This window comes from Castanea sativa, chromosome 10 (genome assembly GCF_040712315.1).
Source record: "Castanea sativa cultivar Marrone di Chiusa Pesio chromosome 10, ASM4071231v1".
In the NCBI taxonomy this organism is placed as follows: domain Eukaryota; kingdom Viridiplantae; phylum Streptophyta; class Magnoliopsida; order Fagales; family Fagaceae; genus Castanea; species Castanea sativa.
In genome coordinates, this window is record NC_134022.1 from 38291736 (window position 1) to 38363824 (window position 72089).

The window sequence follows — 72089 nt, forward strand, 5'->3', positions numbered from 1 at the left end:
AAGGAAGAAGTGAGTAGGACTCATTCATGACCTAAATAGAGGTTCGGAAGCCCATAGAGAGTCAAAGACTCACACAATGAGAAGATTATTGGTGAAGTTCTACATTGAGTAATAATGATAAAAGTGTGTTAGTAATATAACATAATTGGGTTCAAACTCATAGGCTTAAGTTTTGGATCAAAGAATGAGTGAGTAAGACTTGTTCATGGACGAAATAGAGGTCTGGAAGCTCATAGATAGTCAAAGACTCACATGTGAGGGAAAAATTGTTACTGAAGTCTCACATTCACATTGAATAATAATGATAAAAGTAAGTAATTAATTTAATATATTTGGGTTCATACTCATAGGCTTAAGTTTTGGATCAAGAATGAGTGAGTACAATTTGTTCATGGCCTAAATAGAGGTCCAAAAGCCCATAGATTGTCAAAGACTTACACGTACGGGAAAGATTGTTACTAAAGTCTTACATTAAATAATTAATATAATATAGTTGGGCCTAAATCATAGACTTGAACTTTTGGGTCAAGTGATATTCTTATTCAAGTATATTTTATATTAACTACTTAATTGGAATCTCTCCAATATGCTCTTTCCACCAACGACTTACTTTCTTACCTAGTAAAAAAAAAATTACTAAACAATACTTACTTTCTTATTCAACCTAAAAAAACAATAAACAATACTTAATTTTCTTGAATAATAATGATAAGGGTAAGTAATTAATATAACATATTTGGGTTCAAATTCATAGACTTAAGTTTTGGATCAAGAAATGAGTGAGTAGAATTTGTTCATAGCTTAAATAGAGGTCCAAAATCCCATAGATGGTCAAAGACTCATGCGTAATAGAAAAATTGTTACTAAAGTCTCATATTGAATAATTATTGTAACATAGTTGTGCCTAAGTCATAGACTTAAACTTTTAGGTCAAATGATATTCCTATATTCCTATATGTTATATTAACTAATTAATTTGAGTCTCTCCAACATGCACTTTCCGCCAACGACTTACTTTCTTACCTAGCCAAAAAAAAATTACTAAACAATACTTACTTTCTTGGCTTCCTAGGCGGCCTCAATACTTACTTTCTTACCTGACCCAAAAAAAACAATAAACTATACTTAATTTTCTTGGCTTGCAAGCTAAGGCGGCCTCAATGATAATGTTTTAAATTCTATGTCCCAATAAATTGTATCATCCTCTTACATCCTCATTTTGCATATGGTAAATACTCCCAGAAAGTGATGATTGTACCTTCACAAATGAGCTGTTAATGAAAAACCGTGTTTGGTCCCATATTCAATAATCAGTCGCCGCGGTTTTTAAAAGTTGTGAACCCAAGTGCCTCTAGCGATCACACAAACAAATGAATGATAGGGGAACTTAAATCCACGGCCACACTTTTTGATTTTGCAAATCGTTCCGTGGCTTCAATGCCTCGACCACCTGGGACATACCATATGATATCGAATCAAATATAGATGGCAGATACAAGTCAAGCTTGATAGGCTGAAATTGTTATCACAATGTCCAAATTCAGGGCCTATTTGGTTTGTGTCGAAGTTGTATTCATTTTTTATTTTTATTTTTTGTACTCATTTTCTATATTCAAATCTTGTACTCATTTTTTTTCTTTTCATCTATTTTTTTGTTTGGTATCATTTTCTGCTTTGTCTTTCTCTTCACTTTTTTTAATGACAATGACCAAACAAATAGAGAGAGAAAATTCATTAATGTGACAAGTCAATGATAGTGGAACTCATAAATTTGATATCTTTTTTTACGAAAATGCCATTGTATTCATTTTCAAGAAAATAAAAATACCAAAAAGTTGTATTTAGTTTTCATATTCAAATCCAATTTTTTTGATACAAAAAATGAAAATTGAATACAAATACAAAACTAAACAAGTTTTTTAGTGATGGGTCTTACAAAAAACTGAAAATGAATAATACACCATTTTTTTGCTTAAACAAAACAGGCCCTCAAGATCTTTAATTTGATATTTCTCACCACCTCCAACATTTGATACGAAGATATTCAGGGAAAAAATAGGCTTTTGCCCCTTTCGCCCAAAAATGTAGCAAAATGTCCCTATTCTGAAACTATCTAGCAAAATAGTTCTGTTTTGAAACTCGATTTTCTAAAAATCAAGTTTTACATTGAAACTTGATTTTTAGAAAATCGAGTTATAGGCAATCAAGCTTAAAAATATATATATACATTATGGAACTCGAGTTCCATATGAATTTTTCCAAATAACTCGATTTTCATCAAATTGAGTTTTACATTGAAACTCGATTTTTAGAAAATCGAGTTTCAAAATAGGGACATTTTGCTACATAATTTCTGAACAAAGGCATTTTGCTACATCTTTTGGGCGAAAGGGGCAAATGTCCATTTTGGCCAAATATTCAGTTCTTGGATACGCGTCAATGCGGAGGCAGTGACATATATATGGTGTAATTATTTGCCAACGAGCTAGCACTTGTATCATGCATGTTTTAGTACAAGATACACCAATAATATTGTACCATGATATATTCTTTAATCGAATGTAGGGTCATGTAATTTTGGTGGTATACATGAAGATCAAAGCGAAGATTTGAGAGCATCTCACCGAAAATTCTGTTACTATTAGCTAGATTGCTCTAGAAAATGAATATATAGACACACATTATTTTACAATATTTTTACAAAATATTGATGTAGCCAATTTTTTATTAGTTTTCATCTAGGCCTACCATTAATATCATTTTTTTTATTACTAATAATCACTCACCACATTAGTAGTTTGTAAAATATTTTATAAAATAGTTTATATCTCTAGCATTATTCCTTGACAAATCGAGTTTCACTTAAACTTGCTATAAACGCGACAGCACTTGACCTATCGAGTTTCGAGATTACCGAAATTCAGGCCCACCTTTGATCGACTACTTATGCCTTGGCTTTTGTATACTACGCATGCCAAATTTATAAGGTAACACTTAAGTCAACCTAATCAGATATTAGAGAGGGAGATTGATTCGTTTATTTGTTGTGGGCCTAAGGTTTTGTGTCAAGTAAATCTCTTCATCACCAACTACATTAATGAATCTAAACTCTGAAGTGCAATATTGGTTATGTGCATTGCATATTGGTTATAAAATAGTTTATATCTCTAGTATTATTCTTTGACAAATCGAGTTTCACTTAAACTTGACTATAAACACGAGTTACACGACAGCACTTGACCTACCAAGCTTCGAGATTACTGAAATTCAGGCCCGCCCTTGATCGACTACTTATGCCTTGGCTTTTGTATACTACGCATGCCAAATATATAAGGTAAAACTTAAGTCAACCTAAGCAGACATTAGAGAGGGATATTGATTCGTTTATTTGTTGTGGGCCTAAGGTTTTGTGTCAAGTAAATCTCTTCATCACCAACTACATTAATGAATCTAAACTCTAAAGTGCAATATTGGTTATGTACATTATTTAATGCAATCAGAATCCAAGAGCATAATTGGCTAACTAATTGAATTGACATAAAAAATTGGTAAAATCAACCTACCGGGGTTCTAAATTTCCTAACAATGAATAAACTATATAATAATAATAATAATAATAATAATAATAATAATAATAATAATAATAATAATAAGTGAAGATGAGAGAAACTCAAATTAAAATTCTAAATTAGAGTTTCAATTTTGCGCTATGTGTCCTAAATTATTTATTCTTAAAGTGTTTTATTTCTTAATTTTAGAATAAAATGTGAGACCACATTATAAATATTCATCTAAGTGAGCTATTAGGTACAAAAATCAAAGAGTTTAGAATAAATGAATCGTAAAAAAAAAAAAGGGATTCACAATAATTTTTTTTTAAACATAGATAATTTACATTTTATACCTAATAATATCTTTACAAATTTTTTTAAAGAGTTAAAAAAATATATAAATGACTATCAATAGTATGTAAACTATATATATATATATAGGAATTATATTATGCATCTTATTGTATATCTTTAAGTGTATCAATGCATATGCATGGGGTTACTAGCTAATATATAATAATAGGTAAAGCTGAAAGAAACTCTAATTAGATTTCAAATTGGAATTCAATTAGAGTCTAATTTTACGTCACGTGTCCCATCTAATCTAAGTTTTTAAATTTTTGTGTCAAGTGAGTTAATTCAATGTAAAGGTTGGATTTCAATTAGAATTTACATGTGTTCAATTTAAATTTTTGTACCAAGTTAATTAATTAGTTTAGTGAAAAAATTGGATTTTAATTAAAGTTTAACTTTACGGTATATGTCCCATCTAATCGAAGTTTTTTTAAAAATTTTTGTGCAAATGAGTTAATTTAGAGTAGAAAACGAGGAGTCCAATATAAAAAACATAATCATATATATCTAACATTATATAAAAAATTAGAGGAAGAGAGAGTTTGAATGATTTTATATTTATGAGCTTTTTTTTATAACTAAAAACAGTTCAAATTTATAAGTTATCTATATATATATATAGGTAAAACTTAGAGAAAATCCAATTAGATTCTACAATTGAAGTCCAATTTTGCGTCATGTGTCCTAAATTATTTATTTTTAGAGAGAGTTTTATTTCTTAATTTTAGAATCAAATATGGGGTCATATCATAAATATCTATTCAAGTGAGTTATTATGTACAAAAACCAAAGAGTCTATAATTAATTAACATAAAAATATTTAAAAAAATAGACAATTTGCATTGTCTACCTAATAACATTCTTACAAGAATTTTCAAAGAGTTAAAAAATGACTTTCAATAACATTTAAATTGTATATGTAAAAATTATATTATGCATCTTAATGTGTATCTTTTAAGTATATTCACGCATATGCATGGAGTTACAAGCTAATTGTGTATAAATTTTATTGAGACAAACAATGTAACAAATAAGATCTTAATCAAGCACCACCGCACACCCTTAGTGCGGTGGTCACTCTACAAGTATAAATGTCTGTGGAGTGTGGGGGGAAAGGGCCGGGGTTCAAGTCTCTAGAAATAAACTTCACACATATATGCACTTAGATTAGGCTATAGTAGAAATTCTATCTTGTATAAAAAAAAATTAAAAAAAAAAAAAAAAGCTAAAAATAGATTTTGTGTATTTGGACGTAGGATTTTGTTGCAAACTTATTAATTAATCTGCTAAAATAAGATCTTAATCAGGCCAATTTAATTACATTTTAGGGCATAATTCCTTGGAGGAAAAAAAGAGAGAAGAAAGCTAAAAATAAATTTTGTATATTTGGACGTAGGATTTTGTTGAAAACTTATTAATTAATCTGCTAAAATATTAGTTGAAATACTAATGTAGAAAAAGGTTACTAATGTATATCTTAAGGTATAAATTAACTATCCATTCTAGAAAAAAATTTATGCGAAAAATGAAAGAGTAATTTACTTTTTTGACTTCTTTTAATTTTTAATTAAATTTTTTTTTTAAATAGGTGATTAATGTATGCTCTAATCATATTAAAAATAAACAAATCTTTAAAAAGTTGAGCTTAAACATATAAAGGAAAAACCATGAAAACCCAAAGACAGCAGACAGTACCCATTAGTTACTTCCTAGGATTACCTAGAAGAAGTCAGGAAAAAATCATTTAGCAGCCTTGGTCTGGTTTTGATTTTTCCCACAAGTACCTCAGAGACACAGATTGTTTTATGAGACTTTTTGGGCTGATGCATGCACATTCGGCAACCGGCATATAGGGTTGCTTGGCAGTTGGCACAGTCGAAATTCACTGTTAAAAGAATAACCGACCCAAGACAATAAACCTGGAAACCACAAAGCTGAAGTAACTGCATGAGAATTCTCAAAGTACAAGGGTACCTTCGCTGAGTGTTTCATCTCTATCTTAAGCTTTTAGATGTAATAAATATAAAAATAATGCTATATAAGTAGGACAAAATGTACGATATGTTAGGCATTTTACCAATTCCAAACCATTTTCCAGTCAAAAAAGTATGAAAGAAATATTGGGATCAATCTCAATCTTCTAAACAACTGTCAAATTTTGTGTGTATCCAACATTTTTCTGTACCCACTATAAATCTAACCCATAAAATATTAACTTCCATTATTAAGCACAACCTGGAACTATCCTATCTAGCTCGTGTCCCCACTCCCTACAAGTTGAAAGCTATTGACATTTGACACAACCCCATGTACTAATTTAAGAGTTTTCTTCTTTTTTCTTTCCCCTGAGACCTTTGCTTTCATTCAACAACACCACGTGTAAGACATTTATTACATACTGCATTAAATACTTGCAACCATATGAATTTTCGAAATCTTGAAACTTGGTTGGGACTGGACTGAGCTGGGAGGGAGATTGTTGGGACTTCATATGCTTATTTTTGAGTCACATCCATACTTGAAAGATATATTAAGGTTCTAAAAAATTTAATTTTTTGCATATATATCGGTAGGGCCTGAATACTGGATCTGATAGCTCTCTTTCATAATCATCACTGTCAATGAATGGGTTAAGCCTGATTCATTCAAAAAATAAGTAAATTCATTATACAGTACTCGTGTGTTTGTTGTTGGGACGTAAAAAATCCATAAAAAGCCCATATGGAGCTGAATTCTAGGCATTAATCCCACACATGGGGGTGGACCAGATTATCATATGTTTTTCTTGCTGTTAATTTTATCACATTTATTGATACTGTTACTTTCAGTTCTATTCACGTGCAATTTATGCACATATGATATTGACCATGCTTTTCCAGAAACCTGGTGCTTTTTCTAATGGTGTTCCCATAACACTCGAATGATTATTTAGAAGCTCCATTTTTTTTAATGCAACTGCTACTCATGGCTATAAATGTAGCTTGAGGACTGGTCTTGAACACATTAACTTAATTTGTCAGACCTACAAGAAGCAGGTAGCAACCGTTCAATTTCAATTTTTTGGTCAAAAAATAGTCAAGATTTCATTGTGAGAGAGAGACTATTCAGAATTGTTCATCTAAATTATGTCAATACAAGCCATTTTTTAGTAGCTCCTTTTGGTCAAAGGACATCCTAATTATATAATCGAAACCATCTATGATTCAATTTACGGCCAGACAGAAATTTACACTCCACGTTTGGCTTTGCCAGCTACACATAGTTAACATTGATGGAGAGCATAATGGTCCATAAAAAAGCAGAGGAAACATTGCTATAATAAATTTGTTTGGTTACATAGGTTGTAGTGCCTATGAAGATTGCCAATCAGGCTATCAAGAAAACCAATAAAGTATAGTTAATAAGCTGTTTTGAAGCAGTAATCCCGGAGAAACAAGATATACTTTTTAAAAAAATTAGTTTAAGAGTTTGTGATGAAGGAACTAAATTTGGAACGTCAAGTAGAAAAACACCATATGGACTTGAATTCAGTAATTCGTCTCTGCTCGTTATTCCCATAAATTGAAAAAATATATAAAGAATGTCTATTATTTGTTATGTTGTTTCACAACACTAGTCTTTTTGCAGTTAAATGTAAAGGAATCTAATGAAGCAATTTCTAGAGTTACACTGCTAAAGACAGTGAAGGGGCTTTTTTATTACAATTTCCTTCTCTTGGGACTTAGAATGAAGTCGTCATCATCATCACTCTCAAGGATTTTTTTCTTAGCTTTTAAATTGCCATTCTTTGATGCCTGTTGCTGCCTCTGTGAACTTTCAGGTTTACTTGGAGGTTTTACAGATTTAATAGGAGTTCCCATTCGAAGTTCCTTTTGCCTTCTCTGCTTCTTCTCATATGCTTTTTTAGCTTTTTCAAGGGGTAACAAGCCATGCTCCATCATCCTGCAAGTTGAATTATGTTAATTATTTCCCAATCACTCGGCACTAATTATTTTACACAGGAAAATAATGGTAAATATGGCATATTCAGCAATAAAACAACTTGATAGTGGATACACACATCAACAATGCGTGATAATTGTCCAAGTAAGTACCTCTTTCAAAATCATTAAGAAACTCATCCCCGTGTTTATTTCAGTTTGAACAAATTAAATCAGAATATTGATCTCAAAGGAAAGTATGAATGCTATAGAGAATTGAGAATTCTAGTTTGTTGTGTTGTGAAATATAATGGAGTTTAAACATGACAGTAACTTAATAAAGTAAAGAAATCTCTGAGAAGCCAACTCTGCACTCTAGTTCCATTATTTAACCTGTAGTTCCCAGATTTCATTTATTTATTTATTTATTTTTTGATAAATAAACTGGTGGCAGACTATCCTTATTAAAACATAAAGACGAGTTGGAGTTCAGAGCCATCTTTGCAGCCACATGGGCAGCCAAATTGCCAGCTCTCCGAACCCAAACAAAAGAGCATGAAAGGAAAGACACGCTAGAATAGAGGACATTACTAACAATGTTGGCAATAGCCCAGCTAAGCTGAAAGTTAACTGCAGAAAGCGAGTCAATGCCCTCTTTAGAGTCTCAGACCCTATGGTTTAAACCATAGGGTCTGAGATGATTTGTCAATGGATGCTACATTTTAACTAGTTGTAAAGTTTAGTAGAAAATGTGGGGTATTTGGTGCATCTTCTACATTCTCTTATCTGTACACCATGGAACCACTGGATCACAATACAAGAGAAGGAATGTGGAGGATCTGAACTAATTTAATTGAGGACTGTAGCTGAGGTGCTCTTGGGTCATGGTGAAGGCCAACCTCAACACAAGAAAAAAGTTTAACAGCTTGCTCAGCTTGATTAGTTCAAACTACTTCAGATCAACCAAATTGTTTGAATTGGTGCACAATGATTACCATTATTGTGGTATCCAAATATCAAATATATTTTAAAACATGATTTAGAATGCAAGAGGCCTGTAACAACTTCCAAAAACACTTGGAAAAAACTCCAAAACAGTTGAAGGAGACAACCTATCTTTATATTTCTTGTTATAGTTGAATTTTTAATATTTACACCAGTATAATGCAGATAGGTTATAATAATGTACATCAGATCAAAGCTTGAGTTGCTGAGAACTTCGTCAAACAAGAAGTCTTAAGTTGGTTTGGATTTTTGAATCCTAGTCCACCTAATATCACAAAAGTTCAGCTACTGTTTGCCAACCAGTCAGGTCATGGGAGTTGGAGCACTGAATTTGTAGACAATGCTGAGCAGAAATATGAAAGGGTACAGCCAAATGAGGTGAAACAATAATTTTTCCCTTTACTGACTACAATTTACATAATAAAACTTTAGATAATGAATTAATTGCAGACTGCAAATTGCCTACATGAAGATAGAAAATCCAGAACTTAAGGTGCCAAGGATTAATAAATAAATAAATAAAAATATTTTTGCAATATTTGTAACATTTCTGGAGTTTACAACCATTAGTTAAAAAATGTCAGCTCATTGTATTAGAAAAGTTACCAGAACACTGACTCCTACAGCTGAAAACTAGAAACTTAGCCATTATAGTTTGAACAAATGATGAAAATACTGCGTATATGATAAAGCTAATGTGAAATATAAAAGCAACCATTTACTTGAATCTAAGGCCATTTTTTGTAACCTTATTTTTTCAATTAGTTTTCAGGTCCCAAAGCCAATTTTCTGTTTTCTAAGCCAGAAAACAAGTTTGGCTCAAAATAAATTTTAGAAAAATAGAAATAAAAACATAGCTTCAATTCAAGAGGAATTGAAAAGCATCTTCTTGATGTATCATGTTTCCTTGTTTATGAGGAGAGAACACAAACAAATCATAATTGAACAGTGCAAGTCTAAGTGCAATGTAGTAGATGACCTTATATAAAAGCATCATTGTCTATTGTCAAAAAACATCACAAACCATACCCAAAAATCATAAAACCAGAGAGAGAGAGAGTTTCTAAGGTGAGAGATAAGTTTTTTTTTTTTTTGGGGGGGGGGGGGGGGGGGGGAGAGAGTACCTGATTTGTGAAGTGAGAGTCCGTGGGGATGTGCGAGTGCGCGCGCGCATGTGCGTACAAGAGAGAGAAAGAGAGCACTAAGAGGAGAGACTGGTAAGGATTAGGATCCTCTAGAGTTCTTAGGGTTATTTTTACCATTGAGTTCCTAAATTCCTATCCATCCATTTTGAAATTAGTGAATTAAATGTTTTACATCCATCCTCTAGAGTTCTTAGGAGTCTAATACTCCTAGCACCTTCATACCAGTAATGACTGCTGATGCAAGTCCTAAGGCCTTTTCATGGGTATATTCCTCATAGTGTACTTTGATGATATTCTCATTTGTGGTAAAACTAAGGAGCAACAATTGAACCATCACAAGTTTGCCCCATTTTGAGGAGAGAATTATATGCGAACCTTAAGAAGTGTTCCTTAAAGAGTCATCTTCCTCTTAACCTTCTTAAACATGCTTTGGTAGCAGTGCTTTTCCACTTAAGCTCACATTGCTTGCTTAGTTGCTTCACACAATTAATGACAGGAGACACAATCGTGCTAACCCCTCACATGAATCTATGGTAAGAAGTAGTAAGCCCATTAAAACTTCGAACATCGTTGATATTCTTGTGCTCAGGCTACTCTACTATCACCTTAACCTTCTGTGGCCCTTCTGGTGGCCTACTTGGGTTTGCCACCTAGTTTACCTTATCGGACTAGATCAGACTAGGATGTTATTGCGGAAAGAATTGGAAAGGAGGTCAGAAAGATGGGAGGGAATATATTTATCAGAAGGATGAAGAGTCACCTTAATCAAAAGCACTGTATCTAACTTACCTACTTACTTTATATCAGTTTTTCCCATGCTAGTTGCCAAGAGATTTTGAGAAATTGCAAAAGGATTGTTTATGGGGAGGGATAGGGAATGAAGTTAAGCACCACTTGATGATTTGGGCTACAGTTTGGTCCCAAATACAATGTAGAGGCTCAGGTATTAAAAAGCTTTTCAACCAAGCTCTTTTAAGGAATTGGCTTTGGCAATATGCTACAGTTAGGGATCTTCTTTGAGGCAGCGTAGCAAAATCCTTGGGTTCATTGATGCCCTGCAGAGGTTAAGGATACATACGGTGTAAGTTTATGGAAGCACTTTAGAATTGGCTGGGATATGTTTTGAAATTTATTAAATAAGGATAGATTATACTTTTGGTCTTTAAAATTTGGTGTAGGTTCCATTTTGGTCCCTCAAATTTAAAAAGTTCAGTTTTGGTCACTAAAATTTGAAAAAGGGAACAATTCGGTCCCTCCGTTTTTTCTGTGACTAACAAGATATTGAGGCATCACATTTTTTTAGGGGCCAAAATCGAACCAACCACATATTTAAGAGACCAAAATTGAACTAACTCCTTTATGTAGATAAAGTGATCCCAAATTGTGTGAAAATTTGGACTATAAAAGCATTGCATAGGCATGTACTAAATCTTACATTGCTCATGTGCTAAGTCCCACATCAAGCGTTTGATTCAGTCCAAATTGTGTGAATTTGTGTGAAAATTTGGACTATAAAAGCATTGCATAGGCATGTGCTAAATCTTACATTAAGCATGTGCTAAGTCCCACATCAAGTGTTTGATTCAGTCCCATATTGAGCATGTGCTAGGTTGACCTAGGCTATATAAGCTATTATGGAGAGCTCTAATTGTAACTAATTTTTTGGAGTATAGCATATATGTGGCCAGAGCATCCCCACGTTGTCACAAATGGGTTGAACAATGTCTACAAATCAGAATTTTGATGTGAGGTTTCATTATCAAACTTTTTGCAAGGAGACAGTGGGAAATTTTATGACAAGCCATTTAAAACAGCAATGGTGCTGGCAAAGGTGACTTTTTTTCTTTTGGAGAGTAGCAAAAGGTAAAACTCTAATAGTAGATAACCTAATGAAGCACTAGAAATCACTGTTAAAATTGTATGTACAATGAGAGAGACTTATTCACCTTCAACTACAGTATGTTATTGCAAAGGAATTGTGGTCATTAGTTTTCTCTTCATTTGAGATTTCTTGGGTTATGCCTAATTTTGGTAAGGGATCTGTAGTTGAGTTGGAGAGACAATTCCATATGTGTGGATTTTTATACCCTAATACTTAAAACAGAGAATTTGGAGGGAGAGAAATGCTAGATACTTGCAATGGAACTAAAGTCTCTTTGCTCAATCAAAACCATTATTTCTAATATCTCTTTTTGATTGGATGAGAGTGATCAGGGAATTTGTTTCTTTCTCCTTTTTTTTTAATTTATTAGATATTTGAAGCTTTTTTAGATTTTTTACTTTTTTTTTTTTACTTGCCAATGAGCTCTAGCTCAAATGGCACCTCCTCCCCCATAAGAATGGGTGGAGGTTAAGGTCATGGGTCCATTACCTGGCATATAAGGAGTATAATTTAATGTGATAAAAACTAAAGTACATATGGTGCACCTCCATGATTTAAGCCATGTCAACAGTGTCTCTTGACTGTTATACCAAAGACATGTTCATGTCTTCCCAGTCCCACAAGCTTTAACACTATTTTCAATTACTAACAGATAAAACCATTGCTAAGCCAGGTAAATGATAGAAAAAACTCAACAAACATGTATTATGATCAATTCTATCAACCCTTAAGTTCTGGAGCATCCTACCAGAAACTAGGGTGGAAAATGTGAAACAGCACATTTACTGTACCAATGACTGCAGATAACTGTAATCTGCAAAAGAAATCAATACTATGACCCAACGAAGGCCCAAGAAGCTCATTTGGGGCAGCATCGGAGAATTGGATCCCATCATCAAGTGTGAAGTCCAGATATCTTAATTACCTAAACATAACCCTTTTGAAGGGGATATTAATCAAATTTGCTCTCCCAGCTACCTTCAGAGGCCCCGATACAGGCTACAAAACATTAATCAGAAATAATTTTTTCACCGTCTTTTTTTCTCCCATAAAAGTTTTAGCACATTGAAATCATGTCCAAGCATCAATGCACCTCCCATTTCCAGTCCTCCAACTTCGACTCTCACAGAGAGTCCAAAAAGTAATTACTACAAAAATTTGAAAATAGAACCCAGAGAATAACCAGCAAGAGAGAACTAACATTTGACTTCTTAATCAGGCAATAGAAAGATTAAGAGACTTCTCCCTTAGTTACTTACATCACCCATCTATAAAAGACCAACACCACCACACTCCAGCCTATTATCTTGCCCCAACATGCTGCAAAGTCCAAAGACTCATCAACATATTTTCCATCTTAGTTTTCTGTTTTCGTACCCTCATTATGTCTTCCCACCATTGAATACTTCTTTGAGAAGTTACATGTATATGATGAGAAAACTGAAAGAAATTTTAGCCACAAAAATAACAGTAGTTTTGTGTGGGGTGTGCGTTTGAGACAGAGAGTTTTTTTTTCCTCTCTCTCTCCCTCTCTCTCTCGCTAGCTATCATAAATGAAATTTATCTTATCTTTGTCTCTCTACACTTCATATCTAATAAAGAGTGCACAAAAATAGACTTAAGTTCCAATACAGCTCTCTCCACTCCATCAAATATGAGGATGTTTTGCTCCCTCCAAATCAACCGCATAATACAATGAGAAGTCACAACCCACATTGTATTATTATGATGCTTTCTATGCACACTTAACCAACAAGAGAATACGTCTGTCACCTCAGGCAGCATCAGCCAATGCAACCCAAAGGTCAATAACACAAAAGACCATAACTCATGTCCAACTGGGCAATGGAGCAAAAGAATCTGCTTCTAAATTTCTAACTAGTAACCATTGTTTTCATTTATAGTTAAGAAATTGCTTAAAAATTCTAAGCAACATGATTAATAGTATCTCAACGATTTAAACACTGCCAAACCTCACAATATGACCTCCAATGGTCTAAGCACCAAACAATGAAAATAATAACAATACTCATAATAAAGCAAGTTTCAAATTTTTCAGAAGAACAGGTTCTAAAACATTTTGCTTCATACATTCTCCATTATACTTTATAAAGGAAGAAAGGCTGTAAGAATAGAAGGAAAGCTCACCAAAACTCTGCCATTTCACTTGATGGGATCTGTTTTGACAATGATTCATAGAAAATTCTCAGGGGTTCCCTCTGCGAACAAAAAGCAGCAAAAACCAAGGTCTAAGTGGAATAAAATAACCGTAAGCATTTATCAAGAAAAGAAAAGACAATAGATTAGTTATCATGGATACACAACCTCTTCAGGAGGATCAGATTTCTGGCCAGGCAAAGTATACACCTTCTTCTCTCTCACTCTGGTAGTAGTCTTCTTTGTTGTTGTTGTTGTTGTCGTCGTTTTGGAGGCTACTGATGTTGTTTTTGAGGATCCTGGTGTTGGTTTTGAGGATCCTGATGTTGGTTTTGAGGCTCCTGATGTTGGTTTCGAGGATCCTGATGTTGGTTTTGATTTTACCTTCACAGATGAGAAAAAATATCCAATATGAAATCAAGATAATCGATAGAGAAAAGAGGAGGATTTCATATAACATGGTCCAGAATCCAATAAAAGACACAATAATACTACTCCACCAACCAGTTCTGCAGTTCAATTCAAACCCCCTTTTTTTTTTCATTGCAAATTGTACAAATTTATTTACAAAAACCACATCCATATTGACCAATTCATCACAATTTCTTGAACCCAATCCGCAAACTTCAGAATCCAAATCACCTCATCTACTAAAGATTCAAAACCCACATACCAAACTCAAAAATCACACAATCAATCAATACACAGCAAACCAATTCATTAACCCCACATACCCAAATCACCCAACCGAGAAACCGATCAATAAAAACACCATTCTAAAGCTCAAAAAAGAATTAATACAACTACACAAATAAATAAAAAAATAAAAAAAAGCAAGGAACTTTAATTCCAAATGGGTACCTCAGTTTTTGCGACAGCAGTGACAGATTTCACCTTTGAATCAACAGGCTGCTTGCTTGAGCTCACAGATTTCTGCTTTAAATCAATAAGCTTTCCCTTTGAAGAACCATCTTGATTGCCTGGCCTCACTTTCACCACTGTGCTTTTGTTCTCTGAAGCCATTGACACACACTTTGCCTATTGATCTGATTACCCCCTTTTCTCTTTTTTATCTTCTTATCATCAGCCTCACTAGTGAGTCACTCCTTGTAACAATCTCTACGAATCTGTGTAAAAAATAATAATAATAATTAAAAATAAATGCATATTTATTTTCATAGCAAAAAAAAAATTAAATTAAGACAAAGATTTTTCACGTACAATATTACAACAGTGTTAGGTTTGCTAGTTGATGTTTGTTTAACTTCTTTGTTAGGTTTTTTTTTTTTTTTTTTGTGTGTGTGTGTGTAACGAATGAATGAATCAAATCAGAGAGGTTCTGCCTTTGTTGTACCTCGTAGTTGGTGATTGGTACTTTTAGCTTGAGGGAGTTGGTCGTAAAAAGACTGTTTTCTCCTCGTTTTAATGCTTGCATAAGTCGATGGGTGAAGGCTAATTCGGCCATGTTACTATTCATGTCCCGACCTCGTTTAATTTTCTTTTACGTATGTAAAAGTTAAAAAAGGTAGTTTCTCAAAAAAAAAAAAAAAAAAAAAAAAAAAGGTTAAAAAAAGTAAAGTAAAAATTTGTTTTCACTGACTTTCACGTGAACGGTGGTCGGAACATGTACTGTTCAACATCGTTACTCGTTAATTAGTACTTTCCCTGTCAAATCCTAAACGGCTTCTTGTCCAACATAGTAAAATTGTTTATATTTAAAAAAAATATATGTGAATAAAAAAAATGGTATAAAATTACGTGTAATAGTGTTTAAAAATTGAAAATATGTGTTTGAAATTTTATAATACAAGTGTTTGGATAGATAGTTTTTAATCTTATTTAATATTATATTTTTATGTTTTTGTATTTTTAGAGAAAAATTGCTCTGCTTTTAACATAGATGGGTTATAGAAATTTAACTGAACTAACTTCAGGCGAGTAAAATGTCAAATTTTAAATCACATGTGAGCAAATTAAATTTTAGCCAAAACTATAAGTGGGTAAATTATAATTTACCATTTTTTTTCTTTTGGTTTTTTTGATAATTAAGGGTATACAACTATTCATTAGTCTCAAACCTCTTCGAGTGTATAATTATTTTCTATGTAAAGTTATTATAATGAATCCAATTGAGAAGAAATTAAGGTCTGTTTAGATAGAACTTATTGCTGAAAATTGAAAACTGAAAACACTGTAGCAAAATAATTTTTAAATGTGTGAATAGTATCATGAGACCCATTTTTAATAAAAAATTGGCTGAAAAGTGAAGTTGTGAATCCTGTAAACAGTACATGAGACCCACAGATGTGACAAAAATGACAGAAAAGTCAATAAATTACGGTTACTGTTCATAAACAGTACCATTGTCCCCTGACATGTGCAGCAGCCGCAGAAAAAAAAAAAAAAAAAAAAAAACGTGAAAACGCAGCTTTGCAAAACGCAATGTGGATCCAACGGGCAAATAATTTCTAAACCCAGAATTTCAAGGATATCGCAATTTTATTAGTAAAAATGTAAAATTTACAAAGGTGCTTTACCTTGTTGACTAGAGAACCCAGAAACTGATGTAAATCAAGCAAAGATATAGCACAAAAGAGATTTATAATTAAGTGTGAGAACAGTAGTTACCTTTGGACCTCGCAAACAATATAGCAGCTGACACTGAAATATAAAGGTCACCATTCTCCAACTCTTGAAGCAATCGAAAGACTGCCTATAAACTTACGCACATGACTCAATTTTTTGGAGAGGGCAAGGAATTTTCAGATAAATTTTAGCTAAAAAATCTTATTTATTTATTAAAATATTATTGGATTTTGATACTTTTTTTTTTATCGGCCTAGAAGAAGTATATTAACTTAGTCAAAGAAGAATATTAATTACTGAAATAATTGATGAGCACATTCAAATATACAGCTATGCAAATCAAATCGTGGTTTAATATAAACTCGAAATTTCTACTTTCTAAACAACTAATATTAATCCAAACTAAAATCAAAACAAACTCATAAGAGGAAGAGAAGGAACTTGTGATGGAAACTAAGAAACACAATATTGAAATACATCAACCCAAAGAAGAGCTGTTAAAAACATACCCAAAAAAAAAAAGTGTGTGTAAAACTATGTAAAACTGTTTGTTTGTAATAGACATTACTAACAAAGAGGTCAACTATTTTTACAAGAAAGAATTTAGAAAAAAACTAGCAGTTGACTTTGAGAGCAGAGTAAGATAAAGAGAAAGGTATATATGCTCAGCAAAATGACTCCCTTCTGTATAAAAATATATACATCAAAAGAATTTGTTATCTATTCTTGTACCAAATTTACTGAGTGTCCTCCTGCCTATTTCATTTGCTTCTTATTCCACAGGCCCACTAGGGAATCTTTCAACACAAGGTCTGCAATGTGTCTGTGTCATGTGGGGCTTAATTGATGAAGCCTATTGTACCAAACTGAGTGTAGAATCATATGAAAGATATCATACTTCTCAGGCTTAGCATGCCAAAGAAAATGCTTTTGTACCTTCTTGACCCTCAACTGCAGCTGGAGATACCTCTTCTCTGGGATCGAAAGGAGTATACTCTTCAAATTTGGAATATCCACCTCCAAGACAAAAACAGCAAAGGATTCCCAATTCAAAACTTCAAAAAAGGGTGGCACAAAATTGTCAGATATAATCACTGGGACGCATTCATAAAGTATGGCTTCCACTATGCGTGGGCTGTTGACTTCATAACCCTTTGCACATATACAATACTTGCTGTTCTTCATGTGACGGAGATAGTTCTTTTTTCCCTTGGACTTAGGCATTCGACCAAAGATTTTCATGTCAGGATCTTTATTTTCCCAGTGCTGCAACAGAATTGGCCGTAAATAGCCATGCATTTTTCCTGCAAAGAAAGCAAGAATTGACCTCTGGGAAGCAGGTTTGCCTCCAATATCCCTGAGTGGATTTTTAACCAAATGCACATATGTTTCAGGAAGAGACACATCCTTGCCTAAAACAAAACCTTCTTTGGCATCAGCATTGCAGAGAGCTCTTAAGCACTTAGCCATAAGTTGATTTGTTTCTGTTGGGGCCTGAAGAAGTGACACTTCATTAAAACAGTATAATGTAATTTGTGATGATCCAAAATTCAAGGTTTCATTGCCAAATAGAAATGACATCATGAAATTGTTTAAAGAAATTGGCAATTGAGCCACACATTTTAGAATAGAGAGAATACTATTTAAAGCCATGGATATGATGCCTTCTATGTAAAGAACAAATGAATTTTTAGGTCATTTGTTCCAATACAGAGAAGAAAAAAGAGATTAAGGTTAACATTATTTTAGAAAAATAAATTCACATTTAAATAATTTGTTATTTACACACAAGCTTGATGGGGTTGAACCCAAAACCTCAACCTCTAACCACTTTATGGGAAATGGAAATGCAATCTGAGTCAGAGTTCATTGGCAAAAACTCATTTTAAATGTTATGTAAAGCAAAATGGAATCAACTCAGTTCCCGCGGAGTCCTAAATGCTCTCAAGTATTTACAAAACATAATTTGAAAAGAAGCTTGAAAAATCATACCCAGTCATGGCAAGCAACAAGAAAATGATCGGCTCCCCCAGTTCTGTTCCAGAAAGGATATTTTGCTTCAATCAGGTCCAAATAGTTTTTCAAATACTTTATAAGGTTATCGAAGCTGTGTGAATTAGCTATATACAAGGTTTCCTCCAACATTAGAGAGCTGAAGGGTAAGTAAAACAGATGGGCTTTTCTAGGGTCTTTAGTAATGAATTTTTGGTTAGCCTCCAGCAGCTTCATGAACCATCCCTCAGATGCATATATTCCAGTGAGTCGTGGCTGGTGTAATACAGGTTTTTTTCCTTCCCCGTAAATATATACTTTGAGAGTGCCTTCCATTAATTCATAGCTCCTGCAAATTTGGATGATATAAATTAGCCAAAGATGTGAAGTACTTGACCAACAATTACTAATTTGTTTGCAAGGTAGATTGTAGCTACAAAGGTTGTGCATCTTTGAAAGAAAGATGAAATTATGAATGATGAAAAAGCAACAAGTATTTGCCTATTTCACAATTAGATAACATGAAAACAAGAATGGTCTTCCTATTTGGAATTAGGAAAACATAGCCCAAAGGCCTTTTGCTTAGCTGGTAATCATTGGGTGGGGTTGAGGTAGGTCTAAAACTAAAATATAGATAAGCCAAAATATAAATAAATTAGAGGCTTTTTTTTTTTGGGAGGTTGAGGGGTGGAAGAGAACAAGGAAGAATTTGACATACATGAACACATAAAATGGCAGTTTCTTTCTAGCAGTCCTACCCACAGCTCATACAGCTCAAAATAAACAACTAACAAATACTTTATCAGTGTGATTGCTTTGCAAGGAAAAAGGGAAGAGAACAAGGGAATTTGGGGGCAGGAGGAGCTCTGATATTTTCTAGTTGAACTTGGAAGTTACCTTGGTCAGAAGAGAAACACTCATAGCTTTTGGGGAAGAAAATATCAAATGTAATTTTATTTTTTTTGTTTGGCTGAATAAATATCACATGTAATGACACCTCAAGGACATCTTCTTAAAACAGAAATTCACCATAAGAAAAAAAAAAATATTCAACAAATGTGACTTACTCACCTTTTGAACATGGAAACATTCCTATAAAGAGGGGCATAAAGACTCGGATCATTCTTTATGATAGGTGCATTCTCGACCAGTGACTTTGCATGTAGCAGTTCTTGGTCAACTGCTGAAGGCCATTGTGGTGTCTACAAACAAAATGGAAACATTAAGGAAAAAGACTAAAGCATTTTCTTTTAAACACATTAATTGCCAAAAACATCCTCTCCACCTAAAGCTGAAGTTAACACATACCACTGAATGGTATGAAGCACGATTCTGAAGCAACAAATTGTTCGTCTCAGATATTGAAACCACTGAAGAGGTTGGCATCTCAAGCTCTTTATTCACCTCAGTGACTCTGTTCAGGGAAGAATTATCGCCCAATGGGATGAGTTCACCTCTCAAATTCCCAGAGTTTTCATTAAAATCGGGAGCCGTTGTTCTGTCTTTCTCCAATAAAGTTGTGTTGGAATCAACAACAGGTGGTGTACTCTCTATATCTACAACAGATTGAGAAGATGCATGTGATGAAGTCATAGGAGGTAATGCAGGAGAAGGGGATGCAAAACCAGCATCTGAACTTTCAATATGTTCTGATGTGGAAGAGTTTTCATCCTTTTCAATCTTATGCGTTGAAAAGTTACTATTTGTAGTATCATTCTTTACATTAAAACTCTGTTCAGGTTCTCTAGCCTCCTCTGGTGCAGATCCATCATCAACATTTTTGACGGTATCAGCCATTGAAATTTTATTTGGCTCTACCAAATTTTCAGATGAAGACTCCTTACCAGCATTGATATCCTCATCAAATTTTAGAGATTGGTTTGTGCCTCCATTTCTATCTCGTACAGAAGCATCCCATGGATTTCTGTCCTTTCCATTGAAGATTCCAGTATTATTAGCTCTCTCATTAACAGCATATTTAGTGTTTGAACCAATCAAAACTGTCATGTTATTAATCATCTCAGATTTATTTGGTGAATGACCGGTAGAGATGCTACCATTTCTCACTACCAAAACCTTATCGGCAGAAAACAAAGATGAGAGAACATTACTATATGGAAGTTCAAAATACTGGAACACTAAAATCGCAGCAAACATCATTCCTGAGACCCATATCAAACTCTTGGTTTCCACCTGACATAAACGTAACAGTTGATGATCCATTCTGAGAAAATACACAGTCAATTGCCACTCTAAATGAACAAAATCAGCCCTGCACATTAATCCAAATCCTCAAGTTTATTAGAAAGAAAGCCCTTTTCCTGATTGTTAAAACACTTAACAAAATAAAAAAGAATCACTTGCAGAAAAGTTAACACAATAAGGGAGAATTCAAGATAAATTAAAACTTCCAAGCATTTATAAAACACATCTAAGATAATAATGCTAATTTATAACTGGATAGAGTATACTACCTGAACTTAGTTTTTTACAATTATGAAGTCCAAATATTTTAAGCCTTTTGTATCATACTAACCAACCAAAAGAATATAAAAGCATCCAAATTTGTTTTCATTAATATCTATGTTATTTTTCATTAAAAAAATATCTACTTTCTCAGTATCCAAACAGATTATAAGTTGGAACTTAATATAAAACATCATAACAAGTTAATTGTAAATAAACTGCCTCTCAACAGAACACTGTTTCATCCAATTTGCATGAATACCCAAAAATCAGGTTCTTTTTTTTTTTTTTTTTTTGCACAATTTGATAATGTGGGTGTCTAAAGTCCTTGGAGACCTTAACTATTTCCCCGGGTGTCTGTAATCTTGTGTCCCACACACCAGGTACTTGCATGGAGGAAATTGGAGGCAGCCCCAAGATACCAACTGGGAGTTTTGAAGAATGCATCTCATGAGGCCTTTGAACCACTAGAACAACCCTTGGGAATCAATAAACATAATCAAACCAAATTCAGAAACTTCAAATTTCTACCCAAAAATTTTAACTTCCCAATAAGCAAATTAACAACACTGCACTCGTATTCAACGCCATGCAAGTCAAACAATGTTCATTCTTCGGTTGTAAAAAAAGATATCATCCAAAAAAAAAACACTAATTAATCTACAACCAAAAAAAGATAGTTTCATAATAACAATAAACAAATACTAATCAAACAAAACCCATTGCATGTCATACTAAAGAAAGAAGAACCAGAAACACAAAACCCAATAAATAAATAATGAAAAAAAAAAAAAACCGATTATTCTAAATTTATCAACTGGGTTTTTTTTTTTTTGAGGTATAATTTAAACAGTGTATTAAGTACCTGGTATTTGAGGCTTGAGCTGCTAGCTTGCTACGCTCTTCTGTAAATTGGTTTGGGCTAAAATACCTATGTTCTTTGATATATATATTAGCACTGATTCTTTGTTTTATAAAAATGGAGAAAAAAAAAATAGGCCTAATAATTTTTCCCTTATTTTTAGGTGGGGAATTGAATTCAGACAAAAGCTTTGATTCTCGATAAAATACACGTTGTTTTTGTTGTACGTATCCTCTTACATGAGGGTGAATTTCATTGCATGTATACTCTCCTCACAGGGAAATTCTTACCTAGTCCCGGACTACAAGGTCACCAAGCTGACCTTGTAGTCCCAGCCAATAGAAAAATACCACATCAATAAATATTCTGCTGACATCATTTAATGAGGACAGCTCATTAACCACATCAATAAATATTCTGCTGACATCATTTAATGAGGACAGCTCATTAACCATGGCAGCCCACCAACGTTCATCTTCAAAAAAATAAAAAATGTCCCAAACGTCAGTCATCAGTTAACGTTAGCTTCAATAAAAAAATAAAATATAAGAAGAGCCAGCCAGCTGTACTCCAATTTAGCTTAGGACAAAGAGAACCTTTATGTGGCGTTTGGTATGGGGGAATGTTTTAGGATTCTCAGGAATGTTTAAAGATTCCTATGTTTGGTTGCAAATTACGCTTGGGAATCAGATGCCAGGGGAATCTGAATTCCCTCTTAAACCCCTCTCAGTGGGAATGTGGATTCCCTCTAAAACAGGTAGGAATCCAGATTCCCAAGCTTAAAAGAAATTATATTTTTTATAAATTGACAATTTTAACCTTTTTTCCTTATCATTTAAGCAATTAAGATAAACTATAAACAAATTATCAATATCTTCTCTTTTGTCTTTATCTTTTCCCGCCAAAACAATATAAGGATAAACAACCCTGTTAATATATTTTTTAACAAGATTATATTTAGATTTTACGTGTGAAAAAAAAAGTTTGAAGGAGACTCTCCATTATTGCCAGGTATTCAGTTTTATTTTATTTTTTTTGTTGAGAAATCACATTTACTGTTGTGTGTATTGTTCAACAAAACTTTAATGAATTTATTTTCATGAGAATTTGTTAATGTTTCTATCCGTATCTCAGATCTTAGTTTTGTTTAATTTATAGCAATATATAAATTAAAGTATAATATGATGAAGTTTCTAAGGTTTGATATGAACATCTTTATCATTTTCTTTGTCCTTCAATGGAGGCTGGAAAAAAAAAGACAAAATTGAAAATGAAGCTATTGTATGGCTTATATCAATGCTTTGCGACTTGTCTTAGGAAGTGAAGATAGTGACTTTGAAAAAAATGAGGAAACAAAGGATAGAAGGGCACAAAAAAAGGCGAGGCTCCTAAACTAAGAGAGTCCAGCCTCATTCTGAACAACATTTACAAAAGAAGGACCATCTTGCTAAGTTATGGCAGCCAAATTTCCAGCTCTAGGCATTGAAATTCCAGCTAGATTGCTCCGAAAGGTCCGAAGGGCATCCTTTGCAAAAGTGACAAGCCGCCACTGTGAGACAGGCTTTGACTTACTCAAAGCTTCAATGCAGGCCTTAGAATTCCCTTCAAACACCATCTGATCTACATTCAATTGTCTAGCCAAACTAACCGCCCAAAGGATTGCTTTGCTTTTGCTTTTGCTTTAGCTTGGACATGGATGTTGGTTTTTTTTTTTTTTTTTTTTCTTATTTCATAAAAAAAAAAGTTTCGAAATCTATGCTCTTAGTTAACTATTAATTTTTCCCAATTTTGTAAGGAAAAAAATTAATGGAAAAGAAAATTTTAAATTTCTAGAAACTTGTTAGGAATTTTTTTTTAAAAATTGATTTTTTTTGCCATTTTTTTTTTTTATACATTTCATAAAAGTAGTGTCAAAATAATTCATTAACAAAGAGGTACCATTAATTAGTTCAAATTAGGTGACACCCTTGTTTACCTGTCGATTGAGCAAATTACAATATCATTGATTAAAAACGTCAATTTCATATTAATTCTAAAATATTTTTTTTATCTATCTATTTAGAGGAAGATATTTTTAATAGTTTATATATATTTTTCATTATTTATTTAAAGGAAGTTTTTTTAAAAGGACTTAGTAGTTCACATTCAAATCTAAGGACAAAATGGGAAAAATAAATAATTCATTTAAGATTCCTGAGAATACACCAAACATTATCATCTCACATTCCTAGGAATCTCCAAATGAAACCAAACATAGGAATAAATACATTCCTAGGAATGTGATTCCTAGGAATCACATTCCTAGGAATCTGGATGCCAGAAGTAATGTGGATTCCCCCGTACCAAACGCCACATTAGGGTTTTCACTATTGTAAACAAGCCACAAGGTTTTACTCAGTGCCGACAAAAACCAAGTGCACTGTGTGACCACACACAAAATGTTACTATGAGTGATTTTTAGTAAAATCAAGTGAAAAGTTTAAGTGTAAAGAGATAAAATCTTGTTCACATTAGCATGGAAGAACCCAATTTTCAAAGTAATGGAGGTATAGTTTATTTTGTCTTGTTGTGTTTTGTTTCATTTTTTAAAGAATGTATTATGATTTGTTGTGATATGTTTGCTCCTAAATAAAATATATAGAAATGTAATAAGGCATGAATTTAATGCTTTTTTCTTTTGTGAAAAATTTAATGTTTTGTTGTGGTATGTTTGCTCCCAAATAAAATATATAAAAATGTATTGAGGTATGAATTTAATGCTTTTTTTGTGAAAAATTTAAGGCTTTGTTGTGATATTTTTGAGGTATGAATTTATTGTTTTGTTGTGACAAGTTTGCTCCCTGCTCCCAAATAAAATATATAAAGGTGTTTGCTCCCAAATAAAATATGTGTAGTGATATTGGTAACTATGTCTAATTTCTAATTATATTTGTGCCTAGAAATAGGGAAGCTTTGTAATAAAGCAAACCATAGGCCTTTAAGAACACATAAAAAATTGCACACATAAGATAATTATTGTATTGTAAATTCCTTAATTTATTTCTAACAATTATATTTTTCATAAAAATTATTGTAGTTTGCAATTCAAGTGATGTTGAAGGAATTGAAGATTGTTTGTTTGTTGAACGACTAGAAAATAGTGATGACAATTTGTTGGATAAGGTGGCATATACTGAAAATGAAGCATACAATTTATACAATAATTATGCATTACAAACAGGTTTTAGTATACGGAAAGGAAAGCCTAGATATTTTAATGGGACAAAGAACATAAGGCAACGTGAATTTCTATGTTCTAAGGAGGGTTTTAAAATAAATGAAGATGCTTGTGAAGAGAAAAATTGGAAGAAACTAGAGACTAGAACTGGCTGTAAAGCATTTATTCGTTTCACAGTTGAAAATGATGTGTGGAGGGTTACTGCATTTATAATGTGTGATCATAATTTTGGTCATTGACGTAATATCTAAATATGAATTTTGTCTCCATATAGGAAATGGGTTGTGTAAATGTTCCATTTACAACTATGTTGCAAGGTTCCAATGTTATAATGCAACTTAGCCAAGTAAATTGACACAATTGATTTTTTTTTTAAATGGAATAAAATATTTATCATTTATGTATTAACATGTGTACATAGCTTTGTTTCGAAATAATGTTTTCTTATATTTTGATCTCTATAGAATCCAACGACTTATATTCCCTCACAAATAAACTCGTTGATGTATAGCTCCAAGCAATTAAATTCCACACATATACAAGAGGTAGATTTGAAAATTCTTGTGGTGTGTTTGCATTATCAATTTTATTACTTATTTCTTGTTCCTAAGGATGACTTCCTTTTTCTTTCTTTCTTTTTTTTTATTTTTATTTTTTTATATATATATATATATATACAAAAGATGGTCAACAATGTAGAACAGCAAGGTTGGGGCAATCCAGGAGTCTCTAGATAAGAGAGTTCCAAAGCTATACTTCATTATTGATTATTTTATTTGGGGTTTGGTTTTTAAGTGTGATTGTATCAATACAAAATAATTAGAATGGTTTTTGTGAATGTTAATGTATTTATTTTTGTTCCATTCAATATGCTAATATGATTTTTATATGTTTCCAGGTGAGAAGACCGAGGATGTCATGCAGCCAAGAACTCCAGCAACTTCACAAATCCGGCACAAATTCTTGGCTTGGAGCCAAGTGACATTTATCATGACACCAAGTTTCTTTTGTTTGTTATTTTATTTTTGAGGAATACATTTGTTCTCTTTGGATTTATTTTGACTTGTTGCCAAGTGAAAGTTATGTATTAAGGAAGAATATCTTTATGAATGAATGACAATTGCAGAGTGCAATTTTAAAGATGGATTGCAGAATTCAAATAGGACACACAAATTCTCTGATAACAAACCATTTGAACATTCAAAAGCTATCCTCAGCCCTCACTGCTAGTGCTAACTCTTGCCTTGATTGAAAATACGCCTACCTATTTTATTGATGTGTAATAAGTAAACAAAGTATACAACTTAAAAAAAGGTCCCAACAGAGGCTAAGAATTTGGCATCAAGTTTTTCCTTCTATTTTCTCTGGAACTGAACAGAGGCTGAGAATTTGGCACCAAGTTTTTCCTTCTATTTTCTCTGGAACCAAACAGAGGCTAAGAATTTCATTGATGATTCAGAGCACTATAATCTCTTTCAATTTGATAACAACAGCCAGCAGATTGGACACTTTCAGCAATGCCTATTCTGCATTGGACTTTTTGAACAACATTTGTTCTGCATTCCAAGACTAAATGAGCCGAACCAAGACTCCTTTAACCACCTCTAGGCAACACTGTCAAATTTCTAACAGTCAACAACCTTCACAAAAAAAAAAAAAAAAAGAACTTCAAGACCAAAATTTCAATTACCGTATCAGCAAAGAATTTATTTTAAAATTGACAAACATAGCAGCAAGTTGTTTGCCAAGCAAAGATAGAAGCTTTATGTTTCTACATGTGAAACCACAACAAAAATCCAACTGTCATCTAATCCGAAAAAACATTTAAAATAATAATAATAAAAAAAACCCTTTACAAGGTAGTATACATTTTGTTGATAGATAATAGTATGAGAACAAAGGAATCTCCATCTTCATTGAGACATGTCATCAAACATGTACAGGGGAAAAATGGCACACAAAAGGAAACTAAAAAAAAGAGAATAAAAAGTCTTCTTGCAATGTCAGGAGTTGGAAAGAGAAGATTTTGGGGGTTTGAAAAAGAACAGATCAACACAACCCCTAAATCCGACAAATACTTTCCTTCGTTTTCCCAGCAACCAAACTAGGCTTATTGGGAAAAAAAATCATTAAAACGACAGAAACAGATAGAAATTATAATAAATAACTAAATAAAAAAATTTACTGCAAGTGCCGGCGATGTCAGCGTCAAGTGGAAGGAAAGGGCAACCGAACGGTGGTGATGATGCACAAGGAAATCTGAGAGAGGGGAAGGGGAACGGGTGGAATTGCGAGAGAGTTCCAAAATCAGTACATGGCTGGCTCCTATTTTTTATATTTTAATCTCTTTGTACTAAGCAAAATTGGAGTACAGTTGGCTGGGTATTTTATTTTTTTTATTAAAGCTAACGTTAACTGATGACTAACGTTTGGTACATTTTTTATTTTTTTGAGGATGAACGTTGGTGGGCTGCCATGGTTAATGAGCTGTCCTCATTAAATGATGTCAGCAGAATATTTATTGATGTGGTATTTTTCTATTGGCTGGGACTATAAGGTCAGCTTGGTGACCTTGTAGTCCGGGACTAGATAAGAATTTTCCCTCCTCACAGGCGAAAATGATATTGTGTATCCGGTATATATGTCGGGTCACTCACATAGAGGTGGACCCCACAGTACATGGGGCCCGCCTCTATGTGAGTGACTCGACATATATGCCGGGCACACAGTATACCACCTCCCTCACAGGGGGTAGACCTCACATGTGTGGAGTCTGCCTTTATACGAGGGGAAGACACATGCAATTCTGGGACTTCTCGAAATGCAAAAAGGGCAAAAAGTAAAAACCATTATTCAAATATTTATGAGCTTAGTTTAGGACAAAAAAGCCCTGGGCCCGTGGCATTGTCCACGTGGAATACTTTGTACCAGGTGGTTGACCGCATGGTAGTTGTCTGTTGTCATGAGCTGGTCTCCCTGTGATGCCAAAAATAAAAAGTTCTTCAACGGACTCAATGAAATTCTTACAATATTTTCTTAAATTTATATCTGAGATAATTCTATTATTCGAATGATTCGTTAGTAATTAAAAAGAAACCGGGATACTAAAATTACGCCCTTTTTAAAAAAATAAACTTAAACGAAAAAAAAAGAATTCTAATTTTGAAAATTTTTAATTCGAATATCAAGAAATATCATTTGACCTAAAATATCTTTAAATAATTTAATTAATAATACTTTATTGTAGCTAATTATTACAAATTTAACTTTAAAAACTAACATTACTATATAGGTAAGTTACGTATTTAGTTCTTATCTTATATTTCATATTTCAATTTGGTCAAAAAAATTTTAATTATGTCAATTTGGTCCCAACCTTTTAGTAACGTGTCAATTTAGTCTTTACTGTTATTTTTTAGATGAAAATTGATGATGCCTCTAATATTCAAAATAAAGAATTAGTTTTCGTTGATGTGACAATTCACTAAGATTTTATTTTGGTCATTTGATATGTTATCAATTTCATCCAAGATAAAATAACAGGGATTAAATTGACATGACACTTCAAGGTTTGAGACCAAATTGACACAATTCAAAAGTTATGGATCAAATTAACACAATTGAAAGGTTATAGACCAAATTGAACTATGTTGTAAAGGATAAGAACTAAAAATGTAATTTACCCTATTATATGGTTTGAAAATTTAACCATTAAATTGCATATTCTTTATTTTCTTAACTTGTATGTCAACTTTCATATCAATAAGATATTATTTACTATTCAATCTATAAACTTTTTATACATAATTTTAAACTATAAAAATTTGAAATTTAAACATTTAATTGATGATTTGGTTATTGATCTTTGATTTTCTGGTAATTTTGCAAGTATAAAGGACAAAAGAAAAAAAATGCAATTCAGTTATAAATTTGTCAAAATTTACATCCAATAAAAAGATATTAAGTGAAGTTATAACCATTGGTTACAATCATTGCCCTTAGATAATAGAGTTATATGGTTTATTTAATACAGTTAACCTAGGCAAGGTATAATACATATGTTATTAACTTTATATCACATTTTGCAATATCAACTTTGTTTTTCTTTGTGTGTTCTAGTTAGCTCAACTAGTAAAATCTTTGATGGTTGAATTTCAGAATCAATTCCCGTTGACACCAAAAACTGATTAATGTTTTACTCTGATGATAAAAAGTTATTTTCAGGAGCAAACACCATAAATTGAAAGTTTCTAAAAAAAAATAACTTTTTTTTCTTTCTATCTTTGTTTTCATTTTTGTTTAAATTCCTTGTATATTTACATTATTGATCAGTAACTTTACATCATATTTTTTTTGTTTCCTTTTTTTTTTTTGGTTCAAATTCCTTGTATATTTTCACTATTAACCAGTGACTTTACATCATCCCTTTTTTTGTTTAAATTCTTTATATTATTTCCGTGGGTCATAATATGTGACAGTAACTAATAACTACATCATGTTTGTTGTTAATCTTATATGACATTATTTTTTTGTTAGTTTACTTTTGTTTTTGGTTTAAATTTTTTATATTTAAGAAGTATTACGTCCACAATATTTTTACAACAAATTAATCATATATTTTCTTTTTTAGAAAATATAGACAGAAGACATAGGAGATGGGGAAGGAGGAAGTGGGAAGACAAGTTAATCCTAGGTGATAAGTTATTATTGGTTATAATTTTAATCCGCAACTTTTTTTTTATTTGATAAACTTTTAATCCACAACTTAGCTTACTTTATTTACCACACATTACAACCAATTGTAAGAGGCAAAATTCTAAGCCAATTACAAAATGTCACATCAAAATTTAGTGACAAATTAATATGTCATTAAATTAATTAAGTCAAATAATGACATGTGTCATCCAGATTGACATCACATTGACATATTAAAATTTGCCACATGTTATTTGGCCCACAAGATAAAAATAAATTTCCTATTTAATATTGATGGATAATTATCTTTATTAAAATAAAGATAATTATTCACATAAATTTATTGTTTTACCACATAAATTTATCATGCTCTTCTTTTTGTGCATGATTTTACCTCTTTTTTTTCTTTTTTCTTTTTTGCATGGGATGTGGGTGTTAGAGATGCGATATTTGAATGTGATTCCCAAATTGTTGTTGATGTAGTAAATGATCTTTGCGAGCCACCTAATGCTATTAGTAATATTATAGATGGCATTCGGCAAAAGGTACAAGACTTCCTTAATTAGGACCAAAATTTCTCATATTTGTCGGCAGGATAATCGCCCTGCTCATATTTTAGCTCGGTATGCTTTTCATATCGTTGGTTTTATAACTTAGATAGAGTAAATCCTTATATGATTAAGTCTGCTGTGACTCAAGATGTATTATTTTTATCTTCTTCTTAATAGAAGTTACGGTTTTCTTATAATAATAATAAAAAAAAATAAAAAAAGAGCGATAACTAATTTTATGGAAGCGGAACAGGAAAGAGCGACACCAAGGAAGACAATTGAAAAAATAAAAATAAAAATAAAAAAATCCCCCAAAGATCCTAGTCATACAAAGCCTTGTCAAGCTCCTGTTTGTAAAGGTTGGGGAACACACTAGCTTTAGATTGCTCATCAAATCCCACATTGACTCCGTAAGTGTGTTGGGAGTAGGCCTAAACCTGGTCGTAGCACCTTCAGGATGTGATGATAATGACGACAGGGGCAGTGAGAGAGAGCAAATTTGTTTGATAGAAAAGAGGGGAAGGTTAGAAAGAAAGAAGACAAAATCGAACATATCAGTTATATTTATATGCCTATCAAACTTAAATATATACAATCAAGATTAGGGGTTTGCAGATAATCCACCTACACATTAAAACCGATTCGATCCAACCCAACCCACTAGGTTGGGTCGGTTTTTAAAGGATAGTGACTAGTGAGTTGCGTTGGGTTATAAAATTTGTTTTTATTGTGGGTTGGGTTGGATTCAAGTCATTTGGTTCACAAATCTACCTAACCCAACCCAACTCATCTATATTTAATATATATTTAAATTTAAAAAATATTGTTGAAAATATATTATACAAGTCTATTATTTACTTTTTTACCCCTCTTCTTAAATAAAACTCAAACTCTAAGTTCTCCTCATATTAGTTTGTGTTGATTTGGTGTTATGTTCAGGATTATTTGGTTATAAATTTGCTTTTATATATGGTTATATTGTTCTAATTCTCAATTTAATATTAATAATGGTAATTAAAAATAAAAAAAACTATCCAACCCAATCAATGTGGGCTGGCTTGGACCTCTATGATGGGTTGTATTGGTGTTAACCCACCATGGTGGGTTAGATTGAAAAAACCTCTCATTTGCTAAGTGTCCTCCTGCCTATTTCATTTGCTTCTTATTCCACTTGCCCACTAGGGACTCTTTCAACACAAGGTCTGCAATATGTCTGTGTCATGTGGGGCTTAATTGATGAAGCCTATTGTACCAAACTGAGTGTAGAATCATATGAAAGATATCATACTTCTCAGGCTTAGCATGCCAAAGAAAATGCTTTTGTACCTTCTTGACCCTCAACTGCAGCTGGAGATACCTCTTCTCTGGGATCGAAAGGAGTATACTCTTCAAATTTGGAATATCCTCCTCCAAGACAAACACAGCAAAGGATTCCCAATTCAAAACTTCAAAAAAGGGTGGCACAAAATTGTCAGATATAATCACTGGGACGCATTCATAAAGTATGGCTTCCACTATGCGTGGGCTGTTGACTTCATAACCCTTTGCACATATACAATACTTGCTGTTCTTCATGTGACGGAGATAGTTCTTTTTTCCCTTGGACTTAGGCATTCGACCAAAGATTTTCATGTCAGGATCTTTATTTTCCCAGTGCTGCAACAGAATTGGCCGTAAATAGCCATGCATTTTTCCTGCAAAGAAAGCAAGAATTGACCTCTGGGAAGCAGGTTTGCCTCCAATATCCCTGAGTGGATTTTTAACCAAATGCACATATGTTTCAGGAAGAGACACATCCTTGCCTAAAACAAAACCTTCTTTGACATCAGCATTGCAGAGAGCTCTTAAGCATTTAGCCATAAGTTGATTTGTTTCTGTTGGGGCCTGAAGAAGTGACACTATTAAAACAGTATAAGGTAATTTGTGATGATCCAAAATTCAAGGTTTCATTGCCAAATAGAAATGACATCATGAAATTGTTTAAAGAAATTGGCAATTGAGCCACACATTTTAGAATAGAGAGAATACTATTAAAGCCATGGATATGATGCCTACTATGTAAAGAACAAATGAATTTTTAGGTCATTCGTTCCAATACAGAAAAGAAAAAAGAGATTAAGGTTAACATTATTGTAGAAAAATAAATTCACATTTAAATAATTTGTTATTTACACACAGGCTTGATGGGGTTGAACCCAAAACCTCTAACCACTTTATGGGAAATGGAAATGCAATCTGAGTCAGAGTTCATTGGCAAAAACTCATTTTAAATGCTATGTAAAGCAAAAGGGAATCAACTCAGTTCCCGTGGAGTCCCAAATGCTCTCAAGTATTTACAAAACATAATTTGAAAAGAAGCTTGAAAATCATACCCAGTCATGGCAAGCAACAAGAAAATGATCGGCTCCCGCAGTTCTGTTCCAGAAAGGATATTTTGCTTCAATCAGGTCCAAATAGTTCTTCAAAAACTTTATAAGGTTATCAAAGCTGTGTGAATTAGCTATATACAAGGTTTCCTCCAACATTTGAGAGCTGAAGGGTAAGTAAAACAGATGGGCTTTTCTAGGGTCTTTAGTAATGAATTTTTGGTTAGCCTCCAGCAGCTTCATGAACCATCCCTCAGATGCATATATTCCAGTGAGTCGTGGCTGGTGTAATACTGGTTTTTTTCCTTCCCTGTAAATATATACTTTGAGAGTGTCTTCCATTAATTCATAGCTCCTGCAAATTTGGATGATATAAATCAGCCAAAGATGTGAAGTACTTGACCAACAATTACTAATTTGTTTGCAAGGTAGATTGTAGCTACAAAGGTTGTGCATCTTTGAAAGAAAAATGAAATTATGAATGATGAAAAAGCAACAAGTATTTGCATATTTCACAATTAGATAACATGAAAACAAGAACGGTCTTCCTATTTGGAATTAGGAAAACATAGCCCAAAGGCCTTTTGCTTAGCTGGTAATCATTGGGTGGGGTTGAGGTAGGTCTAAAACTAAAATATAGATAAGCCAAAATATAAATAAATTAGAGGGTTTTTTTTGGGAGGTTGGGGGGTGGCAGAGAACAAGGAAGAATTTGACATACATGAACACATAAAATGGCAGTTTCTTTCTAGCAGTCCTACCCACAGCTCATACAGCTCAAAATAAACAACTAACAAATACTTTATCAGTGTGATTGCTTTGCAAGGAAGAAGGGTAGAGAACAAGGGAATTTGGGGGCAGGAGGAGCTCTGATATTTTCTAGTTGAACTTGGAAGTTACCTTGGTCAGAAGAGAAACACTCATAGCTTTTGGGGAAGAAAATATCAAATGTAATTTTATTTTTTTTGTTTGGCTGAATAAATATCACATGTAATGACACCTCAAGGACATCTTCTTAAAACAGAAATTCACCATAAGAAAAAAAAAATATTCAACAAATGTGACTTACCTTTTGAACATGGAAACATTCCTATAAAGAGGGGCATAAAGACTCGGATCATTCTTTATGATAGGTGCATTCTCGACCAGTGACTTTGCATGTAGCAGTTCTTGGTCAACTGCTGAAGGCCATTGTGGTGTCTACAAACAAAATGGAAACATTAAGGAAAAAGACTAAAGCATTTTCTTTTAAACACATTAATTGCCAAAAACATCCTCTCCACCTAAAGCTGAAGTTAACACATACCACTGAATGGTATGAAGCACGATTCTGAAGCAACAAATTGTTCATCTCAGATATTGAAACCACTGAAGAGGTTGGCATCTCAAGCTCTTTATTCACCTCAGTGACTCTGTTCAGGGAAGAATTATCGCCCAATGGGATGAGTTCACCTCTCAAATTCCCAGAGTTTTCATTAAAATCGGGAGCCGTTGTTCTGTCTTTCTCCAATAAAGTTGTGTTGGAATCAACAACAGGTGGTGTACTATCTATATCTACAACAGATTGAGAAGATGCATGTGATGAAGTCATAGGAGGTAATGCAGGAGAAGGGGATGCAAAACCAGCATCTGAACTTTCAATATGTTCTGATGTGGAAGAGTTTTCATCCTTTTCAATCTTATGCATTGAAAAGTTACTATTTGTAGTATCATTCTTTACATTAAAACTCTGTTCAGGTTCTCTAGCCTCCTCTGGTGCAGATCCATCATCAACATTTTTGACGGTATCAGCCATTGAAATTTTATTTGGCTCTACCAAATTTTCAGATGAAGACTCCTTACCAGCATTGATATCCTCATCAAATTTTAGAGATTGGTTTGTGCCTCCATTTCTATCTCGTACAGAAGCATCCCATGGATTTCTGTCCCTTCCATTGAAGATTTCGGTGTTATTAGCTCTCTCATTAATAGCATATGTAGTGTTTGAACCAATCAAAACCGTCATGTTATTAATCATCTCAGATTTATTTGGTGAATGACCGGTCGAGATGCTACCATTTCTCACTACCAAAACCTTATCGGCAGAAAATAAAGATGAGAGAACATTACCATATGGAAGTTCAAAATACTGGAACACTAAAATCGCAGCAAACATCATGCCTGTGACCAATATCAAACTCTTGGTTTCCACCTGACATAAACGTAACAGTTGTTGATCCATTCTGAGAAAATACACAGTCAATTGCTACTCTAAATGAACAAAATCAGCCCTGCACATTAATCCAAATCCTCGAGTTTATTAGAAAGAAAGCCCTTTTCCTGATTGTTAAAACACTTGACAAAATAAAAAGAATCACTTGCAGAAAAGTTAACACAATAAGGGATAATTCAAGATAACTTAAAACTTCCAGCCATTTATAAAACACCTCTAAGTATGAAAAAAAATCAGAGACATGCAATAACCATTGGGTTTATCCCGACTGAATAAATAACTTGCTATTAAAACAAACTAGGACAATTAGATTGATGTGATTATTCCCATAGACAATAAGATAATAATGCTCCTTTATAACTGGATAAAGTATACTACCTGAACGTAGTTTTTACAATTATTAAGCTCAAATATGTTAAGCCTTTTGTATCATACTAACCAAACAAAAGAATATAAAAGCATCCAAATTTGTTTTCATTAATATTTATGTTATTTTCCATTAAAAACTATCTACTTTCTCAGTATCCAAACAGATTATAAGTTGGAACTTAATATAAAACATCATAACAAGTTAATTGTAAATCAACTGCCTCTCAACGAAACACTGTTTCATCCAATTTGCATGAATACCTACAAATCAGGTTTTTTTTTTTTTTTTTTTTTTTTTTTTTTTTTTTTCTGGGCACAATTTGATAATGTGGGGGTGTCTAAAGTCCTTGGAGACCTTAACTATTTCCCCGGGTGTCTGTAGTCTTGTGTCCCACACACGCTAGGTGCTTAGGTGGAGGAATTGGAGGCAGCCCCAAGATACCAACTGGGAGTTTTGAAGAATGCATCTAATGAGGCCTTTGAACCACTAGAACAACCCCTTGGGAATCAATATGGTTCCTAGTTGCCAATTAATAAACATAATCAAACCAAATTCAGAAACTTCAAATTTCTACCATAAAACCTTAACTTCCCACTAAGAAAATTAACAACATTGCACTCGTATTCAACGCCATGCAAGTCAAACAATGTTCATTCTTCGGTTGTAAAAAAAGCAATTCATCAAACAAAAAAAAAACACTAATTAATCTACAACCAAAAAAAGATAGTTTTATAATAACAATAAACAAATACTAATCAAACAAAACCCATTGCATGTCATACTAAAGAAAGAAGAACCAGAAACACAATACCCAATAAATAAATAATGAAAAAAAAAAATCGATTATTCTAAATTTATCAACTGGGCTTTTTTTTTTGGTCGTTTCTCTTTTGAAGTATAAATTAAACAGTATATTAAGTACCTGGTATTTGAGGATTGAGCTGCTAGCTTGCTACGCTCTTCTGTAAATTGGTTTGGGCTAAAATACCTATGTCCTTTGATATATATATATATATAGCACTGATTCTTTGTTTTATAAAAAAGGAAAGCACTGATTCTTTGTTTTATAAAAAAGGAAAAATAAAAATAGGCCGGATAATTTTTCCCTTATTTTGAGTTGGGCAATTGAATTCAGACAAAAGCTCTTATTCTCGATCAAATACGCGTGGTTTTCGTTGTATGTATCTTCCTCTCGCACGAGGACAGGAGGGCTTCATTGTATGTACCCTCCCCTCACATGGAACTGAACCCCACATATGTGGAGTCCGCCCTTAGACGAGGGGAAGACACATGCAACGGAAAATTCTTGGACTTGGAAATGCAAAAACGGCAAAAAGTAAAACCATTATTAAAAAAAAAATTGAGATGTATACAATATTTTTACAAAAAATATTAAATGGTAGGTTGTTACGAATTGTTATTATTAGGAAAAAAAAAAGTAATCTTCGTATTAGGTTCAAATTTGAATCAATAACAACTAACTACTTGTAATTTGTTGTGAAAATATTGTAAAAATGTTATGAACGTAACATCTTAATATTCATGAGCTTAATTTAAGACAAAAAAGCCCTGGGCCCATGGCATTGTCCACGTGGAATATTTTGTACCAGGTGGTTGACCACATGGTAGTTGTCATGAGCTCGTCTCTCTGTGATGCCAAAAATAAAAAGTTCTTCAACGGACTCAATGAAATTCTTACTATATTTTCTTAATTTATATCTGAGATAATTCTATCATTCGGATGATTTGTTAGTAATTAAAAAGTAACTGGGAACTAGTTGATATATTCACTAACGCTCTGTTTGTTTTGATGTAAAATATTTTCAAGAAAATATTTTCACATTTTACCATGTTTGTTTTGCAGTAAAATAATTGGTCAAATGTAAAATATTTTCAGTCAAAGGAAAATTCAAATGCAAAAACTGTAAAATATTTTACACTTAAAGAATCGGTAAAACATTTTACATTTTCTTCTCCTCTCTCACTCCCGACACTTGATTAGCTTCTTCCCCTCTCTTAACTTTCTCATTTCTTCTCCCTCTCTCCATCTCTCAGCTCTCTCACTCACAAGGCCACAACTCTCTCATCTCCACCCATCCCACACCCCTGTCCACCCACTGACTGACGCCACTGACTGACCCCAACCATTATCATCAACACTACCAACCTCATCATATTCGCCCTAACTTTCTAAATCAAAGAATCTGCGCAGATCTTCACTGATGTTGATATTGTCTACCTTTTTGACCCAATTTTGAACCCCAGGTGCAATTATCTCTCCATTCCTTTTGGTTGCGTCAATTTCTGATTGCAATTATCTCTCCATTCCTTTTGGTTGCGTCAATTTCTGATTGATGCCACTGACTGACCCAAATAAATAGCCGCACTGTTGTTCGATTTGCTCCAGCAAGTATTCTTCAATTTTTGCTATAATTGGTTTGATAAATTCCATTGTTATATCCATTTCTTTGCTTTCTTCTTTTAAATTATTTATTAGTATGTTTTAGCACAGCGGTTATCACCTAACTTTTAAGAATGATGTCCTTTAATCCAATACACCTTGTGATGAGTAATCTTCATCAAGGAATTTTCGCTGATCTTATACGTTATTAAAACCCAACATGCAATTGGAAAATGATTTTCATTGTATTTTCATGTTGACAGTCAAACACGGTAAAATGAAAATATTTTACTGAAAATATTTTACATGTAAAATATTTTACATTTGCAAATATTTTACTTTGAAACAAACAGAGCGTAAAACACACACATTTTGTCATCCTAGTAAAGTTTCTCTTCGCTAGCGAAAGGTGGTTCCTCTCCATCTTCTCCTAGGTTGTAGAATAGCCGTCCCTTCTTTTGAAGGCGTCTTTGTACCTTGAGGTAACAAGTTTACCTTCAAGGTTTAGTGGTTTTTCCTTTCTTTCAGGGGTGGGGAAACACTTTTTTTTCTTTTTGCTCTTCTAGTTTTTGTTCTGCTTTCTGTTGTTTCCATATTCAGATTTATGGAGGATTTAGCAAAGTCTTGGAGTTGTCTTACCCTCTTGGATGTGGAAGGTTCTTAGGTTAGCATCACAGAGGAAGAAGCTATTCTAGAGTTTGTCCTTGTGGCAAAGTTTCTCATCAAGAGGGCTTTGAATGTGGAGGCCATCGCTAAAACATTCACACCAATATGGAGAATGAAAAACGAATTTAGGGTCACAAAAGACAGTGATCACGTGGTGCTCTTTATGTTTGATAACCAAACTGATCTGGAGCGAGTTCTTAATACGGAACCATGGAGTTTTGATAAGCACCTTATGATTTTGCATAGGTATGATAAAGAGGTTGACATATCGGAGATTGACTTTAATATGGTTGCTTTCTGGATTCAGGTACATGAGTTACTAGTCCGTTTTCGAACAAGGGTCGTAGTGGAAAAGATTTGTGGTGCTACTAGTTTGGTAGATAAGAACACGGAGGAGGGTGACAGTATGGATGATGGTTTTATTCGAGTACGAGTCAAGGTGGATATTTCAAAACCTTTATGTAGAGGCCGTGTGGTTTCTTTGGAGAATGGGAAGGAAATTTGGGTCTCTTTCAAGTATGAGAGGTTATTAAACCTATGTTACTGGTGTGGCAGCCTCACACATGATGACCGGGATTGCGAGCTGTGGATTGAGAGTGGTGGCACGCTACCATCTAAAGCCCAACAGTATGGTGCATGGATCAGAGCAGTACCTTTCATGCGATCAAAAAGAAGCTCGGTTTCTGTTCTTGGATTCTATAAAAAAAAAAATCTACAAGTCCAACTACAACGTCCATCCCAAAGCAGCCTGCAAAATCACAGGTGGTGATTTGGCATGGGGGTCCAATGCTGGAAATTATCAAATCAGACCAAGGGAGTGTGACGTCAAATCAGGAAGGAATTAAATTCCCTAATTTTCAGGAGATAAATCCGTTGGAATTAAGGCCTTTCCATACGGGTCCACATGTGGTGAATAACGTCAATGCTGATACTACGGATCAAATAAGGGGTAATTTATCTGCTGAGCTATTTGAAGAGAAATTAGAGGAGATAAACCGAGATTTGAGTAAATTTGATACGGCAACACAATTTCAGTCAGAATCAAATACTCCCATGGGGAAGGAAAATAATCTGGAATCTATGACAATTAATGAGCTCTTTATAAAGGCTACTCAAGCACGTGCAACACCACCTGGTAGTACCCGTGTACCATTATCTACCCTACCCGATAATTCAAACCTTAATACAGTGAATGCAGCCACTTGGAAATGCCAGGTTAGGTCCACTACAGGCATGGATGTTATCATGGCAGATGCAGTGGGTGCAAAGAGGAGTGCTCATCCTACTGGGGGTCAACTGGAGTTACAAGAAAAAGAAAAAAAAGACTGTTTCTCGGGTTGGCAAAGGTGACAAAGAGATATTGGCAAAGGCTGGTTCCCAGCCCCGCCAGAACGAATGAGTCTTTTATGTTGGAACTGTCGGGGGCTTGGGAACCAACATACAGAGAATCAGCTTGCAAAATTAGTGTGGGCGAAAGATCCCTTCGTCGTGTTTATAGTCGAAACATGGACAGATGAAGCTAGGCTAATTTTAATTCAAGATCGGTTGAAGTTTAAGCATAGATTTATTGCACCTAAGAGAAATAAATCAGGCGGTTTAGTGATGTATTGGAAAGAGGAGGTTGATTTAAAAATAGAGACTTTCTCCAAGAACCATATTGATGCCACAATTTGCAAAAATAAGGAAGGGGAGTGGAGATTCACAGGTTTTTATGGAGAACTGGATACACAACTCAGACATGAAGCTTGGGCGCGTTTGAGAAATTTGAAAACAAGAAGCCATGCACCTTGGTTATGTGCGGGAGATTTTAATGAAGTTACAAAGCAATTGAAGAAATTGGGTGGTAGAACTCGGCCCCATAATTAGATGCGCGCGTTTTGAGATATATTGGATGAATGTGGATTTATGGACCTTGGGTTTGTGGGATCAAAATTCACTTGGCACAAACATTATGATAACTTCACAGTATGGGAGAGGCTGGATAGAGCTGTGGCAACCAATAAGTGGTATTCTATGTTTCCAGATACATAAGTCCATCATCTTGATGTTACCACTTATGATCATAAGCCTTTGTTGATTAATCCGGATGGGATGGATTGCAAGCAACAGAGGCCTTTTCGTTTTGAGCAGATGTGGATGAGTGAACTAGGATGTGGGGCTACGATTGAAGCGGTATGGCAGAAAGAAGTGGTTGATCCGAGAGGTTAAAAGGTGATAAGAAAAGTTGATAGTTATGGGCAACGCTTGACCAAATAGAGTAAGGAATGTTTCTAAAATGTGAGAAGGGAGCTGGAACAGAAGCGGAAAAAACTAGCTCAGGCTGAGAGGGTGGCATGTAGTGGGGATTGGGTGATATTGATGAAGAAGTTAGAGAAAGAAATAAATCTACTCCTTGATAAAGAAGCAAAGATGTGGGGGCAACGGGCAAAGGTGCAATGGCTGAAAGATGGGCATAGGAATACGAGGTTTTTTCATATCAAAGCCTCACAACAAAGAAGGAGAAATTACATTAAGGGGTTGTATGATAATGATGGCCAATGGTGCACTAATCCTAGCCGAGTGGAGGACATTGTGTTGGAGTTTAATCAGGCCCTTTTCACATCCCAAAACCTAGAGAATTTTAATGAGATTTTAGCATAAATACCTCAGGTTGTCACAGATGAGATGAATAATGATTTGATGGCTGAGTTTAAAGCAAATGAACTAGAGACAGCTCTGAAGTAGATGGCTCCCTTAAAATCACCTGAACCTGATGGAATGCCACCCATTTTTTACCAACATTATTGGTCCTTGATGGGCAATGATGTGGTTGATGATATCCTCTATTTCCTAAATTCGGGTAATCTCCCTCCATCTTTGTGTCATTCATTTATAACTTTAATCCCTAAAGTTCATAGTCCTGAATATATTTCACAATATCACCTTATAAGTCTCAGCAATGTTTTGTATAGAATTTTTTCAAAGGTGTTGGCTAACAGGCTAAAGAAAATTCTACCCCTCTTAGTGTCGGAACAACAAAGTTCCTTTGTGAAGGATAGATTGATTGATTTCTGATAATATTATGGTGGCCTTTGAAACCCTCCATTATATAAGAAACCATAGTTCGGGAGAGACGGGGTATATGGCTCTTAAATTAGACATGAGTAAGGCATATGATAGGGTGGAGTGGTTGTATATGGAGAATTTGATGAAGAAGATGGGTTTTGGAGACACTTGGGTAAGTCTGATGATGCATTGTATTTCAATGGCTACCTATTCTGTTTTGATTAATGGGGAGCCACTTGGTCACGTCACATCCTCGAGGGGGTTACGCCAAGGAGATCCTTTGTTCCCTTACTTATTCGTATTATGTACGGAAGGTTTCCATGGATTGTTGAGAAAAGCAGAAGAGAATGGAGATATAAGGGTGGTCTCTATTTGTAGAAGTGCACCAAAGCTAACACACCTTCTTTTTGCAGATGATAGCCTTATTTTTTGCAGGGCAAAAATTAATGAGTGTGAGAAGCTTTTAGAGATCCTAGCCACTTCTGAGCAAGCATCCGGGTAATAAATAAATAGAGATAAAACTACTCTATTTTTTAGTAAGACCACTTCCCATCAAATGCAGACTTCAATTCAAGAGGCCCTTGGAGTACCTGTGGTCAAACAATATGAGAAGTACTTAGGGTTACCAAGTTTCATAGGGCGAAAAAAGAAGGATAGCTTTGACAACATTAAGCAAAGAGCCTGGAAAAAGCTTCAAGGGTGGGAAGGCAAGCTTCTATCACAAGCGGAGAGAGAAATTTTAATTAAGGCAGCGGCTCAAGCACTATCCACCTATACTATGTCATGTTTCAAACTACCGGTTACTCTTTTCCATGACATTGAAGCTCTAATTCGAAGATTCTTTTGGGGGCAGCGAGGAGAGAGTAGAAAGGTGCATTGGGTAAGATGGGAAGAGCTATGTAAGCCAAAGGAACAAGGAGGGATGGGTTTCAAGGATTTGGCTCGTTTCAATGATGCTTTGCTCGCTAAACAAACTTGGAGACTTTTACATGATAAATCCACACTTTTTTACCAGATTTTTAAAGCGAGGTTTTTTCCAAATTTTTCAATCATGGAAGCCACTTGTCCAAATTCGGCATCCTATGCATGGAAGAGCATTATAAAAGGGAGAGATGTGATTAAACGTGGAGCAATTTGGGGAATTAGAGATGGGAAGTCAGTTCATATTTGGGGGGATAGGTGGTTGCCACACAAACATTCACCTCTTGTTTTATCTCCACAAGTAGAAGGGTTGGCTAAAGCAAAAGTCCAAAGCTTGATTGATGAAGATCAAAGATGTTGGAAGACGAACTTGATTGATGAAACCTTGCTGGATTTTGAGGCAACAATAGTAAAAAGTATCCCCCCCTGCCTTACTGATCAGCCGGATGAATTAATTTGGCCTTACAGTGCAAACGGGACATACACGGTCAAGACAGGATATTGTTTTCTATAGAAGGAGTTTCAGAACCAACAATCGGGTCAATCTGAACCTTTGATGCTCAAGCCATTGTGGAAAGGGATATGGAGTCTCAATGTGCCAAGCAAAGTGAAGAATTTAGTCTGGCGAGCTGCAAAGAACTCACTCCCCACGAAGCAGAACTTAGTCAAAAGAAAGGTGTTAACTGATGATTGTTGTGATCAATGTAAAATGCAGCAAGAGAATACATTCCATGCTCTCTACCTTTGCCTGAAATTGGAGGAAATTTGGCTTTCGGGACAAGCATGGAACTAGTGCACTCTACGGCAAATGACAAGCTTCATTGATCTCATGGGGTGCATTTTGGCAGAGAATAGGGACCCGGACCTATTTGCGATGGTTGTATAGGCTGTATGGAAGAGAAGGAATGATATAAGGGTAGGGAAAAAAAGCAAAAGTCTCACAAACTTGGTGCAGCAAGCTCGCAGTAGGTTACACGATTTTTTGCTGCATAATTCTACAGTAACGACATCTGTGGGAAGTCCTCCAACTCAGTGGCAGCCCCTAGCGCACCTACAATACAAGATTAACTTTGATGGGGCAATTTTCAAGGCTGAAAACCAGGCAGGAATAGGGGTGGTAATTAGAGACAGCGAGGGGCAGGTGATGGTCTCTTTGGGGCAATGAATCCCACTGCCCAATACAACTATTAAAGTTGAGGCCTTGGCAGCTCGGCGTGCTATGGAGTTGGCGTTGGAAACTGGCCTCAATAAGGGGGTGTTGGAGGGTGATTCACTCATCCTCATTAACGCTCTGAAGTCAACCTCTCACAACCTTGCACAATTTCATCACATTATCAATGATATACAATACTTAGCCTCTCAGTTTTCCATTATTTCTTTTTCTCATGTAAGGAGGCATTGTAATATTGTAGCTCACTCGCTCGCGAGGTGGGCAATTTCTTTTTCTTCATTACAAGTCTGGATGGAAGATGTACCACCAGAGATTATAGATGTACTTCAGGCTGATTTCCATAGCCTTAGATGAATAAAAGTCTTATGAGGTGGATTCTCAAAAAAAAAAAAGAAACTGGCATACTAAAATTACGCCCTTTTTTTAAAAAAAAAATTAATGGAAAAAAAGGAATTCTAATTTTGGATTTTTTAATTCGAATGTTTTTTTTTTTTTTTTTAATTTGGAATAGGAGAAGGGGAAACCTAGACTGAATACTTAGCGAAATGGAATAAGGACTTAGACCTAGTCACGGAGCGAGTTATAAATCTATCTCCTAACACTGACACGCCAACTCCACAGAGCAACTCCAAACACAGACCTAATCGCGAAGCGAGTTATAAATCTATCTCCTAACACAGACTTAAGCAATGTGGGATTGAATACTTAGCGGAATGGAATAAGGACTTAAACTCACTCACCAATTCCAAAATTGCATGCGGCAATTAGAGTGGTGGAGCGAGTTATAAATCCTCTCTTAACACAGACCTAAGCGACATGGGACTAGACTCAAATGTCAAGAAATAGCATTTGACCTAAAATATCTTTAAATAATTTGATTAATGAAACTTTATTGTAGCTAATTATTACAAATTAACTTAAAAACGGTTTCTCAAAAAAAAAAAAAAACGTAAAAACTAATATTACTAAATTATGTATTTAGTTTCTATCTTATGTACCATATTTCAATTTGGTCGCTAATTTTTCAATTGTTTCAATTTAGTCCCTAACTTTTCAGTACCATGTCAATTTAGTCCTTGCTGTTATTTTTTGGATAAAAATTGATGACGTCTCTAATAACTAAAATAAAAAAATAGTTTTTGTTGACGTGACAATACACTAAAATTTTATTTTGGCCATTTGACATGTCATCAATTGTTATCAAATGGTCATTTGGCCATTTGACACAACACTAAAAGGTTTGGGACCTAATTGACACAATTGAAAGGTTATGGATCAAATTGAACTATGTTTTAAAAAATAACTGGATAAGGACTAAATATGTAATTTGTCCTACTATATATTTTGAAAATTTAACCGTCAAATTGAATATTCTTTATTTTCTTAACTTATATGTCAAATTTCGTGTCAATCAGATATTATTTACTATTCAATGTATAAACTTTTTTTATGCATGATTTTAAACTACAAGAATTTGAAATTTAAACATTTAATTGATGACATGGTTATTAATCTTTAATTTTCTAAAAATTTTGCAAGTATAAAGGACATAAGAAAAAAATGCAATTCAATTATAAATTTGTCAAAATTTACATTCAATAAAAAGATATTGAGTGGAGTTATAGTTGTGGGGGCAAAAGGGTCAATATGTTCTTGGGCCTTGGGCTTGATTCGAGGGTATTAACTTGTCCGAAGAGAGTTTAGTGGTAATAACTCCATCGAACTTAAAAGCCCACAAGCAAACTATTGCGAAAGAGGTTGGTGGAAATAGTCCGAGGAGGGGGATCTTCTTGGCTATATGAAGTAAAGACTATGCTATGCGTTGTGATGTTTATAAGGAAATTCTAGGAGGTCTGGTAGATGAAGATGTGTTCCACAAGGATACAGAGAGAAAGAGTGAATAAGAAATATCTTAGAAAAAACTTTTACCACAACATTAAAGACTCTGCACCTACCTCTCTAGCCACATTAATAAAGAAATGACCTCTGAACAATAGTGATCAGCCTTACAGTTATTGTTTGAAGATTTCAAGAGGGTGGGGGATGAGACAAATATCAAGATTGGTGATCTGAGTCATACGTGGGAGATGGAGAGAAGAAGGAGGATGATATAAAAGGAAAATAAAGGCATTCAAGTAGGGGGATTGGAGAAGAAAGAGAAAAATATTGTACACACCACCTTCAATTGTAAGTTATTTTTAAAACAAGGAAAAGTAATACAAGTCATCCTCAGGTTACGTCCGAGGAAAGTTTCTATTACATAATCAATTTGTCACACGTAAATTGGGGATCTAGCCCATCATTTTTGTTATCCAACATCCATAGAACCTAGATTTCAAGCCCACACTCTATAAATTTCATTGTATAGGGCTTTTTGGGCCTACACCCTTCGTATTGTTGGGTTCGGGTGTGAATTGTGATCTTACAATAGTCATTAGTTACAAACTTTTTCCTTAGATAATGGAGTTATACGGTATATTTAATATAGTTAACCTAGGTAAGGTATAACTTTATATCGCATTCTGCAATACCAACTTTGTTTTTCTTTGTGGGTTCTAGTTAGCTCAACTTTGTGGGTTCTAGTTAGCTCAACAGGTAAAATCTCTGATGGTTGAATAAGAGATCTGGAGTTCAATTCCCACATACACCAAAAACTAATTGATGTCTAAATTTAATGATAAAGAGCTAGTATCAAGAGTGGACGCCATAGGTTGAAACTATCTCAAAAAAAAAAAAAAACTTTGTTTTTCTTTCTTTCTTTGTTTTCATTTTTGTTTAAATTCCTTATATATTTACATTATTGACCAAAAACTTTACATCATACTTTTTTTGTTTCTTTTTTTTTTCTTTTCCTTTTTGTTTAAATTCCTTGTATATTTACATTATTGACCAGTAACTTTACATCATACTTTTTTTGTTTCCTTTTTTTTTTTTTTTTTTCCTTTTAGTTTGAATTCCTTGTATATTTACATTATTGACCAGTGACTTACATCATCCTATTTTTGTTTTTTTTTTTAGGTTTAAATTCTTTATATTATTTCAGTGGATAGTAATTTGTGACAGTAACTAATAACTACATCATGTTTGTTGTTAATCTTATATTACGTTATTTTTTGTTAGTTTACTTTAGTTTTTGGTTTAAATTTTTTATATTTAAAAAGTGTTATGTCCACAATATTTTCACAACAAATTAATCATAGATTTTTTTTTTGAGATAATATAGACAAAAAACATAGGGATGAGGAAGGAAGAAGTGGGAAGACAGGTTAATCATAGGTGATAAGTTGTTATTGATTCTAATTTTAATCCACAATTTAACTTACTTTTTTTACCACACATTACAACCAATTGTAAGAGGCAAAATTTTAAGCCAATTGTAAAATGCCACATCAAAATTTAGTGACAAATTAATATATAATTAAATTAATTAAATCAATTAATGATATGTGTCATCCAGATTGACATCACATTGGCATATTAAAATTTGCCACGTGTCATTTGACGCACAAGATAAATTTTTTATGCTCTTCTTTTTGTGTGTGATTTTACCTCTTTTTTTCTAGTTTTCTTTGTTCACATTATTTGTTTGTGACATCATTTTCAATTTTATAATAGTTTTCACAATCACGAAGTGCTTTTTTGAAAGACCCTTTTGCTCAACAAATTGGTAGCAAACCTCCACTAACAGTGGTAACTAATTTTATGGAAGCAAAGCAGGAAAGAGCGATACTAAGGAAGACAATGAAAAAAACAAAGCCCCCAAAGATCCTAGTCATACAAAGCCTTGTCATTGTTGTCAAGCTCCTCTTTGTAAAGGTTGGGGAACGCACTAGCTTTAGATTGCTCATCAAATCCCACTTCACTGTATCCCACATTGACTCCGTAAGTGTGTTGGGAGTAGGTCTAAACTTAGTCGTAGCACCATCATGATGACTGATGACAATGACGACGGGGGCAGTAAGGGAGAGAGCAAATTTGTTTGATAGAAAAGAGGGGAAGGGTAGAAAGAAAGAAGACAAAATCTACATATCTGTTACATCAATATGCCTATCAAACTTAAATATATACAACCAAGATTAGAGGTGTGTAGCTAACCCATCAATACATCAAAATCGATTCGATCTAATCCAACTCATTGAGTTGGGTCAGTTTTTAGAGGTTAGTGAGTTGCGTTGGGTTATATAAATAATAATATCTCTCATCTCTTATTTAATTTTTTTAATCCATTAACTTATACTATAATTTAAGCAATATATGTATCAATCTATGACATACAACTGTTTTATTTTTATTTTTTTGAGAAGGTATGACATATAACTGTTAATACATGATTTAGCTGTTATTTACAAATTTAATTTTTGTGATTGTAGTAAATAAACTTAGGTTAAATCTATCGTACTCAATACCTTTTCTGTGTATTGAACGAGTTAGCGATTAGTAATAATAATAGAAGAAGCATGTTTTATTGTGTAAATATATTTTAATTAATAACTTAAGGCACAATTGAGAAATATGGTGACATTTCATTTATATTTACTTTTATCAAATACAATTAAGAGGATAAAACCATAGAAGAACAGTTATAGTTTTATTTATTTATTTATGTATTTACTTAAATGGAGTCTTATTAGGGTTTTTTATTTTGTATTATTTGGGTGGGGATCTGGAAGGAGGAGAGGCTTATTAGGCTTATGTGTACAAAAAAAATTTAAATAGTTTTTTTTAGATTTAATGGTTGGATACAAAATTAAAGTACTTTTTTCTCTCATTTAAATCTCCTATCTTCTTTGCGCTCGCGTGCACATGTGCAAGATTCAATAAAAAGTCTCATAGTCAAGAGTTTTATAATTCAACTGGTAGGTCAATACTTTCAACAAATATGTCTAGGTTTAAATCCCTTCTTTTGCTATCAATTTAAAAAAAGAAAGAAAAGAGAGAGAGAGAGAGAGAGAGAGAGAGAGAGAGAGAGGTAGGTAAAATATAAGAATAAGGAAATATAATAAAATTGTGGAATATCTTTTACCAAAAATTCACTTGTAGACAACTTGGGAAATTTAGTAATGATATAATAATAACCACTTTTCTGCAAATGTCCAGCCCCTTTGATCAAAATAAGATTGAAAAAAGAAAAGAAAAAAAAATCACTCGTTAAATATTGAAGATTTCATCAGCCAAAATATCAAAAAATTTATTGGAAACTGACATGTCCAGCCTAAGAATATACAAGAATACAATGGGCAGAGAAAGAATAAAAGAAAAGATCACTGTTCTCGTATTTAATTACATCAAAAGAATTTGCCAACTATTCTCCAAAATTTCTTATTCTGAGATTGCAACCTGTCTACTTCATTTTCTTCTTGTCCCAATTCCAGTAACATCCAAAAATGTATGTCAACTATGAGTTCCTTGGTTATCAGGAGCTTATTTGATAAAGTCTATTGTACCAAATTGAGTGGAGGATCATATGAAAGATATCGTACTTCACAGGTTTAGCATGCCAAAGAAAATGCTGTTGCACCTTTTTGACCCTCATCTGCAGCTCAAGATATCGCTTCTCTGGAATTGAAAGAAGTATACTTTTCAAATTTGGGATATCCTTCTCCAAGACAAAAACAGCAAAGGAATCCCAGTTCAAAACTTCAAAGAAAGGTGGGACAAAATTATCTGATATGAACACTGGGACGCACTCGTAAAATATGGCCTCCACCACTCTTGGGCTGTTGACTTCATAACCTTTTGCACATATACAGTATTTGCTGCTCTTCATGTGCTGAATATAGTTCTTATTGCCCTTGGCCTTGGGCATTTGACTAAAGATTTTCATGTCAGGATCTTTATTTTCCCAGTGCTTTAACAGAATTGGCCGTAGATAGCCATGCATGTTTCCTGCAAAGAAAGCAAGGATTGATCTTTGAGAAGGACGTTTTCCCCCAAGATTCCTTAGTAGATTCTGAGGTGAGAGCACTAATGTTTCTGGAAGAGACACGTCCTTGCCAAGAACAAAACCTTCTTTCACATCAGCATTGCAGAGTGCTCGTATGCACTTAGCCATATATTCCCTTGTTTCTGCTGGGGCCTGAGGAAGTGGACTATTATTAGAAAAATATATTGATCTAAAGTAATTTAGATGTCATATTGATACAAAATTCAGGTTTTGGATGCCACAATAAAAATGACATTATTTAAACTGTTTAAAAAGCATTCCAAGTTTCATATCCATCCTCTAGCACAAGGTCATCACTCATAATAGAGAAGAGAGAGAAAAAATGATCATCACTTCATCACATCAACTGATGATCAAATAAAAATTAACACTACTTCAAATTTAGGTTATTCTGCTTTACACATGACAAATAAAATCATTTAGGCAAATTTAAAACATATTTAAAATGTTATGTAAGACATAAAGGGAATCATCCAAATTTTCATTAAGACCTTGTTATGAATATGTATAAGTGAGAGGTCAATCGTAATATTGAAATTACTCAAATATATATAACATATTTAATATTCACCCCATAAATAGCACGTATTTGGGTTAGGTTAAATAAATTAACCCTAAACACAATTCCCAACGTATAATAAACCTAAATGTCCTCGAGTGATTGGCAGAACATAGTTCCAAAAAAGTATGAAAAGCATACCCAGTCATGGCAAGCAACAAGAAAATGATCTGCTCCTCCAGTCCTGTTCCAAAAAGGATATTTCATTGAAATCATGTCTAAGTAATTCTTCAAATGTTGTATAAGGTTCTGATGGTTGTGTGAATCAGGTACATATAATGTTGTCTCCAACATCCGAGAGCTGAAAGGTAAGTAAAAGAGATGGGCTTTCCTTGGGTTTTTCGTAATAATTTTTTTGTTAGCTTCTAGCAGCTTCATGAACCATCCCTCAGATGCATATATTCCCTTGAGTGGTGGCTTGTGGAAGATGGGTTTCTCTCCTTCCCTGTAAATGTATACCTTGAGAGTTTTTTCCATTAACTCATAGCTCCTGCAATTTTGATGGATAAATTAATGAAGATGCAATTCACTTGAGCATTATAAAAATAAAAATTGTTTGCATGTGAGGTTGCAGCTACACAGCCTGTGCACATCTTTGAAAGAAATACACCAATAAATAATGCTTAAAAACAAAAAGCCAGCCAATTGCAAAATAATGCATTAATTGAATATTTCACAAATACATATATACGTAAAGAAGGATATGCTGGAACTAAAAAGACATAGCCCCTAGGTCTATATTCAGGTGGTAATGACAAGTGGCGTTGAGGTAGGGATGACATGAATCTGCTAAGCAGTTGATGTGGGCGCAAGATACACCTTTAGATTTGTAATATTTTATCTGAACCATGAAATTGATCCATTTCAAAAGGAGAGAATTCTAATTAGGAAGGGGGGAGGGGGGCAGGATTGAAAAGAATTGAACAGATCAATGATACAAATATCTGCGAGTAGAGTAGCATCCATGTCATACAGTCAACTAAAGAACCACCCTATCCTCGTTTATTGTGTGCTAATCCTTCTTATTTCCAGTTAGTCCAAGAAGATGCAATATGCATAAATTATCAAAAATACTGATTGACATCAAAAGATCTTACACTTATTTCATCAACAATTCAATAGAAAATGATGCAGTGTGGCATTAGTGCACAGTCCATACAGCCAAAAAGTGAACAACTAACAGTTACTTTATGTGTCTGGTCACTTCTTGAAAGTCAAGGAGGGAGGAAGTTTGAAGAGAAAAGAGAGGGTGGGGGGCGGGGGGAGGGGGGTGGGGTTGGACAGGCTCATGTGGAAAATCTCACACTTCTAGTGAAAATAGAAAGTTTCACACTTTTAATCAACAACATTCAAAAAATTCATAAGGAATAAATTAATATTCAACGGATATGATTAGCTTGCCTTTTGAACATGGAAATGTTCCTATAGAGAGGAGCATAGAGATTGGGATCATTCTTTATGATGGGTGCATTCTCAATCAGTGATTTTGCATGCAGTAATTCTCGGTCAACAGCAGAAGATTGTGGTGGTGTCTACAAACAAAATGAACAAAAATAAGGAAAAATGCTGAAGCAAGTTTTCATAATTTGAATCTATTCTGCTCTCACATAATAACTGAAAAGAAAAAGATCCCGTAAAGCAGAGGTTTAACACATACTATTGACTGGGATGAAGCATGATTCAGAAGCAACAAATCATTCATCTCAGATATTGAAATTACTGCAGAGGTTGTCTCAAGCCCTTTATTCACCATGGGGACTCTGTTCGCAGAAGAATTATCATCCGATGGACTAGGGCTACCTTGCAATAGCCCAGAATTTTTATTAATCTCAGAAGTGGTCGTCCCATTTTTCTCCAATAAGGACGTGTTGGAATCAACAACAGGCGTTCTAATATTTGTATCCATAACGGTAGAAGTCACGGGCGGGCCAGGCGGCAGTGCAGGGGAAGGGGAGGCAAAACCAGTGTCTGCATCTCCAATATGCCCTAATGTGGAAGCATTAGTTCCCTTTCCAACCTTACCCACTGGAAATTTACCATCTGTAGTATCATTCTTTTGATAAAAGCTTTGATTAGGTTCTTTTGCCTCCTCTGGGGCAGGTCCATTACCCCAATTATTTACATTGGCAACTGTGGAATTTCCATTTAGCTCTACCAAATTCTCAGATGAAGGGTCTTTATTAGCATTATTATTTCCATCTAATCCTAAGGAATTGTTTAAGCTTCCATTTCTATCTGATAAAAAATTGTTCTTTTGGTTCCTATCCATTCCTTCTGACTTTCCAATATTATCAGATCTCTCATGAATAGCATGTGCATTGGTGGAGTTTGAACCATTCAAAAACGTTATGTTACCAATTGTATTGGATTTAGATAGTGAATTCCCATTCGGGAAGCCACTATTTCCCACTCCTGAAACCTTGCCAGCAGAAAACAAAGAGAATAGAGCACTACCATAAGGAAGTTCAAAATACTGGAACACTATAATCACCCCAAACAGCATGCCCATAACCCAAAGCAATTTTTTGGTTTCCACCTGACATAAAGAATAAAGTTGTTGACCCAATTTGAGGAACCACAAACTTTATTCTTGGCTGACTTTCAATGAGCATAATCACCTCTGCAAGTTATCCCAAATGCCAAAGTTTTGTTAGAAATAAAGATCTTTTCTTAATTGCCAGGAAACTTAATATTTCCTTCAGTCAGTTGCCAAATGCAGTAAAAAGACATTAAATAAACCCCCCAAAAAAAAAATCCACTCATTCAATAACAGAAACACTTCTCAGGAGCGCAAGTCAAATAGATTATTTTGATTAAATTTAGTGTGACTATTTCTGTGGAAACCAAGATGGCAATGCTGCTAAGATATATATATTTTTGGGAAGAGAGGGGGGGGGGGGGGGGGTTGTTTGAGGGGAAGAACAATCTAAACTTTGATTTCCACCATTATCTCGTTTAATAAAGCATCATGCATAATTTACTTTTTAAGTAATTTCTTAGTGTTCAAACAAATTCTTAGAAGATCACTATCAACTCCGTACACCAACCAAACAAATTAACAATAAAGTCCAATGCTTCATGAGTCATGGCAGAACGATGTAAGTTGTAACATCCAATCTGCATTAATATCCACTTATCAAAAATCAAACAACACACTCTATAGTTCATAATTGCCCACAGAAAATCATAAAGAAAAGAAATTCAGGATCTTCAAGTACCTACCAAAGCTCAAATTTACCCACTTAGCAAACAACAGTTGAACTCATATACTTCGCCATGCAAGCAAGAAGAAAGAACTGTTCAGATTTAAATACTTCATCACTCACCAAATACAAAAATACCCATTAATCTAAAGTCAAACAACATAACTTGTACCAGTTAATTTTCAATAAAAGAACTAAAAATAATTAACAAGACCTTCAAGCACAAAAAAAAAATAATAACAACAACAACAAAATTTTCCACTAAAACAACAGAACATCTAATTTCAATTCCATGTTCTACAAAACAAGAACAAAAATGAAATAAAGACAGAGTCCAACTGTCTAAGCTTTGACTTTAATTTCATAAACTGGGTTTGGCTCAAAATTTTCATTAATTTTTTTTTTTCCTCTTGTTGTTTACTTTTTGAGATTGAACTTGAAGAAACGTACCTGGCTTTTAAGCTTCGAGCTTCAGGTTCGACAATTCAACAACCTTTCGCAGTTTCGTTTACTGGTTTTTCTTCTGGGGGGGTTATCTTGTAATATAAACGGTGTGTGACTTTAATAAGGTTCAACTCTTTGGACATTCTTCTAATCTCGACCAAAAAAAAAAAAAGCCACCTCTTTGGACAAAAAAGTACTATTTTTCCATTTTACAGAAAAAACCATCCGTTCAGACAGAAATTTATATAAGTTCACCAGCGCTTTCGCTTTTTTTCTTTTTCTTTTTCTTTGTTTTTTGGAAGAATAACAAGTATTTTAACACGCACAAAAAAAAAGAGGAAAGAAATTTAAAAAAAAAAAAACTTACAATAGTATATATTTAAAAGAGTCTAACTTTTTGATGCACAGCACAAGTTTTAAACCTTTTTAACTCACACTCATTTTTCAATATGAGATTAACTCACTGTTTTTTCTTTTAAGAATATTAAGTATTAACACCCACACGTAGGATTTTGACTAGTTTTATGGTTTTTTCAAGAGGCAAAAATAATATTTGAACTCATGTTTAATTTAGTCCCTACATATTAGACCCGGCCAATTTTAATCTATGTTATTTTCAAGTCATAGTAAGTTTAATCTCTATCAATAGATGACTAACTATATTTGTATTTGCCTATGTGACAGATGAAATGCACATATGGCACGATTTAAATTAAAATATTAATATTCACCTTACATGTCTTAAGTGGCCCCTCCATATTAGCTTCCCCCACATGACCCACTGGTCAAATCCAATTGAAATAAAATCCCCAATTTGAAATCCCCAAACCCTAACCCACAATGAAATCACTATTCACAACCACAACTCTTCTCACCTATTCTCCACAATCAAAGCTCCTCTCATCTGGCTGATTCCATCTACTCTCGTCTCACCAATTCCCACACATAATTTTGTACATTCTTCACATTGATCGTTGAATGAAAAGAATAATGAATATTCTTGGAACTCGTGTATTTTGAATGTATAAATTGTGTATATTTATAGAAATAGTGTTTTTTATCGAAAGAATTTTTTTATTTAGATCGAAAGAAATTGTGGATGTTGAATGTAAATAATTGTGTACAATCGCAAAAATTATGTACCTTAATATACAATATTTTATTCATTTCTTAAAAATTATGTACATTTAATTGTGTCTATTCCTTGAAAAATTGTGTATTTAATTTAAAGAATTGTGTACGTTCTTAAAAATTATGTATGTTAAATATGCAGAAATGTGCACATTCTTAAAAATTGTGTATGTTCAATGTACAAAATTGTGTACATTGCTTACACTTGTGAATATTTAATTTACAGAATTTTGTACAACATTAAAAATTATGTATGTCAAATGTATAGAATCTTGTATGTTCCTTGAAAAATTGTGGCATTCAATTTTCATGATTGTGGATGTTCAATCTAAAAATTTGTGTATGTTGAATTTACAAAATTTTGTAAAATTTAAAATTTTGTGTACTTTCTATGTACAAAATTGTGTACGTTAAATTTACATAATTGTATGCATTTTTTAAATTGTGGGCATTCACCATTATGTGCATTCATAAGCCATTGATATTCCTCAATCAAACTACTAGCACCCTCAAGAATCACCTTCGAATGTGTTTGAAACTACTCAAAATAAAATCTATTCCTCACGTTCCAGATTGCTCACGCCGTAACAATCCACTTCTCTAATTCTTGCTGGCTCAGTTTGATTTGCATATGTTGTGCACATAATTGTGTACATTCTAAAAAATTGTGTATGTTGAATGTATATAATAAAAAATGTCATATTTATCGTCAAATTCTCTTTTTCAAATCATATAAACCTTTTTTCAAATAGTGCAATGTTTATTGTAAAGTATTATATTTTCTGCTGGGGATTCATAACTAATCTAAAAAATTGGGACAAAGCCTTATATTATTGTTATGTATATTATTAATTTCTTAATGGTATCTAACATAATTGTTATATCTAGTATTTTATTACTAATGTTTATTGGAGCACAAATATGATTTTATTGCGCGGGTTAGTAACTAATAAAGTTTTGGCTTCTAAATGTTTTTCGATACATAAAACTCATTTTCATTCATCATCTCACTCTCTCTTTATTAGAAAACTCACAAATTTTTGGTTTCAAGCAAACACCTCTCATCTCAACAACAACAGAGTTGAGATGCAATGGTCAATGATCTCATCTCTCTCTTTTAACTCTTTGTTTGTTTCTTAAGAAAACAAATTTTGAATTTATCTATCACGAAACTACATAGCAAACTTGTCTGAACAAATTTGGTACTCTCTCTCTCTCTCTCTCATTCTCTCCATTAGTAGATGTTTCTTCCTCTCCATTAGTAGTATTATTTGGAGTAGGGTTTGGATACTTTGGAATTGGAATTGCATACTTGCCCTTTATGGTTCATTTGGTTGGGAGTGAAACAAGGAGGATAGAAAACAAGGAAGAGAAAACTGATTTTTATGGGTGTGGGATAATAGAACATGTGCTAAAATTAAATAATATAATGTTTGAGATAGTCACTTTTTCTTGGTAATGTTAGACTCAGGAGTGGAACTAGAATTTTATGAATTGGGGGTGGCAAAATAATAGTAAATAATATGAAGAGTTTGGGAGGCTAACCATATTTCTTTTGAAAATTTTAGGTAAATTTAAAAGTAAAATTCTAATATTTAAGAATTGGGGGAGGGGGGAGGGGGGAGGGGGGGGGACCGTATATATTTTGAAAATATCAGGAAACTTTTGGAATAGTTTTATAAAATTAGAAAAGTTTGGGGGCCATGGCAACCAGCCATTCTAACTGAGTCTGCCCCAGTTAGACTTCAGGTATTGAACAATAGATTTTAGTAATGAATTTGTCTAAACCTTCATTCTTTGATTCTTCTCTATAGTCATGTCATCTATGGGGAATCATTGCATTATATACTTCCATATTTTTTTGTAGAGTTCGGGAAAAGTCTTGAGTGTTAGCATACCTACATTTGAAGCCCTTACTCAATTCGGAATTGCTTTGATCACGACTAAAAATTCCAGTGAAGTGGAATCATCATATCAGGGAAGTCTGTTTCGTACTGTACTGGCCGGTACAGCCGATATTTACCGTTCCGGCACCTTGGCCAGTACAGAAACAAAGTTGTTTCGTACCGGAAAATATACCGGCCATACCGGGTCATTTCGGCCATATTGGAGGAAAATTTTAGATTCTAGCCGGTAAATGCATACCGGAAGGGAAAAAGAACTATGTTTTTTTGTCACTCTCACCTTCCACCGGCGAGGCAGCGACGATCTCAAACCTCAAGTAGGGGTCGTGGACTGATTTGGCTGCTGCTGCTCCTTCATCTTCATCATCTTCTTCTTCTTCTTCTTCTTCTTCTCCTCTTTCTTTCTCTGGCGTCTCTTTCTCTCTCTCTTTCTCGGTTTTCTTTTTGTTTTTTGAAACTTTTCTTTTTTCAAACCTGCCGATCTGCCCAAGAAAAGACTTCATAGCTTTTGATATTTTCAAAGCATCAGATGATAGGTTGGCATTTATTGAGTGGGTGGGTCTTTGAGGTTTTTTTTTTTTTTTTTTTGGCTTCTCACTTTTATATTAATGATGATAACTCTAAAAAATATATATAAAAAGTTGTCAAAGTGATATATTGAGTTATTAGAAATATAATTTTGTATATTATATAAAATAGTAAAAAATAGCGGTAAATTCGAAATGGTACACCGGTATTGTCCGGTATCCGAAATATATCGTACCGTAGGCCAAACCGGTACAACTTCCGGTACGATATTGACTTCCTTGCATCATATAGCTTAACGGTATCCCTATTGAACTTTTCTATATTACATTTTGTCATAATACTGAGGGAATGTAGCTTCTTGTTGGGCGGGGGTTTTCCACTTTGGAGTCTGGACTAGATATGTTTTGATATCTTGCCATTACTTTTGTATGGACACTAGATTGCTTAATTTTGGCTGGACAATTTATCCTTATTATTATTATCTAATATGAGAGATGTTGGGTAGGAAAGTAGAATTAATGTCATCAGACCAAGACACCAATTAGTTTTTGGTGTAAGTGGGGATTGAATCCTAAATTTTTTATATAATCATAAGAGACTTTACCAATTAAACTTACTGGAACCCACTATTATTTTTGGTTGATGATGCATTGATATTCTGTTTTCGTAGTAGTTGTTCTATGTCTTGACTATTTCTTTTCATCCTGTATGTGCACATTGTGTAGTCATCTGATACACGTCTTAGGCCCAATTTCTGGTGCAAATAGTCTAAAATTTGGGCCAAAGTCCAGTCCAACTCATTCTTTGCACGTACTGTTGCTGTTAAACCAAACAAAACTAGGTACTATGTTGACAATACCATGGATGTTGTGACATTGCTTTAAGGCTTGGCCACTGTATCAATTATCAAGTCAAGGTGTAGTTTCGATATCCAAGTCTTCTGTCCTTGCAATCCCAGTGAGGAACAGAGGATAGTGCTTTTTTGGGTTTCTTTCAAAAAAATGAAACAAGTTATAGATGGACACCTTGTAATTGTATATAGAAGTAGAACTAGATCTTTTTTTCTTTCCACTGTACTTAGTACTACATACTATGGGTTATGCATGTTACGTGGAGTCACCAATTGTTTCACATTCAAAACAGTATATGGTTTCACATTCAAAACAGTCTATGGGAAGGTGGATATCACTTCCTATAGGTATAGCTATTCCAATATCATAAATTGAATGATTCATAGCAATGCTTTACTTTTCTCTATCATTCTCTATCTTATTGAAGACTTAAAAAGCCAGCTTCACCCATTCAGAAATTGGATGTCACTCTCATGTGGATCACATGCAAACAAATCAAACTGAGCCTTGTATATGGATGGAGGAATGTCCTCTTGAAATATCCGTTAAAATGGTCATCTTTTATAGAATAATTAAATCAATTAAATCCCAATGATGGAGCAAGTGGAATGTGTAGAAACGGAAAAACAATCCAATATTGCAAGCGGATTAACATTATGAACCACCACCGCGCCCCCTTGGTGTGGTAATCATTCCACAAGTATAAATGTCTGTGAGGTGTGGGGGATAAGGACCGGGCTTTAAATCTCCAGGAGAAAGCTTCACATACATATACACTTAGATTAAGTTAAAGTAGAAATTCTATCTTTTATAATAATAAAAAAGACATTATTAACCAGCAATACTTGTCACCGTGATGGTGAGTTTGGGTTTGAGTTCAAAAACAAGGCATGGGTCATTTGTTGTAGATTTACTTATCTTAAAATAATAATAATAAATAATAAAATCCATGAATCATAATAGAATTTGGCCAAGTCGGCACCCATATTAAAATGAAGAACCAGGAAAAAATAAATGTTTCTGGAGTGTGGAGGGCAAGGGTCAAAGTTCAAGTTTCTAAAAGGGAGTTTCACACACATATACACTTAGATTAGGCTAGAGTAGAAGTTCTATCTTAAAAAAAAAAAAAAAAAAAAAACATTATTAACCAGCAGTACTTGTCACCATGACGGTGAGTTTGGGTTCAAGTTCGAAAATAAGGCACGGGCTATTTGTTGTAGATTTACTTATCTTAAAATAAAAATTGAATAATTCATAGCAATGCTTTACTTTTCTCTATCGTTCTCTATCATAAGCTTCACCCATTCAGAAGTTGGATGTCACTCTCATGTGGATCACATGCAAACAAACCTGTCAAGCGTTTAGCACTTCAGCTAATTATGCTTCTTATCAAACTGAGCCTTTGTTTATGGATGGAGGAATCTCCTCTCTTGAAATATCCGTTAAAATGGTCATCTTTTATAGAATAATTAATTCAATTAATTCACAAAGATGGAGCAACTCAAATGTGTAGAAACGGAAAAACAATCCAAATTTGCAAGGAGATTAACATTATTAAGCAGCAGTAATTGTCATTGTGACGGTTAGTTTGTGTTCGAGTTCGAAAATAAGGCATGGGTCATTTGTTGTAGATTTGGTTATCTCAAAATAATAATAATAATAATAATAATAATAATAATAATAATAATAATAATAAAAGCCATGAATCATAATAGAATTTGACCAAATTTGCACCCATATATATTAAAATGATAATAAGGCATGGGTCATTTGTTGTAGATTTGCTTATTTCAAAATAATAATAATAATAATAATAATAATAATAATAATAATAATAATAATAATAATAAAAGCCATGAATCATAATAGAATTTGACCAAATTTGCACCCATATTAAAATGAAGAATCAGGAAAAAAAATTAAAACAAATAGAGACTAAAAAGTTTCAACCTTGTATTGATATTATAGACCAAAAGTTTACTGATAATATTAATTATTTTTAATGAAATTTAATAATCATACAAATGCTAATGTTAACGTTTGTAATTGACAATATTGGCTTGAGTATCTAAAGAATGCACTTCCACAAATCCTGAATACTTGAGTTATTTGATTGTGAATCCCTCAAATTTTCTCGCATCATGATCAGTTTATACAAGGCCAACTCAACACATTTTGTGGGGCGAAAATTTAAAAGAAATACTTATGAAAATTTATTAGTTTCTTCCAATAACCTAATAGTAGTACTCTTTGAACACTCATTCGCAAACCAATCAATTTGATATTTGTTTTTTTTCTTTCTTCCTCTTTTTTTTTTTTTTTTTTTTTTTTTTTTTTTTTTTTTTTTTTAACTTTAGCTTTCTTTGTACTAATACTACTATGATCATGCCAAAATCATGAAATATTAACTATGTTATTGGCATGTTAAATACTTTTCATGTAAAATATGGCCACATTTTTATGAAGATTTTTCATATGCGTAGAGTATTTTAAATATAAAATTAAAAGTTTTGAAAACTTGTAAATTCTAAGTAGTGTCATTATTATTGAACACCTCAATTCAGTTTCAAACATTTTTTTTTCAACCTTGCTCAAATTCACAGTTTACAAAAATATGGCCTAATTTAGGGCCGACTCCCCATATTTTGGGGTCAAACACAAATGTAAAATGTACATTTTCACTTCATATTTTATAATCAATACATGAATTAGAAAAAAAAATAATCCAACCTTTATTTATATAATTTAATACATTAATTAATGGAATATTTTTATATATGTATAAAACTTATTTTAAAACTTTTAATTCTAAAAATATCAAGAAAAAAAAATCTCAAAAAAAAATCATATTTTAGATGGTTAATGGCACTCTTGGTAATATTGGACTTCAGATATTGAAAAATAGATTTCAATAATGATTTTTTTTTCAAAAATTATTATTTTTTATTTTAATTTTGATAAAAAGAGAAATGAAGAGTAAAATTTTTGAAAGATTGAAAATTTTTACATTCTTAAATTACCACAAATATAGTAAAACGTATTAATAAAATGTTGAACTTTCAAAAAGAGTATAACATTTAAAATTTAATTTTTTATTTAAAAATTTGGGCCTTAATTAAAAATTTTACATCCTCAGACAAATAAGACAAGACATTCAATTCACCAATAGAACATGTCTTCTTCTCTTTGTTTCCCCCCCCCCCCCCCCTAAGTGAGCTTATATTTGTGCAATATATAAGACAAAGAAATAGAAATGTTCTATTTTAGGGGGCTTAGGCCATTGCCTAAATAACCTAACCTAATGGTTGAGCCGCCCTGTTTACTAAAACCATTAGTAACATTATTTTCTTGTAATAAGATTCTGTTGCATATGGCTGAATGTGTATATATATGCATGTCTATGAGATATTAGTCTCTTTGTTGTAACACTTATACTAGTTTTAGGACATAAGTTTTTGAAGTTGCGGTATCTATCATATTCGATATTTTATGGGTCAGAAGTTGTTAACAACGACTGATATATATGATAAATTATTAATTGTCTCGAAAGTTTAATGCTTTGTCTTTAATTCTCTCTTTCATTGTTATTGACCTACATTTTCCTCCATTATTGAGGTACATATTCTGATTTATTAAGGAATCTCACTTTGTAAATTTCGGCTTTTTTTAATTTTTTTGTTATTGAACGTTTCTTATGTAATAACCTATTGAGTTTATCGTTTGGTTCATCTATTTCATTGTCTGATATTGGAAACTTGAAAAAAAATCCCATCACCTCTCCCTTTGAATTGCGAATACACTACACCCAAACTAGTTCACTTCTCCTCACAAAAGATGGCACGGTCGAAATTTGGTTTGTAGCAATTTTCTGCAGTGGCTTCCACAGTTCCACTATTCTATTAAGCTTGGATCTTGGTTCACTGGTTGCTGAATATTGATAGTTTGATAAATTGGAATTCTTCAAGTAACTGAGTAGCCAACCCTTTGTACATCTCGAATTTCCGGGCATTGTAATCCTAGTCTAATTTTGTTTCTTTAGTTCCAATTGACGCAAGTTGTCACTCGTATCGGTAAAGTAAGGTGCTTTTCATTTGAAATAAAGAGAAATATATTTTATGGTTACTGTTTTATTTTTTGGGCCTAATATTATATAAAATGTTAAGTCATTAAATTTTTAAATGATACATTTTTAAATTTATAATATTTAACCTAAATTATGAAATAATTCAATTCAATTTTCAAATGAGAAGGATCACTTTCCTAACTCTCCAATAGCAAATTAATGAATCTATATTAAGTAAAAGAGATAGAGTTATATTTAATTACTATCATGTCAAAAGCATATATAATTGGATACAAATGCCGATTTGAAAGGTTTTTCTATTGAGCCAGTGAATTCATGGTACGTCAAGTAGGGATGGCAATAGAGCAGGGTGGAGGGTCGAATTAGGGATGCCTTGTTTTTGTCTTGTTTCTTGTTTGAGATGAGAACAGAACAAGTCAAAGTTAAGGCAAATTGGAGGTATCTTGCTATCCTCAATAAAAATTGCTTTGACATTAATGAAATAGAAATAAAAGAGAAATGTGACAAGTAATTGACAAAGTGCTAAAAGAGAGAAAACATGCATTTTGCACGCTGATGATAGAATACATACAAAAAAATAAATTATAAATAGGATATGTATAAAAATATTACATTATATGTAAATACTCTAAATATATATAAACAAAAATAAACATATAGATATTCAAGGTGGAACGGGATGGAACAAGCAAAATCCATCCTCATCTTATCAAATTCCTGAAATTGACCCGTGTTTGATAAAATTGGTAAAGTAGCAAGAAGAACGTTCACCATCCTTAATTTCAAGAATATGAGACTATTTTACTTTTTTATCTACATGTATATATCATTAGATTCATTTGACTTAGGAGTTAGGTCCCTAACTTTTATCTGAGTTTCACAAGAAAGACATTCAGAGATTGATATTGTATGATCCATCTATATGATGGAACCGAACCTAGATGTTTGCAAAGCAGAGTCAAACCCAACCTACTTCATTCATAAAATAAATAAATAAACACACACACACCAACCATATTTAATGGTCTAACTTGTTGGTGCAATATAGCTCTATATTTTGGGTGTGAGAAAATCATGTAATCCTTATGGTCCATCCAACTCCCACCCACTTTAAACACTCTAAATTTTAGATTGAGAGTTGTCAAAGGCTAACTTTCCTACCTAAAAACGAGAGCTAGAGCTCATAAATATGAGCCCATAATAATTTAATGGTCCTATGGGATGGGGCAGTAATTTTTGGAAGACCTAAACTTAGTTTTTCTCAACTATATATCAACTGCAAATATTAACCTATAAATCCAACTTATATTTGAAGATTCTTCCACCGCCAGGGTTAGATTGCCTGGTCATTAAAAATCGACTTGCCGACTAAAAAGCATTAGTGAAAGATTAAATACAGGACAGCTCAAACTTCAAACCAAACCCTACCCTCCTCATAGTCAAAAAGATGAGCATTTTAAGTAAAAGATAGTAGCATAAAAATAAAGAAAATTTGTCAATTAGAAGACTTTTTTACTGAAATTTGTTTTCGCGGCGCTTTTAATGATCTAAAGGCACTCCTAATGTCCCCATAACATCATTTTCCTAATTTAATTGTCGACAAAATTAAGTCCCCTAAATCAGATTTCGTAATCACATTACACTATTAAATTCCTCATTTCACTTTCTTTTCTTCTTTTTTTTTCGTACCCTATTCACCTATTGCCATCAGTATCACCTCATGTTTATGGCCGACGGAGTCACGGAGGGGCGTGAAAGTGTCACTTTTGACTTGACCTAAAATTCTTTGATAAATTTTTTTTTTTATAAAAGATTTTGTTAAAATATGCCCAATTAAAATCTAATAACTTTTTCAACTTTTTTTTTTTTTTTTGAGGGGATAACATTTTCAACTTAAAATTAACTTTTTACTATTTTTTAATTTAGATGGAATCTTTTGGAAAACTTTTTAATAAGTGCCTAGGGAATACGTTAACAAAACTTTTTAAACATATATATTTCACCCATTTTGATTGAAAAAATTTGTACCAATCAAGCCATCAATAAGTTAATTGGTACAAAATCATCACCCCCACCCCCTACTTCTTTTTACCTTAGTTTACATTCATGCTTGTAATTAGGGTTGTTCATGGGTCGGTTTGGGTTGGGTTTATGTCCAACCTAGGCTCAACCTGAATGCATCAGGTGGGAAATATCTTAACCTGTAACCGACTTGAATGGAGTTTCGGCTCTGTCGGTTCGGGTCTTATTGGTTTCGGGTGCATATCAGTCGGTTTCGGGTCTGCTACAATGGATTGAAATCTGGCTGAATTTTAACCGAAATCTTGTCGATTCTTGTTAGATATGACCGACATTTCCTCCAAATCTATAGAGATTGGGCAGAGATCTTGATGGATCTATTGAGATCTAGCCGAAATCTCCCTATATCGTCAGACTAAGTTGGATTTACTAGTTTTTGGCCGACACTCATGATTTTTGATGGGGAAAGAACAACTCATCGGGTGGGTCGGGTTCATCAGTTTCTCAAACAGTCAACCCATAACTCAAATCAACAGTCTCGAGTCCTAGCACCAATGAACCACGTCCAACCGAAACAATTCTTTGATTAGGTGGTTTTTGGGTGAAGAGCTTCAGGTTCGAGCGGTTCTTCGGGTCTGGGAGGATGTTGGACAACCTTACTTGTAATTCTAATTCGTTACATTAAATTTTAACTGGGATGATAATTTCAGCTGATACATAAACAAAACATTAACCTTTTTTTAGCTAGTCTTTTTCTTCTTCTTATAATATGAAATTTGAGTTTGATTGATTGATTCAAGCATTTACTTAATACATTTTGAGGTTGAAAGAAATAATTTTTGATGAGGGTTTCTTTAATATTTAAATATTAATTAGATATTATTTATTTAAGTATTTTTAGAAATCGTTTATCTTGTTTTTTGATATACAAAATTACTAGCTTTTGGGGAATGATTACAAGTTATTTTTTGCCTATGTTTTGTCTCAACTTTATTCCAAATAATCTAACATTCAGCTTTCTGAAAATAAGCTAGTTTTAATTTTTTTTGTCTTACATTATGCAAATAAACTTTAAAAAATAAGCAATTCTCAAACGAACACTAAGTTTTTATATTTAGTTATTATTAATGTCTCTCTTTTACAATTGATAATATGTTGGGTATACATATATGAGTAAAGTCTTACATTGAATAATTATAACATGAGTGAAGAGTCAATATGACATAGTTAGATCCAAACTTATAGGGTTAAACTTTTAAGTTAAATGGTCTCCTTATATTTTGCTCATTCGGGGTCTCTCCAATGTGTTATCTTCCCAACATAATAGCCAATCCGCTTAAAATTGACAAGAACAAAAATAAAATTAAAGGCTAAAATAATGTAATTTTATTTATTGAATACATTATTGGAACTTTACTTAATAATATAATCTACTTTGTGGGTGATGAATTTACAAAAACTAAACCGTCGATTGTTAGGAAAATTGATAGTCAATGATTATCATGCACACTCATTAATTTTTTTTTTTAGTGAAACTATTTATGATTTCAATTGAGTTGAAATTATATTGATTTAATATTTCAAGGGACTTCTTGGAGGTGTGGGAAAGAATGCAAAAGCCACCTATATATTTTTCATTTTTAAAAATTCAATTACCATTATACAGTTTTGGGACGTTTTTATACAATTTAGAGATCTTTTATTTATATAATAAGGGGCCTTATGACCTTATTTAAATTTTTGGGGAAGAGAGGGCCTTCTAGTCCTTGAGTCTACCTTAATTTTCATTCCAAAAAATTTTTATTGGATTAAATTAACAACACTAATGTCAAAATACTTCATTCCAATAGATAAATTAAAATGGACACTCGAGCTAATTTGATAAACTAAAATTTCCAAAGCTATAAAAAGAAATAAATAAAGTTGGCATAATAGGCACTTTTAGATCTTAGATTCAGGGTTGGTTTGTTATTAATATCTTAATTTCTTCTGTTTTCTTTAATAGAGATCGGACAAAAAGTACAGTTTTAAATTATACTACTTTTTTTAAAAAATTAAAAAAATTATTTCATTTGCTATAGTTCCCCACCGACCTAATAAATATTTGTTTATGGGGTTTCTGAGATCTCCTTCTCCAATAAAGAAATTGTGCCTTGAAAAGACACGTGCCAGACGCTTACAGAGCGTGTGGATCTCGTATTTTCCAAAGATAAATGAACAACAATCGGTGCTTTACGGACACGTCACCGTTGTGTGTTTAGTTCATCTGTACCATCTGACGTGGCGTCCTACAGATAGATATTAACAAGCAATTTGAAGAAGAATTGAGAGACAGACATAGACGGGTCCCGCCACGCGCTTTCGTACGAATTTGGGAAATTCAAGCTATTCTTCCAACCTAATTCGACATGTTAAATACTTAAATTCATAAATAATAAAAACAAATATATACGTACGTCCAAAATAAAAATATAGACAAAATTGATTCAAATCAATAAATCTTGTAAAGGTTTCCATGTTTAATTTCACTTCATCTTGATCAATTGACACTTACAAATTTGTTGTCAATACGTCAATAGACTTGACTAACACCTAATTAATTGATTGTACTTGTTGCCTTTTGCAAGTTCAATCCTTTATCCTTGTTCCCCCATAAACTAAATAAATATATAAAATATTTTTAAAAATTTTTACGGATAAAAAGCAACAACTTTTTTTTATGACTTTTTATATTTTTAATAAAAGGTATCAAACCTTTTTAAAATGACCAATTAACAAGTATTTTAAAGACTTAACCAGGTCCATTAATAAATATAAAAAATTACTGGTTCTCATTTAATGAAAACTAAAATTAACTACAAGTTCAATAACACAATTAGAAATTTTCTAAAAAATTCAAGTGCAGATAAGGCAGCATGATGCATTTGAGGACCTTAGGCTAAAACTGAATTGAAACAATTTATATATTTAAATATGAGTTCTTAAAAAAAAAAATTTATTACTTAAACTCCACTCTCTTGTTTTATATGCAAAATTACTACTTAACCACATAAAAAATTTTATAAAGAAAATCTAAACACAAAAAATTTGACAAAATTTTTTCCAACCTGTTGATGTGACATATTGATAATGTTAAAGTAAAAGGGTAATGTTAGTAGTGAACCATGAGAATTAGTAAAAGTTTGGCAACTTAACTATTGTGAAAAAATGTTGTTAATTTTTTTTTTGTGTATTGCTCCTTTTATTATTATTATTTTTATACAAGATAGAAATTATACTCTAACTTAATTTAAGTGTATACGTGTGTGAAACTTCCTCCTAGAGACTTGAATCTCAGCTCTTACCTCTCACATCCTACAAACACTTATAATTGTGAAATAACCATCGCATCAAAAGTATGGTGTGACATCCTTTTATTTTTTTTAGAAGTGCGATATTCACAACATTTTTACGATAAATCTTAACTATTAAGTTATTATTAGTTTTAATTTAAACCCGCTTAATAAAAAAAACTATTTTTATTCTTTTTATATTAAGAGAGAGAAGTAGAATTTGAGAGAAATAAGAAAGATCGTTAAAAATAGTGAGAGGGTTGGGTGACCTGTTTATTTGTTAACAAATGCCGTTTATCTATCTCTTCTCTCCTCTTTTATTATACTTTCCTTAAAAACCTCTCTTTCTCTGTGTCTCTTTCCGTGTCTCTCTCTTTTATAAAATGAGAGAAGACCCTTCGTAAAGTTCAAAGATCGTGTGTGCGCCTTTAAAAGTCTCTACTGTTTCTGTGAGAGAAGCAAAGCGCAACGTTATAAATTTATACATCATCGAAAGTAACGAAGAAAAAAAACAGAGGAAAGAAAGAAAACGTAAATGGATAGTTTGTGTTTGAAGACAGGAATTGGGATCCATCATCATGGGACGATCTCTGCAACTGGGGAGCTCAGAACGACGCCGTCTCAGGTGAGCGCTAAGCCACAGCAGAAAACGGCGCCGTTTTTGAGGTTTCCTTTCACGTACCCTTTGAAGTCTCTGTCTTTGTGGCCTGGTAATAAGAATAGAGGTGGAGATGGTGGTGGTGGCGGCGGCAGGAACAATGGGTTGGCCTTAGACGACGCCGTTTTGGTTGACAACAACAAGACCAACAGCGTTGTTGTTAGCGACGAAATGTTCGTAGAGCGGGAAGAGGAGGAGGAGGAGGAGGAGGAGGAGGAGGAGGAGGATTTTGATAAGAGGGAAAAAAGTGAGAACTGGGTTTTGAAGATTTTACATGTTAGATCGCTGTGGAAGGAGAGGGCTGAAGCTGGGCTTGTGTTGGAGGTAGAGAAAGAAGAGAAGGTGGAACAAGAGGGTGTGGCAATTGGTGAAGAAGAAGAAGAAGGAGAAGAAGAAGATTGTGAGCTTTGTAGTGTTGCTGATCATGATGATGAAAAACAGGTTGATTTTGATAGAGATTCGTTTTCTAGATTGCTAAGGAGGGTGTCTTTGGCCGAGGCTAGGTTGTATGATCGAATGTCGTATTTGGGAAACTTGGCCTATTCCATTCCCAAAATCAAGGTACAAACTTTGCCCACATCTGTTTCTTTGATTTGATTAATTGATTTGTAATATGTTAGATTGGTTTATGAATTGGTAATGTTGAAATGAATTAAAAAATTGGAGCTTTTTTTTTTTTTGGGGGGGGGAGGTTTGATTTAGAATATGTTTGATGGGTTTATGGAATGGTATGTTATGAAAAACAAAATTCCTATTTCCCATTGTAAAGTTTGTATTTTTACTGTTGGGGTTTTTCTGTGGAGGTGTGCCTGATCTAGATTAGTGTTTTTTTGTTCATTGGTGGATCCACATTGCTCGAAGTTTGAGCACTTTTTGATTTGTTTTGATTATCCTCTGCTTGGTCTGAAACCAAATGGGAAATGAGAATTCACTCAATTCAGGAATCTTTTTCTGGAAATTTTTTTATCAAGTTGAGGTTTTTGAATTAGAACACAGGGATTTTATACAGTGGAACTGAATTTTGGATTTTGAAGCCGATGGAATAGGAGGTCCTTTTCTGTAGAAATTCATGAAATGAGGCCTTGAATTCCATCTGTTCCGATCCCTTCAATTCCATGTTGCCTGTCATGGCTTTACCTTTCTCAAACCCTTACAGAGTATAAGATTTCTGTTACCAGGATAATAAAATTATGCCGTGATAGAATTTGGTTTGGCTTAAAATTATATGGTTTGATTGATTTTATTTTTCACTTTCTGCAAGAAATTTTTTGTTTATGGAGGTTCCAATTTAATGATTTTGTGCTGTATATGTGAACCCTTTGAGTTGTCTTTGTGCATAAAGTAAATCAATCATGTGAATATGGTACTCACAGAAATTCTTATGTTGACATTTGGTTTGGTGTAGTTTGGATTCCTTTTTCATTTGAAGTAAAGTATCATTTGATTTACAATCTGTATTTTATTCAGGTTGATGTTCTGTGTTCTATGTTCTACTTGCATTATTTAATAGAAAATTGTTGTTTAAGTTTTTTCCATGGATTGCATAAATCATCTATCCCACAAACTTACTTTCTGGAGATTTTAGTTTTCTAATATAAATTATATGACAATAATTTATTTTGACTATTGATAATCCAGCCAGGAAATCTCTTGAACTCTCATGGTTTGCGTTTTGTAACGTCATCAATTGAGAAGAAGGAATTGACAGCACAAACTGAGAAAAATCAGGTATCAACTGAAAGCCCAGAAGCAGAAAGTGATTTGAAAGATGAAGCAGAAGGCAAGGAGCAGAAGGAAGAAGGGTATCGGATAAGTGCATCTGCTGCATATCAAATTGCTGCCTCTGCTGCTTCCTATCTGCATTCTCATACAAGGAGCATACTTCCATTCAAGTCCTCAAAAACCGAGGCTGGTGAACATTCACCTGAAGAAAGTGGCATTAGGGATGGTGGTGCTAATATGATGAACTCAGAAATGGCTTCTTTCATGGCAACTACGGACTCAGTGACAGCTGTGGTTGCTGCAAAGGAGGAAGTGAAGCAGGCTGTTGCGGATGATTTGAACTCAATGCGTTCATCACCCTGTGAGTGGTTCATATGTGATGAAGATCAGACTGGTACAAGATACTTTGTCATTCAGGTAGGGTTAATCAATTATTAATGCCATTTACTTTATATAAAACAATTTTCTAGGGCAGAAGGTAACAGGGGACTGCTTCTGAACTCTGTATAAGAAATTTATACCACTTGATGAATGGTCACATTGATGCATTTTGGACTATGATCTAATAAATTGTTATATACCTAAGAAATAAATAATAATAAAAGATCAATAGAGCATATATTGGCTGTAGTTTGACTGATGATTATGCCTTTCACCCAATGACATAAGAAGCCTGATAACTTTTGGTATCTTGTGTATATTTGGTCTTACAGAAAATTTTCCTGTGCAGGGGTCAGAATCACTAGCATCTTGGCAAGCAAATTTACTTTTTGAACCCGTTCAATTTGAGGTAATTTCTCTTTTTGACTATCGTTTGGAATTTGCCCGATACATTTCGCCATTTATAAAGGTTTCTGTTATTTAGTATTGGTTCTGATTGTTAATGATTGAAAAAAAAAACTAGTTATGTGTTGACTTCAAAGTTAAGTTTATATCAGTTAAAAGTGCTGAATGTTCTGAGCTGTCCTTCTGTGTAAAGCTAGTATAATATAAGAATCTTTGAATGTCTATATTTCCCAAAATTGAGGAATTCGTCATATTTGTCCAGGAACTAGATGTGGTTGTGCACAGAGGTATTTATGAAGCTGCAAAAGGTATCTATCAACAGATGTTGCCAGAGATCCATGCACACTTAAAATCTCGTGGAGACAAAGCTACCTTCCGTTTCACTGGACACTCTCTTGGGGGAAGCTTGGCACTACTTGTAAACCTCATGTTGTTGATACGGTGTGAAGTGCCAATCTCATCCTTACTTCCTGTTATCACATTTGGTGCACCATCTATCATGTGTGGAGGTGACCGTTTGCTTCGCAAGCTTGGATTGCCGCGGAATCATGTTCAATCGATCACAATGCACAGAGACATTGTACCCCGGGCTTTCTCATGCAATTATCCTAATCACGTTGCGGAGCTTCTCAAGGCTGTCAATGGGAACTTCCGCAATCATCCTTGTCTCAATAACCAGGTAAAATTTCACTCTTTTGGAAAGAGAAGTATGACCTTGTGAAACTAGCAATTTTCCTACACTGATATAAACAATCTGACCCTATTTTTGTTTATCTTTTTACTACAGAAACTACTCTTTGCTCCAATGGGGGAGATTCTAATTCTACAGCCGGATGAGAAATTCTCCCCTAACCATCATCTCCTTCCTTCAGGCACTGGTCTATACCTTCTAAGTTGCCCATTGTCAGATAGCAATGATGCAGAGAAGCAGCTCCAGGCTGCCCAAATGGTGTTCTTTAACTCACCACACCCACTTGAGATCCTAAGAGATCGTTCTGCATATGGTTCTGAAGGAACCATCCAAAGAGATCATGACATGAACTCTTACATGAAATCTGTCAAGGGCGTGATTCGCCAAGAGCGTAGCCGCATCAGGAAGGCTGGGAGAGAGCAACGCCGCAAAGTTTGGTGGCCCCTTGTGGCACCCCGTGGTGACAATGCTGGTATAGTTGTGGGGAAGCCCATGATATCAATCAACATAGGCCAAGACCAGGTCAATTTCTCTGGCATCTTACATACAGGTAGAGAATCCTTGAAACGTTTCAGTAGGCTGGTTGCATCACAGCACATGCGTTTGTTTGTTGTGCTCTTGTTTCCAGCTCGATGGTTACTCTTAGGGGCATACAGCGTGATCAATTTTCATGGACCAATTCTATTTTAGGTTTGGTA

The 72089-nt window shown here is 33.6% G+C and overlaps 5 protein-coding genes across 5 annotated transcripts in view; 1 reads left to right on the top strand and 4 right to left on the bottom strand.

The window, feature by feature from the left end:
• Window positions 1-7406: 7406 nt before the first annotated feature.
• On the bottom strand, window positions 7407-15366 carry LOC142613824 (uncharacterized). The gene is made up of 5 exons (XM_075786334.1): window positions 15236-15366; window positions 14876-15141; window positions 14183-14398; window positions 14006-14076; window positions 7407-7847 (listed from the first exon to the last, which is right to left on the bottom strand). The coding sequence occupies exons 2-5, from the start codon at window positions 15035-15037 to the stop codon at window positions 7604-7606; spliced, it is 693 nt and encodes a 230-aa protein (XP_075642449.1). The 5' UTR covers window positions 15038-15141; window positions 15236-15366; the 3' UTR covers window positions 7407-7603.
• A 1768-nt stretch (window positions 15367-17134) lies between these two features.
• Window positions 17135-22055, bottom strand: LOC142613979 (putative glycosyltransferase At5g03795). The gene is made up of 5 exons (XM_075786505.1): window positions 21924-22055; window positions 19901-20864; window positions 19664-19794; window positions 18593-18941; window positions 17135-18094 (listed from the first exon to the last, which is right to left on the bottom strand). Exons 2-5 carry the CDS (start codon window positions 20813-20815, stop codon window positions 17429-17431), a joined length of 2061 nt encoding a protein of 686 aa, XP_075642620.1. The 5' UTR covers window positions 20816-20864; window positions 21924-22055; the 3' UTR covers window positions 17135-17428.
• A 9306-nt stretch (window positions 22056-31361) lies between these two features.
• LOC142613058 (putative glycosyltransferase At5g03795) lies at window positions 31362-36353 on the bottom strand. The gene is made up of 5 exons (XM_075785242.1): window positions 36254-36353; window positions 34056-35019; window positions 33819-33949; window positions 32756-33104; window positions 31362-32267 (listed from the first exon to the last, which is right to left on the bottom strand). Exons 2-5 carry the CDS (start codon window positions 34968-34970, stop codon window positions 31602-31604), a joined length of 2061 nt encoding a protein of 686 aa, XP_075641357.1. The 5' UTR covers window positions 34971-35019; window positions 36254-36353; the 3' UTR covers window positions 31362-31601.
• Window positions 36354-48667: 12314 nt separating this feature from the next.
• Window positions 48668-53851, bottom strand: LOC142611550 (putative glycosyltransferase At5g03795). The gene is made up of 5 exons (XM_075783612.1): window positions 53692-53851; window positions 51696-52658; window positions 51440-51570; window positions 50180-50528; window positions 48668-49611 (listed from the first exon to the last, which is right to left on the bottom strand). Exons 2-5 carry the CDS (start codon window positions 52545-52547, stop codon window positions 48949-48951), a joined length of 1995 nt encoding a protein of 664 aa, XP_075639727.1. The 5' UTR covers window positions 52548-52658; window positions 53692-53851; the 3' UTR covers window positions 48668-48948.
• A 14054-nt stretch (window positions 53852-67905) lies between these two features.
• The window catches only part of LOC142613764 (phospholipase A1 PLIP2, chloroplastic), a 4415-nt gene continuing 231 nt past the window's right edge, over window positions 67906-72089 (top strand). The window contains exons 1-5 of the mRNA XM_075786252.1: window positions 67906-68753; window positions 69831-70331; window positions 70645-70704; window positions 70963-71379; window positions 71488-72089. The exon at window positions 71488-72089 is cut by the window's right edge and continues 231 nt beyond it. Coding sequence (XP_075642367.1) covers window positions 68070-68753; window positions 69831-70331; window positions 70645-70704; window positions 70963-71379; window positions 71488-72081 — 2256 coding nt within the window. The 5' untranslated portion in view covers window positions 67906-68069 and the 3' untranslated portion in view covers window positions 72082-72089. The remainder of the gene's footprint in view (window positions 68754-69830; window positions 70332-70644; window positions 70705-70962; window positions 71380-71487) is intronic.

Excerpts from the sequence above, each read along its gene's own strand:
- LOC142613824 (XM_075786334.1), bottom strand. The coding sequence starts at position 15,037 with ATGGCTTCAGAGAACAAAAGCACAGTGGTGAAAGTGAGGCCAGGCAAT. Across the intron at positions 14,077-14,182 it reads AATCTGATCCTCCTGAAGAG|AGGGAACCCCTGAGAATTTT; the intron begins GTTGTGTATCCA and ends TTTTGTTCGCAG. Across the intron at positions 7,848-14,005 it reads AGTGAAATGGCAGAGTTTTG|GATGATGGAGCATGGCTTGT; the intron begins GTGAGCTTTCCT and ends TTCAACTTGCAG.
- LOC142613979 (XM_075786505.1), bottom strand. The coding sequence starts at position 20,815 with ATGGATCATCAACTGTTACGTTTATGTCAGGTGGAAACCAAGAGTTTG. Across the intron at positions 19,795-19,900 it reads GTGCTTCATACCATTCAGTG|ACACCACAATGGCCTTCAGC; the intron begins GTATGTGTTAAC and ends TTTTGTTTGTAG. Across the intron at positions 18,942-19,663 it reads AATGTTTCCATGTTCAAAAG|GAGCTATGAATTAATGGAAG; the intron begins GTGAGTAAGTCA and ends CCAAATTTGCAG.
- LOC142613058 (XM_075785242.1), bottom strand. The coding sequence starts at position 34,970 with ATGGATCAACAACTGTTACGTTTATGTCAGGTGGAAACCAAGAGTTTG. Across the intron at positions 33,105-33,818 it reads AATGTTTCCATGTTCAAAAG|GAGCTATGAATTAATGGAAG; the intron begins GTAAGTCACATT and ends CCAAATTTGCAG. Across the intron at positions 32,268-32,755 it reads TTGTTGCTTGCCATGACTGG|GCCCCAACAGAAACAAATCA; the intron begins GTATGATTTTCA and ends TCACTTCTTCAG.
- LOC142611550 (XM_075783612.1), bottom strand. The coding sequence starts at position 52,547 with ATGGGCATGCTGTTTGGGGTGATTATAGTGTTCCAGTATTTTGAACTT. Across the intron at positions 51,571-51,695 it reads ATGCTTCATCCCAGTCAATA|ACACCACCACAATCTTCTGC; the intron begins GTATGTGTTAAA and ends TTTTGTTTGTAG. Across the intron at positions 50,529-51,439 it reads AACATTTCCATGTTCAAAAG|GAGCTATGAGTTAATGGAAA; the intron begins GCAAGCTAATCA and ends TCAAAATTGCAG.